The sequence below is a fragment of the Cornus florida genome, unplaced genomic scaffold, assembly GCF_030987335.1.
Source record: "Cornus florida cultivar Cherokee Brave unplaced genomic scaffold, ASM3098733v1 CherokeeBrave_3.0.0_Hap2_Chr03, whole genome shotgun sequence".
Classification (NCBI taxonomy): domain Eukaryota; kingdom Viridiplantae; phylum Streptophyta; class Magnoliopsida; order Cornales; family Cornaceae; genus Cornus; species Cornus florida.
In genome coordinates, this window is record NW_026775573.1 from 7,112,514 (window position 1) to 7,171,664 (window position 59,151).

The following is a 59,151-nucleotide window of genomic DNA, read 5'->3' on the forward strand; positions in this document are numbered from 1 at the left end:
AATTGCCAAAGGGGGAGATTGTGAGATATATTTTTGTAATTGATATATTTCGGTAACAAAACAATTCCTAGTCGAGTTATAATTTTCGTTACCATATCAGACTCGACATCGACTGCGGAATTGGAAGTTTGTTCAGAAAAGGAAAATACTGTTGATCATCGAAAAGGAAAGAACAACACATTAGGACATCGTTTCCCATTTAAGACACAATTACCTACATGACATATTTTCCAGAGTTTCCAACAACGAAAAATCCAAGTTAATATTGGATTTTGTCAAGTGGGAATCGATACCAAGATTTGGGAACCGGTTCCAGAAGTTGTTATTCGAGAAACTGGATTATGTCCTTTGGGAATCGGTACCAAGATTGGAAACCGGTTCCATAAGTCTTGATTGCAAAATGTTTACAGTTTTTTTATTCAGTTAAATTCCTTTTTTATCCAAATTTCCTTCCAAGTCTTATGCACGAATTTTCTTTTATTTTCAGAAGGAATAGGACTTTGCAAACCTCTATATAAACAATGTTATACACATAGGTTTATTAACGACTTTTGATCTACAAATTCATTATTCTTAAAAGCCTTAGGAAGATTATTTTTACAGAAAATCAGAGTTGATTTTTCTGACATCTTTCTAGAACACATACACATAAACACATAGAGAGTTTAGAGTTGTGGTGTTTAAGTCCTGATCGTGATCATATAGTTGCATCTACATCGATCAGACGAAAGCAGATCTACTTCTACATCGAATTCAGACGATTGAATAACAGAAGTAAAAGCGATCGCACTTTGAAAGGGTTGGAGCACTCGAGGAGTGTTGTCTAATCTACCTGTTACTCTTCTACAAATATCAAGCATAAGCCTAAGGTTAAGTTGTTGTTGGACGGGGAGTCGCAAAGCCAGAGGATTGTCAACAGTTGGTTGGTGTTTGGTAGAACGATAGGGTATTAGTCAGAGTCAAAGTTCAGTGTACTTTGTTTCAAGCATAGTGGATCGGTTTACTTTGGACTGCACTGTCCACGAAGTTTTTCCTATACAAATAGTTAACGTATTTTATCAACGGGGGTTTTCTCGCTAAAATCCTAGTGTCATCTCTAACTTTATACTTTGCTTTATTTTATCTGTATGTGATTAATTGTTTAGTTTTCCAACTAAAATAAGTAAAGTTGGAAAAAACACAAATCTGTTTTAAATAATCAAAACTTTTTATATATTCGGCTACGTACGACTCATAGTATGTTTTAAATTTTGTTTTCAATTTGGCCCAGTTTGGTTGGAGGGTATAGGAAAGAAAAGAAAATAAATGTAGTGGAGGGAAATCAAATATTGTGATTGGTAAGAAATTTTAAAGGAAAAGAATAAAATAAAGGGGGTTTGGAAGGAAACAAATTATATAAGATGTGTTGGTTTTATTTGCCTTCCAAAAAATGGGAGAAAATGGAAGAAAATAAAAGACTAATTTTTTAGTAAAATTTTATTAATACCAAATTTGTCCTTCTTTTTATAAAAAGGCAAAATCTATGAAAAAAGATATAGTAGTAGATTCTTGATAATATTTTCCTTTCATTTCTTTCCCCAAACATGATTCCTATCATTTCATTTCTTTTAATAATCAACCAAATGCGATAAATTAAGTTGTTAACTATATATCTCAATTCATTTCTTTTCTTTTATTTCCTAACTAATCTTATACTTTTTTTTTTTTTTTTTTTATATTTTTTAATTGTACCAAACATAGCCTTAGGTAGGTGTGGAGTTATTGCGTAAGTGTTAAGGGTTGGTTTGGAATGTGTTACAACATTGTGTTTTTCTATTATTGGTTTAAAATTTTGAACCGATATCATGTTTGAAATGCTGAAATTGATTTGGAATAGTTCTTTTGGCTCAAACCCATATCATCGAATTGGTGTGACATTGTATGTTTTGGTACTGTAGCGGAGTAACTAAATCAAAATTTTAAATTTCTCAAAACAAAAATTCATTATCAAACATGGTTCTAATTTCTACCTAAAACGCTCTTACAACAAAACGATTGTTTTGGTATTGACCAAAACCATATCAGATGCCAAGTGGACCCTAAATGATTAGATCTAAGCGATCCTACCTTATGCTTTTAAGTTCAAATCACCACCTATAATACTCCTAATTTTTAAAAGGATAGTCTCTGTATTTTGATTATTATTTTATTGGATTTTTATTTGTTTAATTATTAATTATTTGTTTACTTGGTTATTCTGGTTGTTTAATTGATTACTTGCCTTTGTTTATTTATATCTTGCCTTTGTTTATTTATTTGGTGTGTTTAATTGATTAATTGATTGGTTAGGTTTATTAAATGGTATTAAAATTAAATTGTTAATGTTATTATATTTTTGTTCATTCACTATTTTATTTTATTTTCGTAATATTTTTCTTGGAATGATAATTTTAGGTTATTAACTTAAATACGTTTATATAGCCGACACTTTATCGTAGGTTTTGTTGTGGGCCGACTAGGATTAAGTTTAGGGCTCTATCTCTTTTATGACAAGGATTAGGGTTTTAATATTAAGCCTATAAATACACCATTATGCTTCAAGCCTGGGTTTTACGTTATATCACATAGCACATACATGTAGAATTGTTCTGTAAAAACAGAGGGTAGAGGAACAGAGCCTTGTAAGGATTGGCAAGGAGGAAATCAAAGAGGACCAAGGAAGGATTGTGGTGAATTATCTCGGAGTATTAGGAGGCTTGACAGTAGTTCGGTGTCGCCGGAACAGTGGACACGACGCCGGGATTTCATAACTGAAATCACATGCAAGTTCTCTTCTTCCTCTTTCCCGTTTACCTGTGTTCTGTGCACTTAGATAATCTCTAGGGTTTAATCAATCAATAACTGAAATTTACCTATTTAACATATGCTATATTGATGATCTGTGGTGTTGAAAACAAATATGTTATAGTGCATGCAAGTCTTGTTCCAGTTTTCTGTCCTTTAAGTATGTTGTTTCTGGTGTAACTTTAGTCTCTGTATTTGATTGCAACTACTGTAAACAAAATATAGGAACACCACTGGGGTTATATAAAACTCATAGGGTTGTTATTATTTTGTTTTAAATATGCGTTGCAATTTGTTTCGTTTCAATTCGTGCATGTGGTTTCAGTTGGTACTAACGCATGTTAAGTTCAGTAGCAAGTTTAATCTTTGTAATTGATTCAAATTATTGTAATCAAACCTTGGGGATGCTATTGGAGTGGTATTAAACCCCTTAGGAGTGGTATTAAACCCTTAAGATCAGTTTAAGAAACCAACAGAGGGGTAGGAATTGATCAAAGAATGAGCAGACAGATTGAAACGGAACAGAGACTGAACTGGAGGCTCTCAAGGGGGAGAGAGCCGGCTCTCCTTCAGCAAGAGCCGGCTCCAAAGGAGTTTGGAGCCCGCTCCAAGTGAGAAAGAGCCTGCTCTTTCATTTTTAGAGCAGGCTCCAACCTTTTGTACGTTCTGAAATTGGTTTCTACGGCATTGTTTGATACTTTTGACACTATTTGAGCATTTGGATGGTTCTGATGGGTTGTAGGGACTTCACAGAGGGTTTAAAGGGTTAAATTTAAGTAATATTAAACCTCTTGTTATATGGTTTAAGTCTCTGTGATAAAGGATGAAGCAGTGTAAAAATATACAACCGTGCGTGCTATTAATAGAAGAAATGAACTGAATGGCTTGATTAAATTTCAAAAATTTAATGGAACTGCACAGAGGGATTAAATAGTTAATTTAGGGTGTGATTAAAACCTTGAATTGATTTAAGTTGATCCATGGGACAAACAGTGTAAAATTGATAAATTTTCTACGCTGATAACGGATGGGGGACAGATTAATTGCTTAATTAAATTTTAGCAATTTAAGGAGATCCAGTATGCTAATTAAATTTGTTTTAAATACATTATGGGGTCATTGTTATATTAAATTTGAACTATGCATGTTTTGGATGTTAATTGTTAGAATATTAAATTCTTTGATGCAATTACATAGATTAATACTGGATTTTAATTGCTAGATTGTTAATCTTCTTTCTGCAATTATTTGGATATTAGTTTTGGATTGTAAATTACTAAACTGTTATATATATGATGTAATTTACAAGGATATGGAGGATTGTATGCACCGGTATGGGACGGTGACATATTAGGGACGGTTTAACTCAAAACACCTAAACCTAACCTAACGGATTAAAGGAATGGATTTATAAATATTGAATCCTAATTGTGTTTAAGTCAAATCAACTGCAACTAAGTTGAGTGGCTTCCTGGATTAATGGATGATGGTTAAGTCATATTAACTGAATAAGTTAAGTGACTAACTAATTTGTTATCGTTTGTCAGTTCGATAAATAATTGAACTACATCCCTGATTTTGGACGGACTTTATATATATGTTTATGGTACCACGAGATGAGCTTGAGTCTCAGACTCGTTGGTTAGGGTGCGTATATGCAGTGGATGCGTAGCTGGTTATAATAGGTTGAGGTGTACCTTGTTAGGTCTAGGTACTCATGCCCACCTTTAAGTGCGTTTTCACATGTTGCATTCTATTCAGGTTGAGACCCCTATTATAGACCAATGAATGTCTCTTAGTGTGAATATATTTATATGTATGGACTAGATAGATATTGTGAGGTGTTTACGGTGTATCTGCGTATCGGGTCACTGTATGGATTGCAGTTAAATTATAACTTGCTCGTGGGCCTGACCCACTCATTTATTATTCTTTTCAGGTATCGGACGATTCCAGTCTCAACCTTGACTGTGCTAAGTAGAGACTCTCATTCATTCTACCAATGACGTAGGATTTCACTTCATGATTTAGTTTTGGATATCTTTACTTTCAGTTACTCAGTTTCAGTTGGAGTTTGGTTTAGGGGTCCACTAGTTGAATTCCCAAGTTGTAACCTTGGAGGTATTGGGATGATTGGATTATTAATATTTTCAGTTTGGAGGATTTTATATTTCTTTTGGTTTCTTTATTTAAATTCTTAAATTTTTATTCTGTGTTCGCTTTAAAATACTTTAATTGTTTGATATTCCTCGGGTTTGGACCTGGGCCTGATCAACCCGTGTCTCGGATCCGAGGGGTATCACACCACCCCTATCCCCACTAATATAAAAAATAAAAAATAAAAATTTGTGTGTCGGCCCTGGAAATATAATATTAAGGTATTTCATTTGGGCTCGTTTGATTATATGAAAATTGTAAGAAAAGAAAATAAATAAATTTTTTTTGATCACTTTATAAGTTTGATTTTTAAGAAAAGAATTTTTTGATTACTTTTCATAACTGCCTAATTTTTTTTTTCCATAAACTTGTAATAATGACATTTTGTTCATGCAAAGTTTGATGCTATTCAAATTTCAAAATTTTAATTTTATTATACTAATTAAATACAAGGTAAAAAATTATTTTTTCTTTATTTTACTACACTATCTTTTATTTTCACCTTCCACTTCTAGTTTCCATTTGAATCAAATGGAGTCTTATAATCCAAGTTGGATAAATTTTTGGGTTAATTTCACCTGGACCTTCTGAGGTTGGCGCATATTTCACATAGATGGAGATTTGGTTTTTAGCGACCACTTATACCCCAATTAGTGGCTTAACATTTCACTTACACCCCAAATGTCAATTTTTGGTGTCAAATGACTATGTTACCCTTTGACCTCGTGTTGACTATTTTTTGTGACTAAACTGTCCTCAACACACATTTCCTCTTCTTCCTCCTCTCAGACAATCATCCCAATTGACCCACACCATCTCATGTTGGGGAAGTGAGGCAAGAGTGTAGATTGGCAAAGTGAGACCTCTTTGATTCGCATATAGAGAGAGAGAGAGAATGATTCACATATATATAGAGAGAGGAGCCCAATAAATAGAACAGGGGAATCGAATATAGGTCGGCGGTTGAGAGGGTTGGGAGATCGGTTCGGTCGTGGATGACTAGCGGCGGCTTAGATGACAGCGACGGCGTGCTCGGGCGATGGCTATGGATGAACTGTAGCTGTGCACATTTAAGTCTGATCGGCGAGGATGAGGGAGCTAGGCGATGGACGGGATAACTGAATCGGCAGCCGGTGAATGGGATGGACTCTCGGCGGTTAGCTGTGAGATCGAAGCGGCTAGGATGAGGGAGCTCGGCGATGGACGGAATGACTGAATCTCAAGCTCGCCGCCGCCATCATCCAAATCCATAAGCTCACTATCATTCGGACGGTCCTTGAGCTTGGGTTTTCTGCAACGTAAGAACTTCTCGACGGAGATAATCGAGAGCAAATCGCTGGAGGACTTCCAGCTGACGGTTAAGATCTGCATTGACAGCCACCAATCGCCGTCGATCACGGTAAAGTAGACCTCCAACACGCCGTGATTGCTCTCCTCAAGAAGATGTTGATCTGCGCCTGTGGAGCAATTCCAGCGACGGGGTGCTGAGCTTGTCTTTGCCATGGTTTGAGTCCGATTCTAGTTCGGATTGGTCTCCGGCGGGATTTGTTGGGTCTTGCGGGTCTCGATGGTAGCCATTATTACCGAGTTTGGGTTTGATTTGCAGGCTGTGGATTGTTGATTTTTTTTTTTATTATTATTATTTTTTTTTCTTCTTGTGGATTGTTGATTACATGGTCCGATTTTGTGAATTGGGGCGTTGATTGTGGGATTGTGATTGGGTGTAAGATTTGGTTTGTTTGATTGATTACAGAGGTGGTGGTTTGTGGGTGTTTATGCATTTTTTGAGGTGGTGTGTTGGTGGTTGAAGGGGGTGGGTGAGAGAGACCGCAGACACAGACGAATGAGATGGAAGAGGGACATTTATGTCATTTAAAATTAAAGATATTTTGTAGTATTAAAATTTTGATGGTAAATATGTCCATTCGCATGTGTTTGAGGACAAAAATCAAATTGGAGTCTAAGTGATTGCTAAAATCTAAATCTCTATTTAGGTGAAATATACGCCAACCTCGAGGGTCCAGGGTGAAATTAACCCTTTGACCTGTCCCGGAAAAATAAAATTCCAAATTTATTTTAAAGTAGTATTTCATTTATAATCCAATCCTTTTCCCTTTTTGAAAAACAAATTTTCATAAGCTTTGGTAAACAGCGTCACTCACTCTCGCAGACCAGGTTCAGACTTTGGAACACCACTTCGGATTTCTCAACACACGGTACTTACCACCGGTCATCACCACCACCACCATCACCATCACCATCACACACACTCTCTCTATAACCACAATTACACATATATATATACACTTTCTCTCTCTAGAATCGCAGCCAAACCATGGCGGAATTCATGGACCTGGAGACCCAAGACGCCGTGCGAATGCCGTGGAACGTCCTCCCCGGCACCAAGGCAGAGGCGGCCAACTGCGTCGTCCCGATCGCCTCCATCTACACCCCTCTCAAACCCTTCCCCTCCATGCCCATCCTCCCCTACTCACCTCTTCGTTGCCGGAACTGCCGATCCGTCCTCAACCCCTTCTCCATAGTCGACTTCGTCTCCAAGATCTGGATCTGCCCCTTTTGCCTCAATCGCAACCACTTCCCGCCGCACTACCACTCCATCTCCGACGACAACCTCCCGGCCGAGCTCTTTCCCCAATACACCACCATCGAATACGAATCCCCCTCCGAGAAATCCACTGTCCCGCCCGTCTTCTTGTTCGTCGTCGATACGTGTATGATCGAGGAGGAGATTGGGTTTCTCAAGTCGGCGTTGTCGCAAGCGGTGGGGTTGGTGCCGGAGAATGCGCTTGTCGGGTTGATCACTTTTGGGACTTTTGTGTCCGTTCATGAATTGGGGTACGGACAGATCCCAAAGGTTTATGTGTTTAGAGGGAAGGAGGTGACCAAGGATCAAGTGTTGGAACAGATGAATTTCTTCATGAAGAAGCCGAAGCCGACTACCGGAGTGATTGCCGGCGTGAGGGACGGGCTCTCTCAAGAGAGTATTTCAAGGTTCTTGCTGCCCGCGTCTGAGTGCGAGTTCACCCTCAATTCGGTATAGTCATTAACTGTAATTTAGTACATATGCATATGTTTGAGTATATACTTAATTATGCTATGTTTGAGTCTTGAAAAAATGGGAACTGTGAAACGCCACATTGATGTGGATATGGTGCTCCTTTGTCTTAATAAAGTTTATCGAGGTGAACATATTTGTTAGAATACAAAATGTATGTGAATGGTTTCAGTTGGGTTGGATTGTCAAAAACGGGGTTCTTTCCATCCTTATATGTGGGATTGTCATTTGCTTCCTCCTTAAAAATTAAAGCAGTTTGGGATGTTTAGACAGGTTCGAGCAGAGTTAGTAGGATGCAAAAAGAAAACGCCTGTCTTGGGGGTATCTTAACTTTTATTAAGATCACATTTCTATTACACTTCGTGTCAATCTTTACTTTCCTCGCGTCAGCAGCAAAGTAAAGCCAGTTTTATAGAAAGGAATGCAAGATGAGTTTATAGATCACTTAGTTATTTGGAGAATAATCTATTCTATAATGGCAACAAGGGTTTGGAAATGAGATGATAAGAGTGTTCATTCAATCTATAATGAGAGAGTAGTTATGGTTTGGATTGCATATATATAAAAATATGTATATATGTATGTATGTATATGCGATGGAGCATGATAGTTTTTGTTGGACAATGGTGGCCTTTAAAGAATGGAAGGTTTCAGTTTAAGGTTTTTTTGTTACATTTGAGATTTTCATCCTTAGAAAAGGGCATATGGGTTCTATAACTCCCTCAAAGGTGGCATTTTTTTTGCTTAGTCAATAGCTCCTAAGAATTAGAAACTGAATAGATGGATGTCATCTATTTTGTTTTATTTGTCTAATTGGTATTTTGTTTGTCTTTTGTATATTTTTTAAGGTACTAGAAGAGCTTCAGAAAGATTCCTGGCCAGTTGCAGCTGATCAAAGGGCAACAAGGTGCACTGGTGCAGCATTGAGTTTAGCTGCACATTTGTTGGGAGCATGTGTTCCAGGTTCTGGGGCTAGAATTATGGCCTTTATTGGGGGGCCATCAACAGAAGGGCCTGGCGCTGTAAGTCTTTCTCCAATCTTGAAATCTTCTCAATTAATGTAGTCAATCAATTAATTATTTAATTTATGTATCTCCAACACTTGTTGTTCTGTATTGTTAATCATGCAAGAATATGAAAAGTAAGCATTGAATGAAATAGAGGCAACATAATATAAGAATGATAAATAGGATCAATAATAGAGAAAATATAGCGATATAAACTGACAACATACCAGTAGAAGCTCTGGGAACTTTAGGAAAAGTAGGTTCTGAATAATTAACAAATTTACAACGATAAGCAAAAATATTGGTAATTATAGAGGGAACTTAAATGAGTCCTACAATGGAATTACGGGAAAATTTAATAGAACATAGATTAGAAATGAAACCACATTTTCTGAAAACCAATTTGGATTATGCCAGGTAGATCTGCTAAGAAGGTCATTTTTGTAAGTAGGCAATTGATAGAAGAATGAAGAAGCAAACAAACAGTTTTGCACCTGGTTTTCTTATACTTTGAGAAGGCATGTGATAGAGTACCGAGGGATATAATTTGGTGGGCTTTAGAAAAAAAAAAAAAAATCAGTTCTTTTAGATCTTATAATTGTTATCAAGGATAAACAAGACAAAGGCTTGAGTTCTACCATTGGTGGAGAAACTAATGATTTCTCCTTAAAAAGGAGACTACACCAAGGATCCGTATTTAGTCCATACATATATGCACATAATGCAATAGTTTTAGATTCAATAATGAAAGATACATGAGAAGACATTCCATGGTGCAAGTTACTGATGACATAGTGTTTCTAAAGAATATTGGAAACACAATTAGAAATCTGGAAAATGCATTAGAAACAAAAATGTTAAGAATTAATAAGACTAAATACAAAATGTAAATTTAATAAAGTCTCTAATAGGTAATAATACAACAGTACTAATCATAGATCACTGGATTACTTAAAATAATTATTTTCAGTACTTAGGATCAGTACTACTACGACTACAAAAAAGGGAAAAGTAGATGATGATATTACTAACAAAATTAGAGTAGGATCGACAAAATGAAGATGGGTTAGTGGTATCCTCTGTAATAAAAAAATACCAAATAAGTTAGAAGGGAAAATTTATAGGATGGTCAGTAGGCCAACTATTTTATATTGCCAAAGTGTTGGGTGTTAAAAAGAAACAAGAACAATGTATTCATGTTACTAACAAGAGACAGCGAAGCCGATCAAAACTAATGTGGGATGAAATAATTAAAATTTGGTTTAAAAAAAATTATATGGAAGAGGTGACTTGGTGTATAATAGAATAGAATGGAAAAAGAAAATTTGTGTGGCCAATTCCATTCGTGTAAGGTAAATGTAAGGATGATGATGATGAAACACTGAATGAAAGGATTTACTTAACTTTATTATTAAATATAACTCTAAAGGAGGCAGTTGGAGGCCATCTATTATGTTTGATTGAAGTTCTGTTTGAAATTTAATTCACATGATTACGTCACAAAGTTGTCAAAATACAAACTTTCTGTCCTTGCTATACTAAGGTGCCCTTTGACTGGTTGTGCTTGTTCTGCTTATAAACCCCATAGCATTACTTTCTTCCGAGCTCTGAAAAACCAGCTTCGGAGGAAAAAGAACTCTTGTTTTGTTCATTTTCTAGCTCAAATGAGACTGGAAGTAATGGATTAAAGTCATCAACTCCCTTAAGACTGTTCATTATATCATTTGCCAAGTAATATACCACTGCTTGAAAGCATTAAAGAGATGGCCAAAGACCAAAGGCATCCTCGATGGTGTCAGTATCATTATGCTTATTTGTCAGCTGAATTTGTTGTTTGTCTAGTAATATACCACTGCTTTTACTATTTTGGTTTACAAGTTCAAATTTACTGATATTTCCAGATTAAACATTTCATGAAGGAACTAGTTATAGGAAGTATTAACAGTAGCTTTTCAGCTGAACGTGTCGTCAAACCTATTAGCAAGAAGGGTTTTCCTCTTTGTCCCAATTTTTTCAACTAGCAGCTTGAAAGTGCTGATTATTTCTCCACTCTGTAGAACGGTTTCACTTCATCTCTGTTCTTACTGTGGTTTTTCACATGTCCCCATCACTAGAACGGCCATTCTTGTTGATAAATGGAAAGCATGGAATTACCGAATTTCTTAGGCCCCTTGATCATTAGGAGAGAGAAAAGCCATAGCCTGGATCGTTGTACAATTGGGTGTGAGTGTAGATAGCAGGCTATAATATTTATTTACGATCAGTTCCAGTACCTTCTTATTGAATTTTTATATGAAATTTACAATTGTAGCTGGTGTTTCTGCTGAGTGTTTCTTTTAAAATTATGCAGATTGTGTCTAAAAAACTATCTGAACCTATACGTTCTCACAAGGACCTGGATAAAGATTCTGCTCCTTATTATCACAAAGCTGTAAAGTTCTATGAAGGACTTTCAAAGCAGCTTGTACATCAAGGACACGTACTTGATCTCTTTGCTTGTGCACTTGACCAGGTAATTTGTTTCTTCTTCTGCTCAGTAGTAAGTAATTGATCAATTAGTATATTTCCGTAGATCTTTTTTCCATATGTTTATATCTTTGATTAAATTTTATGGTTGATGGATGATGATTATGTGGTTAATATACTATCCATGTTATTTAACTTTTTGTTCGCTAAATCTCTGCCGCTTCTGTCTGAGCTTCTTCTTCTTGTTCTTCTTTCCCTCTTATGATAGGAAAGCAGTAAGCTATTCACAAAAACATCCATTATTACCCCTAAGGGGATTTGAATCCTTGCCTTCCATTTGGAAGGAGGAGGCTCGGTGTTACTTTTTGAGCTTTCTTGCATATTGCTTCTTCTTCTTCTTCTTCTTCTTCTTTTTTTTTTAGTTATAAAATGTATTCATATCCACCAGAAAAAGTCTGCCGTTGGATTCACCATACATTTTATTTACCATGAGGTCCATGATCTCATATTCTTACATAGAGGCCTTTTTAGTAATGTTCTCTTTATGGTAATTGGTAAACAAGTATTTTACACTGAAAAAGTCACATCCCCACAACTCAATACACACATCTAGTGTGGAGAAGATAGAGTTCTGCAAGGAAAGGTGAGAATCCTCGTACTTTTTTTTTCCTAGTTGGGACTCACACACACTGCCTCCACTGAGGTTCGAACCCCTGACCTCCCTTTGGGAAGTAGGAGCCTTGTACCGCTAGGCCACAGGCCTGTTGGTAGAATCCTTGTCTTTTCTAGTGGGAGAGAGAACTCTATCTTCTGCATTCTAGATCTGTATATTGGGTTGTGGGGATGTGCACTTTTCAGTGTAAAATACTTGTTTATCATAAAGAGTCTATCATAATTTTTGCAACATTACTAAAAGCACCTCTACGCAAGAATATGATATCATGGAAAAGAAAATATATGCTCAATCCAATGGCAGACTTTTTTTCTGGTGGGTAGGAAATTAGGAATACTTTTTATTAACTTAAAAAAAAAAAGAAGAAGCGGGGTACAAAAATATACAAGAAAGCTAAAAAACTACCACCGAGCCTCCCCCTTCTATGTGTAAGGGTCAAGGATTCAAATCCCATTTGGGGCAATAATGAGTGTTTGTGTGAGTAGCTTACTGCTTACCCATCAGAAAAGGGAAAAAGAAGAAGCAGCTGCTCAGACGGAAGCGGCAGAGGGAGGCTATTCTCACTAACTGGTTTGTCCTGGAGTCCACACTTCCTGATGTGGCGAGTGCTCTTAAAAAATTGGATAAGGTGTCGTACTGTTCTTAAGCAAAAGGGTAGATAATGAGACACTTCAGTTGGTACTGGCTTTCACTTAAGTTTTTGTTTTGTGTAATGTTTTTCAAAAAGGACACAGTACTAAGGTAAGCTTTGTACCTGTACCACTGATTCCAGCACCCGGAATTTATGGAGTTTTACGTCAACTATTGGCTTCCTAGTGTTGAGCGAAGACTTTGCTGTGTTCTGGAATTAATTTTCATGTTGATCTACACAATTGGTTTTTGGCTATGATAGCAAATAGTTGGCTTGGGTTGATACCAAATCTGACAATCTATTTGTTTGTTTGCTTCTAATATTTATGTAACATTGCTAATATATACGGTAGCTTGTATTTTTGTTTGTCACTTTATGTGACTGAGGAATGAACCTATGTTTCTTTTCCTTGACGCTTTGTTCTTAGGTTGGGGTTGCTGAACTTAAAGTGGCAGTTGAACGAACTGGAGGGCTTGTTGTGCTTGCTGAAAGTTTTGGCCATTCAGTTTTCAAGGATTCTCTTAAACATATTTTCCAGTCTGATGACCATGATCTTGGTCTATCATCAAAGTGAGTTTTGGTGGAAGTGTTGTTTATTTTCTAGTATGATTTAGTAAATAAATTAGGAATTGTTGACCAGTTTTAAATTGTTTGTTACATGTGTAATTCTTAATCTGATCCATGGGATTCTTAGCCTCCTCTGATTGGTGAAAATATTTGGCCTCGTGAAAGCAGACAGGTTAGACTTGTCACTTTTGAGGAACTAAAGAAGAAGGCAGTGGCCAAGAAAGGCAGCTGCGATTAACTTCCATAATTACATTATCATTGCATCTGCTAAAAGCTGTGATTAACTTCCCTAGTTACCTTATTGTTGTGTTTGCTAAAATCTTATATCATGTGTTCTTTCTTCATCATCTGCTACTCCAATCTCAATTTGTGCTATAACCCTAATTGTCCTTAACATATGCACAGTTCATCTTGTCGTCAAAACAAATGGTCCAGCACTCGTTTCATCCATTTATTGATTTTAAATTATAATCTCCATGTCATATATCTTCTTGTCATTTACAACAGTTGCTGCCGAGATTATTGATTAACTTCGCTAGTTACCTTATTGTTGTGTTTGCTAAAATCTTATATCATGCGTTCTTTCTTCATCATCTGCTACTTCAATCTCAATTTGTGCTATAACCCTAATTGTCCTTAACATATGCACAGTTCATCTTGTCGTCAAAACAAATGGTCCAGCGCTCATTTCATCCATTTATTGATTTTAAAATATAATCTCCATGTCATTTATCTTCTTATCATTTACAACAGTTGCTGCCGAGTTTTTTTAGAATTTAGATGTGGAACCATCTTCATAAGATCTCATGCTTTCTCAAGTATGAAAATATGTACTGATGAGTCAAGTGTTTATGTAAATATACAATTCATCATTATAATTTTCTTCGGTAAGTTTGCGTTTGGTTTCATTCAGAACAACTTGTGCTGTACTTGTATATGTTGATTTGTTCATCCAAAACTCTTGCATTTCTTTCAGCTGAGCTGAGTTGTTGTCATGTTCTGCAACTCTACGATTATTTTTATTAATTAATTTTCATTTTTACTTTTGAAACTTTATGAAGTGGTATATTTGAGGTGAACTGTTCAAAGGATATTAAAATTCAGGGTGTCATCGGTCCTTGTGCATCCCTTGAAAAGGTATAAACCAAGGTTTTTGAAGATTTCTATTTTCTGGTTGCTGTATTTTAGATGCTTACTAGTTTGTGGTTTTGTGCAGAAAGGTCCTTTGTGCTCTGAAAATGTTGTCGGTCAGGGTAATACTACGGCATGGAAGATGTGTGGCCTTGACAAAGCTACATCTCTATGCTTAATATTTGATATTGTGAAAAAGGAGACCCCTGAGGGCATTGGTCAATCAGCAAACAATCAGTTTTATTTCCAATTTTTAACATAGTATGAACTTCCTGCTTGGGCTTTCTTTTGAGAAATTAATTATCAGCCTCTTCCTCAATATGGAAGTCTGACCTGTTACAGATTTTTTTGCTCCAGTTATCAGCATAATAGTGGACAAATGAGACTTCGTGCTACTACCCTTTCTAGAAGATGGGTTGCCGGTCCTGGGAGCACACAGGCAAGCTCTATTGTTCAATATTTGTTTTATTTTTTCTAATTTTCTTTTTTTGGCGATACACAAGAAGCTATGCTGTTATATTCTTTGATCTGATGACTGGTGTCTTTATTTATAAGCAAATGCTTTATTTATTGGAACTGTTCATCTATCAAAATGATTGCTGTGTGCATAGAAAACTATAAGATATAGCAACAAAAATAATGACGATATATACAGCATGGCTCTAGACACATCATATTTTTTGACGTTTTCCTTTAGTTTACTATGTTGTCCCATGAAAAAACAAGGGAACGATTTTGTGTCTAATGTGTTACGGGGTATTTCATGTGGAAGCTGCACTATTCTGAGGGTGTGATTGATTTGGTTCTTGGTGTCTGATGTTGATTTCTTGGTGTCTGATGTTGATTAGAGGTATTTCACACGGTGACATAAAAATGTGAAAGGGTGTAAGTTGTAATATTTCAGGCAGTGATTCGGTGTCACAAATAACTGTTTATGATTCAGTTACAAAACATAATTAGTGGTGTACCTAACATCTTATATTTATATTTTAACCTACAAATATGCGAAGCCTTTGGGGAGGGAGATTTGTGGAGTGGACTGCTTTGGATGCTATTGGCTCCTCGGGGGGCATCTTGATCATGTGGGATAACAGATGGGTGTCTAAGGTGGATTCTCAGGTTGGGAGTTTCTCTGTTTCGTGCGTTCTTTCTTTGGTGGAGGACGGTGTTCATTGGGTATTTTCTGGTGTGTATGGTCCTACGGAGGACAGTGAGCGCCATTTGCTTTGGGAGGAGTTGGGGAAAATCAGAAGTCGATGGTTGTTGCCTTGGTGTGTTGGAGGGTATTTCAATGTTGTTCGCTCTCCGTTTAAGAGGTCAATGGGGGGAAGGTGGATGTCAGACATGGAGGCTTTCTCGGAGTTTATTGATGAGTCTAGGCTGGTGGATTTGCCTTTGGTTGGAGGGCCGTTTACTTGGTCTAGTGGCCGCTCGCTCCCCCCCTACTCTTTCTCAGCTTGATAGATTTCTTGTGTCTGGGGAGTGGGAAGAGAGGTTTTTTGATGTTGTGCAGGCTATATTGGCTCATCCTATCTCTGACCATGTTCTGTAGATGTTGGATTGTGGCGGGTTGCGAAGTAGACGCTCTCCGTTCAGATTCGAAAATATGTGGCTTCGGGCTGAGGGTTTTCTGGAGAGGGTCCGACTTTGGTGGGAGGGGTACGGAGTGGTTGGCACCCCAAGTCATGTGCTTGCAGGCAGTTTGCGTCTCATAAAGGAGAATCTCAAGACTTGGAACAAAGAGGTCTTCAGGAATTTGGAATGGAGGAAGAATCGGGTTCTTGCTGAGATTGCTGTTATTGACTGGATGGAGGGTCAAGGGGTTCTGATAGACTCTTTGAAGGTTAGGAGGGCGGAGTATCTGGCGGAATTTGCTAAGATTGCAATCATGGAGGAGATCTCGTGGAGGCAAAATTCTAGAGCTTTGTGGCTTAAGGAGGGGGATAGAAACACAAATTTTTTCCATAGATTGGCCAATGCTCATAAAAGGGGCAATCATATTGGGAGGATTCGGGTGGAGGGGGAAATTTTTTGTACGGAGGAGGAGATCTGCAAAGGTTTTTCAGAGTTTTTTGAGGGGTTCACAGAGACTGTTGAGTGGAAACCTTTGTTAGAAGGGCTTCAGTTTGCTTCTATTTCTAGTGAGGAGTGCTCGGGGTTGGAGATGCCTTTTCTGAAGAGGAAGTTCTGATTGCCCTGAAGAGTTGTAATGGGGATAAAGTCCCAGGTCCAAATGGATTTACCATGAGATTTCTTCTGGAGTGCTGTGAGGTGGTTAAAGGGGAGGTGATGGGTACTTTCCATGCTCGGGGCTCTTTTGAGAAGAGCTTGAATGCCACGTTCATTGCTCTCATTCTGAAAGAGAGAGAGGGGAGGGGGGGGGGGGGGGGGGGGACACTTTTGTATTTCCAGTGCTCCTTTTTCGATTCATGTGAATGGAGCTATTTTGGGCTTTTTCGCTAGCTCGAGGGGCTTGAGAAGGGGGGATCCTCTCTCCCCCTTCTTGTTTCTGTTTGTGATGGAGGCCTTTAGTAGATTGATGAGAAGGGCTGTTGAGTTGGGCTTTTTGAGAGGCTTTCGGGTGGGTAGGGATGTTGATTGCTAGTTGGAGATTTCACATTTAATGTTTGCAGATGACACTTTAGTTCTTTGTGATGCGAATGTGTCCTAAATTAGATATCTGAGATGCATTCTGTTTTGGTTCCAAGTTGTCTTCGGCCTTGAGGTGAATGTCGGTAAGAGTGTTTTGGTGCCGGTTGGGGAGGTCCCTGAGATTGAGGCGTTTGCTGACATTTTTGGTTGCCGTACTGGCTCCTTTTCCATCTCTTACTTAGTTTTGCCTTTGCGAGCTCCTTTGAGGTGTGTTGGGGGTTTGGGACCCAATGGTGGATAGGTTTGAGAAGAGATTGGCAGGCTGGAAGAAGCAGTATCTTTCCAAGGGAGGCAGGGTCACTTTGATTAAGAGCACTCTCTCACGCCTTTCCACTTATTTCATCTCGTTTTTTTAGATTCACTCTTCAGTTGCGGAGAGGATTGAGAGGTTGCAGCGAAATTTTCTGTTGGGGGCTAGAGGAGAAGAGTTCAAGTATCATTTGGTGCGCTGGGAGCATGTTTGCAGGCCAGTTCGGAATGGTGGTCTGTGGCTCCGTAGACTGGTGCCTTTTAATAAGGCCCTCCTTGGGAAATGGTTGTGGAGGTTTGGTATGGAGAGACACTGGCTTTGGAGGAGGGTAGTGGCTAGCCGTTTTGGGAAGATGAGAGGAGGGTGGTGTTCTCTGGAGGTGCGTGGTCCTCGGGGAGTGGGGGTTTGGAATTTTATTCGGAAGGGGTGAGATGACTTTTCCAAATATATTCGGTTTCAACTCAGGGATGGGAGGAGGATTAGTTTTTGGGAGGATGTTTGGTGTGGGGATGTTCCTCTCGCTCTCGCTTTTCCTCAGCTTTTCAAGATTGCTTCAGATAGGTAGGCCATGGTGTTCAACTGTTATCACCTTGATAGTGGGAGATTGGTATGGGATGTTCGATTCGGGCGATTGTTTCAGGATTGGGAGATTGAGGAGGCCATTCGTTTCTTAGAGTAGTTGTATCGTCAGAGGATTGTGGTTGAGGATTCGGATAGTTGAACTTGGGTTGCCAACTCTCAGGGGCGTTTTGGGGTGAGGTCTTTCTTCAGGTGTCTCTCGGTTGATCCTGGAGTTCGTTTTCCTTGGAAGTCTGTTTGGCGCTCTAAGGCTCCTCTCAAGGTGGCTTTCTTTGCGTGGACCTCTGTTCTGGGGAGGATCTTAACCCAGGATAACTTGAGAAGGAGAAATCAGGTGGTAGTCAATTGTTGCTATATGTGTCTTCGAGAGGAGGAAACAGTGGATCACCTTCTCATTCATTGCCCTTTGGCTAGAGAGTGCTGGGATTTGATGATTGGCTTATTTGGGCTTCTCTGGGTTATGCCTGGATCTGCTAGAGGGTTGATTGAGGCGTGAAGAGGTTGCCCTGTGGGGGTTCACATTCAGGATGCATGAAGGGCTATACCGCTCTGTGTGTGGTGGTGTATTTGGCTTGAGAGGAATAGGAGATATTTTGAAGGGAAGGAGATGTTGATTTCAATGCTTAAATCTCGATTATTTTCACTCTTTTTTGTTGGGTTTTAGGGAGAGATCATAGATCTTTAGAGGAAATTGTAGACTTTTTGGCCTCTCTGAAAGCCTAGAGGCCCTTTGTGGTCTTCTGTATTTCCTTTTGTTTCCGCTCCCTTTTTGAGCACTTCAATAAAATTTTGCTTATCAAAAAAAAAAAAAAAATACGTCATCTCCTGGACAAGGTGTATAAACATGATAGAGAAACCAACTAGGTGTATAAAGAGTTCTTCTGTCTGTTTGGCAAACTATTTGCTTAAGCTCTTCTGCTACTGAAATAACTATTTTGCCCTTAACTAGATGTGTTTTTTTTTCCTGTGTTTTGCAACATAATTGTTTTTATACAACTATTTCTAAACATCATATAAATGATCCATTCACTATAATCAAATTTAATCCAACGTGTCATACATAAAAATAGTACAACATGATTTAAAAAGTCTCAAATTCAATTCAACATCATTGAATGGGAAAGTTATTACACCAATGTAAATTACCAAATTTTACAATATTTATTTTTATAAGAAAATAAAGAAGAATGATCATAAAATCATTGCATGGCAACTCAGCAAAACATCTTCAATTGCTACCTGTACATCAGTACATGGACATAAATTTTTTTTGTTAGTAAAAAAAAACACTATTTACCACAACATAATATAACATTTAGGAGACCAATGGGCATTAGCCCAGACCATATAAACTCTCCTCTCCAAATGGAGAGGTTGAGTGATGGAGCTTCGCTGGGGCATAATATATAGTGGATATTTTGTGCATCCTTGAACTTTCGGGGGGAAAAAAAAAATATATTGGGAGAAAAAGAAGACGAAGAAAAGTTATGCCAAACGATTCCGTATTTTATTAACTCAGTAGATATAATGGAAGTAGATTTTGCTCTTTGGAGCACAATGGCATATAAAATTTTATAGACCAATAAGAGATGAACTCATAAACACCTTGAAATTCTTTAATGCTTGAAGTGTTGCATCCAAAAGCATGTGAAATCTGTCAAATAATTTTTAGATAAAGATCATATACCTTGTCTAACAGTTTCCCTCTCAACCCAATTACCTTTTTATGGCTCCAATTTTGCATAAAATTAAGACATGCATTCCTATCTATGTTGACTATGTATAGCAATTGTCATGCTTCACCAATTTGGATGAAATCATCACAAATTCCACATTACTTGAAAAGAATTGACAAATTGATAGAAATTTTTGTCATTCTACCTTTTTAGAGCAGAGTTTTAGCCAGATGTAACAAACATAACAAATAAAGCGTTATGTGAGATTCAAATGGAAATAATTTTGCTCATTGAAACCAATTGTCAGTAGTTCTAATCAACCCTAAATTGTATACCGATAAAAAACATACACACGATAATTTATATATATATATATATATATATATATTATATGCTCAAACAGAGGGAGTCTTATCATCAAAATCAACTTCAAACTTGAAACCCAATTACAAAATCACAAAAAAAAAAAAAAAAAAAATAAATAAATAAAAGCAAGGGTACGCTTGGAATTTTATAAGTTTCATTAAAACGCCTAAACCTCTTCCCGTGTGTTTCAGAAGAGCGTTTTGGAGAAGCTAGTACCTATTGAGCTAGTACCCCCTAGCTTCTCCAAAACGCTCTTCATTTTTGGAAAGACTTGTGGTGTGGTGATCAGGTGCTGTCTCTTTACTTTCCTCGCCTCTTCAGTATTGCCAAGAACAAGCATGCTTATGTAGTTGATTGTTATCATCTTGATAGCAGTGGAGTTACGTGGGATGTGCGTTTTAGGTGCTCTTTTCAGGATTGGGAGATGACAGAAGTATGTGCTTTTCTGGATTTGTTGTATAGACAGAAGAATGTTGGCAGAGGTTGTGATGATATTCTGTGGGTCCCTTCCTCTCATGGTCAATTTGGAGTACGATCCATGTTCTTGTGTTTGTCCAACTTCGCTGGCCAAGATTTTCCATGGAAGTCTATTTGGCACTCTAAAGCTCCTCGTAGAGTTGCATTCTTTGTTTAGACTGCCACCTGGGGAAAGATTTTGATATTGGATAATTTGAAAAAGAGAGGTAATACCATTGTTAACTGGTGTTGCTTATGTAAAGCAGACGGTGAGTCCGTGGATCACATTCTTATGCATTGTCTCGTGGCGTATGATTGTTGGAATCTTTATCTTCAGTATTTTTGGCGTTCAGTGGGTGATGCCTAAGCACTCTATTCAATTAATCAACACACGGAGAAAATGCCCAGTTAAAGGTCATGCGTGTGATTTTTGGAGGATTGTCCCATTGTGTTTGGTGGTGTATCTGGAGAGAGAGAAATAACAGAAATTTTGAAGGGAAGGAATCGACTATAGCTAATTTAAAATCTCATATTCTCCGTTCTCTTTTCTGTTATGTAAGAGGAAGCACTTGCTCCTCGATTGCTGATTTATTTGACCTTTTGGACTCTATTGGTCCTTAGGGTTTTCGTTCGTGTGTTAGGGATGTGTTCTCCTCTTGAACACTTTCTAATATATTTTTCTTATCAAAAAAAAAAAAAAAAAAAAAAACCTCAAAGCTCTTCTTAAAAACATGCCAAACACTATTCAAAACAGCTTTTGAGCCCCAAAAGTTAAAAGCAGCGTTTGAAAAGCCAATCCAAACAGGGCCTTAGTCAAGAAGTCTGCTTCGCTATCAACAAACTCGTAGATCCAAGAAAACACGCAGAGTGGTTGACATCTCAACTTTGCATAGCATAGTGATTATAATACCAATTACGCATTTTATTCTTGGTCGCTAACCATTAATAATGCATCAATCCCACTACGGAGAAATTGCTCACTTCTAAAATGATGTTTTTAAGATCTTCAAAGGCACTTCACATCACTGCTTCACTAGTATCTCCATAACCATATGTATAATAAACTGTGCCCATATAAGATTCGTATTTGCATACAACTGCTTTTCTCAGTGGCGTATAATACTCATCTTATGAAACCTTTGTATTTAGTCTAGCACCATTTTTATTTTTTATTTTTATGACCATACACTTTTTCTTCAATAATTTAGCATAGAAAAACATCTTATAGTTTAATGGATTTCCCTAAATTGTAGACAATGAATAATAAGCAATCATATAGAGGTGGAAATGAAGTAAGGTTTTGAAAATTAGTTCTACTTTCTATTGTGCCAAAAGGGGTTGCAGACCAGAAGGAACTTGAAAATTAGTTCTACTTTCTATCGTGCCAAAAGGGGTTGCAGACCAGAAGGAACTATTTAAAGCATGCTTTGGTAGGAAGATTTGATCTCTTTGTAGGATTGATTATGGTTGAGCAACAAGAGCAGTAAGGTCTCTATAGGGATTAGGGTGTCAGAGCTTCCTGATTCTTTATTGCATTCAGACTCCCAGCTGAGGATAAGGCTGAGACAAGGAGAGCATTGAGGATTAGTGAGAGGAAGATGTGTGAGGCAATGCTGCTCTTGGATGTGTGTTCCTCTAGGTTGGGGTGTTTACTGTTCAGTTGTCATGAAAAGGGTTGGGAGATGGGGATATCCATTGTGGGTCTCCCCTGGCATGTGTGAGTCTTTGTGTTCTTCCAAGCAATAGATGACTTGTGTGGAGGTTTCATGAGGGTGGTAGAAGAGGAAGGTTTGTCTGGTGGTTGGAGGTGGAGCTAAGTTTCCATTTTCACTTTGGTTGCAGATGGTATAACTTGCTACTAAGTTAAGTAGTTGCTGGAGATGGTTAAATGGAATGGCAACCAATGAAGCTTGAGAGTAGAAATGTCTCTTTTTCTAGAGTTGTAGAACCAGGAGGGGAATTTACTCAGACCGAGGCAGGTTATTATGTGTGCATGACTCAACTGGCTGGGTAGGGTGGACTTTGTATTAGAGATAAGGGAGCGGGGTGGGCACATGGTAGGAAAGTGGAGAAAAACATGAACAGGAGAGTTTGAATTTTGAAACAATAAAAAATCACACACATGGTTGATTTAAGGAGGCACATGGTTACAATGAGTTTAAAGGCTTGAGGCAGGATGACGACTTCGAGTATGGACTATGGAGGCCTATGGTTCAAACAGGCGGGGCAAACTAGTTCATTTTTATGAGTTATAAGAAGGGGGTAGCAATTGGGTACTAGGTCAACTAGAGAGATTTCTAGGCCTATAATCCTGCTGAAACTTCTAAAAGCAAAGAACTAAGGAAGAAGCTCAGACATTAAGATGTTCACATGTTTGGGTTCCATAGTGCAAGCCGCTGGATTGTAAGGATGAACAGTCAAATGAAAGGTGATGGATTAGGTGGTTCTGGCTGCAGTCTCAAGACACAATTATGCCGGAGTTACCTCAAAAGGGAAGGGGCTAGTTGGGCCTTGAAGGAATCAATCAGGGGAGGAGGAAATGCATATCCACAGGTGACCATCGGCTGTGCACACAAGTCTCACATTGCATGGGTGGAATTGGATTTTGAAGGAATTTTTTAGATAGGAGCTTGCCGGTCATGATGATGAGGCCTCTCCAAGTAGGTTGTGCTCAGGGAGATTTAATAGTGATGGACTGGGAGGGGGGCCATAAGGAAGGGTTGGAGGGGTGATTAAATAATGTTGGGTTTAAGGCGATGGGCATGGATTAGAACAAGGCTGAAAATTAAACTTAAGGAGGGTATCAGTTTGGAGATGACTGGGGACCACCTTTTTAAAATTTTTTTTAGCTTAGGATTAAGTTTCCAATTTTTTTATTTTAACGTTACATTAGGGATGGGTATTGTGCCATGGGGTTGGTACTTGAGGGCATATACCCACTGGCATCCAAAAGTTTCTTTTGCATGAAAGTGATGCAGTTTATTTTTAGGTTATATATTTCCTTTCATTTTATTATCTCATAAGGGTCATCCTAAGAAGTCAAAGACTGTTCACTAAACATAGGGTGAGAGAAACTGCTGACTAAGAGGCCAAAAAGGATGAGGTTTGTCTTACCTTACAGGTATGAAATGATGTGACCTCTCCAGCCAACTGCACAGACAATAGCCAAGGCTGCATATGTGTATCTCCTTACTTCTTTTACAGCAAGGCCAGTGAAAATGCAATGAAAAAATGATGGTGAACAGCATTGCTTCGTGATATTTATTATTTGCCTTTATTGCACACCTGAATTTGAAGTGTAATAATTTGTGTAAAATAAGAAAAATCATGATTATTTTAAAGGAGACTGACTTTATATGTTGGCACTTGCGCTCCAGATTAATTATTGGTTATTGCAGACCAAGATTGAGAGAATTTTGCGCTGTTCCATAAAACTGAAAATTTATTATCCAAAGGTTTTTGTACTCAGAATTTCTGAAGATTTCAAGCACTGGATTCATAGAACTGACAATTGATTGATAAATTTGCAAATGAAGATTGAATTTTAATATTCCCTTGTATTCACTTATAAGTCAGGTCTCTCTGACTTAAAATCCAGAACCCTTATTGGGTGGGATTTTTTTCTTTGCGATGACTAATATTATGTTATGTAGTGCAGTGGCCAGAGAAAATTGTTCTCTTAATTGGGATATAGATCAGGACCTTGTATATTCCTTAGTCTTGAAACTCATGTTATAATTTTGAAGTATGGTACCCAAATTGTCCAATTTCTAGGTAGATCAGTCTGGCAAAATCTCAGAGACAGTGAGTAGATAGATATTTACTACTTATAATTGTTTTGATTCCTTTATATCCTTGCTTTATGTTATTGTGTGACCTGTGCACTGTTTAAAATATTTGTTTTCTTAATTTCGAGTTCCCTCTTACAATGCTGTAATTATATAAAGACTACATATTTTTATGCTGGCTTTAAATTTTTTTTTGAATATTAATTGTTGCTTAAAATTGCAATAAAGTTAATGATTTTCTGTTATTTATCATAGGACTTAATTGCTGGATTTGACCAAGAAGCAGCTGCTGTAGTCCTGGCACGGCTAGTTTCTTTCAAAATGGAAGCTGAGGTAATAGCCTTAAGTAACATAGCTCTCTTAATTTCATTGAGACATCTTCTGTTTGTATTTGGTTTTGGATTAGTGATAATGAATAGCGTGCCTAACTTTTTCCTTTTACAAAATCTCTCTCTCTCCCCTAAGGATTACTAGATTACAGGTCTAATAAACTTGGGAGTACAAAAACCTTACTTTTAATAGACAATAAAATTCGACATTTTGAGGAGAAGTGGAATATGCTTCCTATTTGATGTTGTATATACAAGTTAGAGGTGGAAACAGTTGATTGTTTTTCCATTCATAGCAGGGTCACCTGGGAATTATGGAGTATGTCACTTTCCCTTTTTTAGAGACTGTTGGTTTACGTGAGTTGATCATTTTTCCATTCATAGCCGGGTTACCCGGGAATTATGGAGTATGTCACTTTCCCTTTTTTAGAAACTGTTGGTTGATGCTCCATTCGGTTTCTAAGGTGATGCAAAGGTAGAGGAGTCAGACTGTGCCCTTATGTTTTGAGTAGGTAGGGGTGAGGGGTCTTGATTTGTGGTTTGGAAAGGAAGCTCTTGAATAGAGCTGTAAATGAGCCTAGCCGAGCCGAGCATGAAGGTGTTCAGTCTCGGCTCGACGTAGCTGTGTTAGTGTTTGAGCTTGGCTTGAGCTTGATCGAGCCTACCTCAACCATGATCGAGCCCGGCTCGACATCAATTAGCCAAGCTCGAGCTCGGCTTGACAAGCTCGTGTGACCATCAATACTCCATGTCTATGTACACGCACATAGTTAGGGCATGTATTAATATATACACGCACACAGGTACCCAAGTGGCGGGAGAAGAATCACTTGATTTTCTATCTAGGGCATATATATATACACACACGCACACAATTAGGGCATGTATATTAATACATATATACACGCACGCAGGTACCTAAGTGGTTGAAGAAGAATCAGTTGATTTCCGATCTAGGGCATGTGTACACGCACACAGGTACCTAAGTGGTTGAAAAAGAATCACTTCATTTCCGATCTCTGCCATTTTCAACTTCTTTGCTCAATAAAAAAAACATCAAATTCCATTCTTGATATGAAAAGAGAACTAAGATTAGTTTCAGATGAGAGAGAGAACAACTTGGCCCTTGGACAATGGAGTTCTGCAGTTGTGACGTTGCCGATCTGTGCAGTTGTGATGTTGCCAATCTTTCCGCAGCTGGTAGCTAGGGCTATTGGTTGTGAGTCTCAAGAATTAGATATGAAAAGAATAGGGTTATATTTTGGGGGCATATGGGCTTGGTTCTTTTAAAATGATAATGGGTTGGATTTTATATTGTTTAAAAGAGAGAGAAATTATTTTATGTATTGTGTTGGGCCGGGAATTATTTATAAGTATCTAGTTTGGCCCTTTTATGTGGCCTGAACTAATATGATGTGGATTCAGAAGGAAGAGTGTATATATATATATGAGCTTAAAACGAGCTAGTTCACGAACACGTTCACGAACAAATGAGCCGAGTATTGAGGTGTTTGAGATTGGCCTGTTTAATAAACGAGCCTAAGAATTTTGTTTGACCTTGGTTCGTTTATTAATCAAATGAACACGAACCCTTAGCGGGCTGAGCTCGAACTGTTCGCCGAACGTTTAGTTCATTTACAGCCCTACTCTTGAACACTTCTTTTGTGAAAGAAGATTGTGTTGGGTGGTGTGGGGTATTACAGGAGGTCCTTCTCAGGTTTGATGATGTCAGGCTAAGTTTAGGCGTTCTTTTGCATCTAATAATGACCCAAAACACTGCCTGGAGGAGAGGGGAGCAGGGAACTGAGGGAAGTAGTTTCAATTATTGTGCATTTAATTGGAAAATTTGTGAAGGGAGGAACGGGGGGCCTTCTAATTCTCTTAGGGTCTAATGAATCTGTTTCGTAGAGAAGTGGAAGAGAAAATTATCTACTGTTGTTGATAATGTACAAGGGTCACAAAAATACTGTTGTTTATAGATGTACAACAGTCACATAAGACTAGTCCGAAGGTACAGATCGTACTTCTCATGACTTCTACACGTGTTATACTAATGTGTCTGGATAATGTTACAAGGCTACACAGTATGGCCTCAAGATACACCTTGTGAATCATTTTAAGCTGTCTTGATGGTCAATAGTTAATATTTTCATTTAAATGTTCCTTCAACTTCCACAAAGCCTCTAAGATTAATAAAAAGTTCACAGGAACCAATGTTAATTATAACATGTAATTTTGATGTTCTCTTTGCTAGTAATTTCTTTGTTATTTAGCTGTATTTCTTCTGTACTTTCCAACATGCATCTTTTGCCTTGCCATTTCCTTGTAGAAGTTTTGCATGTTGATTCCAAAATTGAGCTTTAATGGTCTCTCTGTTGCTTTACCCCCGTTCTTAAAGTGGCAAATAATTGGTCACTGGATATGAAGAAGTTACATAATCAATTGAATCTGTTCTGTTTCTCTGACTGCTACCTTCCACAACCATTTTCTTGTATCTTGTTGAGAATAAAATTATTCAAGTGTAGCATGATTAGAGGCATTGTGCTGTTTAATTTTCTTTTAAAAGGAATCAGATTTATAGTGAACCGTTACATAATCAATTGAATCTGTTTTATTTATCTGACTGCTACCTTCTACAGCCATTTTCTTGTATCTTGTTGAGAATAAAATTATTCCAGTGTAGCATGATTAGAGGCATTGTGCTGTTTAATTTTCTTTTTGGTTTTTTCTTACCATTCCACTTTATCTTTTAGTCTTTGTCTGGTGTTAGAATCTCCTCTCTGTTCATACCTATTTCGGATATAATTTCTTTTCCCCAATTGCTCCTTGCGACGGTTCTAAACAGTGTTGTTAAAGGCGCGCCTAGGCTCTAGGTGTAGGTCTAGCGCCTATTGTCCTCCCAGGCTCGCTGATGTTTACTAGTCGCGCGCCTTGGTTATGCCTCGTCCTGTTTGTCAGGCGCACCTCAGTGATTTTTTTTAAAAAGCTATGATTATTCTATTTCTTAAGTCAAAAAGGGTACTTTTGGCAACTTAATAAACAAATAAGAAATCCCCGCGTATGAGAGAAGAAATTTTTGTTCAAAAGAATAAACAAAGAAGAAAACCCAAGAATCAAAGTGTCAACTGAACAGAGAGAGAGAGAGAGAGAGAGAGAGAGAGAGTGAGACGAACAATGAAGCCCTAGTTGCAGAGTTGAGCGACAAAGGCACGTCAGTTCTTTCTTGTTCTTCTCCTCTACTCCCCTCTTGTTATCTTTGTTTACATCTCTCTCTCTTTGTCTAGTTCTCCTCTCTGAGTCTTTTATTTTGTTTCCTTAACACTTTCTCTCTCTTCAGTTACTTCTTCTGTCTTTGCGTCTTTTTTTGTTAGCTCTGTTTTTTCTTTTCTTGTTAGCAGTTTTTTTTATTTATTTTATTTATTTTTTTAAACAGATTTATTTATTTTTGTGCTCTGTTTTGCCATTAAAAAAAACAAAGTCTGCTTTGCCTTTCAAGAAAACAAATTTGTGCTATGTTTTATGGTTGTTGGATGCTTGTTTAGTTGATGGATTACTTTATATTTGATATTAATTTTTAGAATATTGGTATGACTTATGAGATATGAATGTTTTTATGGTAGTTTAAATTTTCAATTGCACGCCTCACTTCACTCAGGCGCGCGTCTCGTGCCTAGTCTCCAAAGGACCTCTTGCGCCTTGGTGCGCCTTAGGCCTTTAATAACACTGGTTCTAAATATTAACATTCTGTAATGATTTGATGTACCGTTGTGAATAAAAATTACTACTTAAATAGTCTGGATCTGACTCGGTAAATTAAGGACCATATGGGCCAAAATCAGTAGATACTCGGGATGACTTGCCTAATCGGTATGATATTAACCAATCATGTAACAAAGGGGATTCTTATTTGTACAAATGGTACTTCGAACTTGGAACGAGCATGACGAAATTAACGATACTTCTTTATCTTTTGAGTTGTTTTGCCGGATCGGCCGCTCAAGGTCTTTGGTCTCTACCCGGACCCGATGAAAAAAATGGGATCACTTCTTATGGACTCGTTGAGAATGATTCTGATTTAGTTCATGGCCTATTAGAAGTCGAAGGTGCTCTGGTGGGATCCTCACGGACAGAAAAATATTGCAGTCAGTTTGATAATGATCGAGTGATGTTGCTTCTTCGGCCCGAATCAAGGAATCCCTTAGATATGATGAAAAATGGATCTTGTTCTATCCTTGATTAGAGATTTCTGTATGAAAAAGACGAATCGGAGTTTGAAGAAGGGGAAGGAGAAGGAGCCCTCAACCCGCAATAGATAGAGGAGGATTTATTCAATCACAGAGTTTGGACACGGGGACGTAAAAAAGGGGTACTTTTTAGCGATTCGGCCCAATCCTTGTTTCGGCTGGCAGACATGTTTCTGCTTTATTTTTTAACATCTCTTGAAAGCAGCCTTATGTCAATTCTACGATCAATCAAAATCTTAGTTCTGTGAATCAAACATAAAAAAAATGCAGGACCTTGGCTTAGATCATTGATCAAAACACTCCAACCTTTCAACTAATCCTACCTTTCAACTAATCCTCAAGTCATTGTCGTTTTCCCGTTAAAGTGTTGTTTGATGCTAAATCTATAAATATTACACCAGTTTTCCAATCTGTCATGTTTCTGATCTATCATTTTTGCAATTATTTCAAATTTTCTTCAAAGGGTAAGTCTTTAACACTTTTATATTATCATATATTCATGCAAATAATAATTTCCTTATTTTATTTGGTACTTGTTTATGTTTTTAATATTTGAGACTTTGGGTACATCTAGAGTAATAAATTAAGTGAAAACTCCAAAGTATCATGTTTAAACTACTGATAGCGGCTTAAAATAAATGTATAGCCAAAACTCGGATTAGATCACCTTTAAATATTCATCAAAATCCACTCAAAATCAGTACAAACCAATATTTATTAGATTTTAGAGTTAAAAATTCTGTATTACCTTTTTTGGGTCATGGTGTGCAAGGCTTTTCAGAACTATTGCATTGGTGGAGCTGGGAGCCCACAAGGAAGGTGGGGCAATGTGGAGCTTGACGAGTTTCTGACCCTCTCCTGGGCTTTAATTGGGACACGCTCACTTCTCTCTCCTTAATTTCTCACCTGGGTTCTAATCGAGATGAACTCACTTCTCTTCCCTTAACATCTGGTACCATTGACTGGCTAGATCATAGTGCTCCTAGAGGCTTAAATATAGAGGATAAAAAATTCCACTATCAAGTACTAGTATCAGTTTCGGGCCTCCTCTTACAGCTGAAAAGCCGTTGTTTGCCCTTGAAAGCTTATAGAAACAAGCGAGGTATTTGACCGTGGTTTTCCATATCTTTACATGATGCCAGTTACACCCCGCATCCCTTTCACCATGACCATGTCTGTGACTTAATTCCTTGCACCTTGCTAATTTACGATTCATTTTAGTTTTATGATTTAATTAAGCTCCACACACCACAATCACTAAACTGACACAGGTTCCAGTGAGCAGTGACGCTGTCGTTGGAGCTCAATCTACGCTGCTGAGCATTTTGGTATATTTGACACATGGCAATTTTAATATAGGTGTCCTTGTTACATAGTTTTCACATGATTAGTTGGCTTAGTGTAATATGTGTCTGGTTCAGTAGAAAATAAATGTGACTTCACTAGTTCTTGTGTATTTTCATATTTCTTGTGCATATTACTAACAGAATGTTGCAACCAGGCTGAATTTGACCCTATAAGATGGCTGGATAAATTATTAATACATTTATGTTCCCGGTTTGGAGACTACCAGAAGGATAGCCCATCTTCTTTCAGCTTATCTCCACGGTTCTCTATATTTCCTCAGTTTATATTTCATTTACGCCGCTGTCAATTTGTGCAGGTACATATTATACTTTATCAGTTAAAGTCTGATTTTTATGGAGTTCACTTGTTCAATTATGAATAATTTGACAGCTTTTATCTTTTTTAGCTTCAACTCTAGTATTTTCATTTGTTTGGTTCAGGTTTTTAACAATAGCCCAGATGAGACGGCATATTTTAGGATGATTCTGAACCGTGAAAATGTTGCCAATTCAGTTGTGATGATTCAGCCATCACTTATTTCTTACTCCTTTCATTCTGGTCCAGAACCAGCTCTCCTTGATGTTGCTGCCATTGCTGCTGATAGAATTCTACTTCTGGACTCTTATTTTACCATTGTTGTATTTCATGGATCGACAGTTGCTCAGTGGCGAAATGCCGGATACCATAATCAACCTGAACACGAGGTCTGTTTGGAAGCTGAACTTATAACTGGTAGTAAAAGCATGATCTTCTTTTGTCTTTGTATGAGGTTGGTGTATTCTTTGTGGATGCAAAGTCATAGCTGATAAACTGAATTACCTTCCAACTTGACTGAGAGATAATAGTCTTGTATAGGGGAGAATTCTTGAAGCTTCATCATCATCCTTGCCTTTATCCCAAACAACTTGGGTTGGCCATATGAATTATCTTTTTTCATTCTATTCTATTATATGTCATGTCTCCACTAATATTTAATCTTTTGAAGTCTTGTTATTTTTAATTTTGTTGCTAAGGCTTCCTTAGAAGCTCCCATTTGGACTATGTATCCGCAAACAATATGGACCATGGAATGTCTTCTCGCGTATATCTATTTATTTCATCTAACACTATACTCTATAGTAAATAAGTATGAGTGAAGGACTAATCCTTGGTGAAGTCCCACTTTTATAGAAAAATCATTAGTTTCTCCACATATAGTATGAACTCTATTCTTTGTCTCATCATACATATCCTTGTTTAAAGGGACTAGTTTTCTTTGCAACACCTACCAAATTACTTCTCTTGGTACTTATCATATGCCTTCTCTTAGTCAATAAAAATCATATGCATATTTTTCCCCTTCAATAATTTTCTTTCAACTACCTATTTAATTAAATGGCCTCCATAGCAAAACTTATTTTCTTATTCCCTTTAATTGACTCACTCGTCACAATTCTAATATGCTTGCAGGTATTTGCCCAGTTACTGAAAGCACCTCGAGATGATGCCGATGCAATCATTAAGGAAAGATTTCCAGTACCTCGTTTGGTCATTTGTGATCAACATGGTTCCCAGGTCATCCTCTCTATACTTTTGCATTAACACATGTAGAAACAAATTTAGCTGCAGTTGTGGGTAACATGAGTCGTGTTTTATCCTCGATGCCTTAAAAAAATTGTCTATATATGTATGTATGGATTTCTCTGGCTTTTAGGTGTGACCCTTATCATTAGATGTAAATTGCTTCAAATTGGTAGATGCTTTTTGGCAACTCAGGAACCCAGTCCGTGCATAAAGCCGCCTGACTAATTTTTTCTTAGTTTATTTGGTTCCGCCATGTCTTCAAAATAAGGCATGAAGGCTGCTCTTCTGCAAATCAATAGGAAATTTTCTTTCACAAACTAGATAGGGGGAGGCAACTGATTCTCGCTGAATCAGATTTGTTTGATTCCCTAATGGTACCTTAACCAGTCTCTAAAACTAGGACTCACCTCTGGAATATGAGTTTGCTACTTCATTTTTGTTGCTTTAGCTAGAAATCATTGCAAAACACTAATTGCAGCAGACCTATGAACTATGAAGTCATTTCTTGGTTCCCAATTGAGTTAATTATGGGTGGAATATTCTTTTGTGTCGTTCTTATGTTATTGGCTCCAAATGGTTCTCTTTTAAGTACAATGTTTCAGTTGTTACTTTGCTCCCAAATCACAGCAAATGATTAGTCCAACTGTCTGGAATATGTTTTTCTATAATTGTTCTTGAATTTATGCAGGCCCGTTTTCTGTTGGCCAAATTGAACCCTTCTGCGACATACAATTCTGCGTCTCCTGCTTCTGGAGGGGATATCATCTTTACAGATGATGTCAGTTTTGAGGTCTTCTTGGATCATCTTCAGCGGTTAGCTGTTCAATAATTTCTTAAATCATTTTCAGAAATTAGCAGTTAAATAGAATATACGACCCGACTTTCTCCAATTTTGTAAAATCAATTTCTGAGTCGATTGTACAGTAGTAATGCATGTGATCTTCTCTTATATCTGTGAGCTCTCTCATCTTGGCGTAGTTATTTAAAGCTTGTAATGCATTTTTGGTAATCTCAATAATATTGTGTGGTACATTATTCATGAATTCACTCAATGTGAAATTATTTGTCACCCAGAAAAAAAACTCATTGTGCTTGCTTTCTCCCTCCCTTCTCGGTGTTACGTATCCGAATCACAAAGCTTTTCACGAGGTAAGCTTGCTTCTTATTGGAGCCTCTTGGTTGCGTTCAATGGTGCATTTCCCACTGTGAGTTGGGTTCTCACCATTCGCATTTTCCGTAGCCTTTTGGTTGAAGATTATAATTTAGTTTACCATCATATTGTATGGGCATCCCGAGAAAAAGCTTGTCAAATTGTATTAATATAGTAAGAATTTATAGATTCTTATCTACTTGGTAGTTTTTCTAACGGTAAACTGAATGAATGAATGTCAAGGGGATAGCCTAATGGCAAGACACTTACCTCACAACTTGGAGGTCGGGAATTCAAATCCTTTGAGGCATTCCCAAGAAATTTCAGCAATTGCCCGGTGCATGTGGGATGGGGAATGCATGCGATTAGAGGTAGATTATGGGATGCTCTAAGAGGTCCAACTGTCCAACACCGAGGGCATATGAATGACCAGTTACTACATGAATTGGCCCATGTGTTGGGATATTGCTTTGGAGGATACAAGATCATATACGTATATGTATTTTCGTAAGATCATTTCTTTGTTAATACACGTAGAGCTGACAATTTTCATTCTTTATCATCTTCTCTAAATTAGATTGGAAACACCATTTTGCTTAAAATTTAATTTTCCAAGTCTTTTACACTAGTAAATATAGCTGCAATTGAGTAACAGTTACAATTGAATAATAACAATGCATTGCAAACGTATTTGTATCATTTAAAAATGAAAAGGCTAGGAAGCGAAATAAACCCAAATGAGACAAAGGCCCAATTCTCATTAAGCCCAAAAGCAGAGCCTTTGCTGTTGAAACAGAAAAAACGGAAATTCCCGCAACACAACTATATAGAAAAGGAACTTTATCAAAAAGTTTCACAATGGCTAAATATCCTTTAAATTACTCCAGTATAAAAATTATGTTATACAAATAATAAAGTGGTATTGCATGATTTACCTTCAAAATTTAGTAAATTGTTCGAGCCATGATCTTGGGCTTGATAAATAAACAAATATTAGTGTTCGAATAACATATAAATAAATGGTTATTCTTATGAATCATCAAGGAATTCCTTTGGAGCTCATAGCCAAATTTTGCACCTTTGCTGATCTTTGTTTCCTCATGATGGTCAAGGAATTGTGATTCCCTACCTTCCATTCGATGCGATGAATCACCAAGTTTTCTGGTTATGGCTTCCTCATTCAATGGTGAAAAAACACAGCAAGCTGAGGGCAATTATCAAACTCACCTTATGTTCCTCAATCACTAAGTGTCAAGTGCCCACCATCCTTCAAATGACTCCTCATTTCATCTAGCAAAATGTATATCTCTTCGGCTTTTGGGTGTGCTTTGTCACCCTTCCGAAATTCGTGAACCTTACCATTCACTTCAATTGAGCTACAGCCAGGAGTCTTCTTCATGTTCCTTCCTTTCATTGCCTTTCTCAATTTTAACGCATCTCTCCATCTATTTGCAGATGAATATATGTTTGACATGAGTATATACGCACCATCTTTTTCAGGCTCTACCTTTACAAGATTTTCCATTACACTTTCTGCGAGCTCAACTTTTCCATGGATCCGGCAAGCTCCCAGTAATGCTCCCCAGACAAAGGCATCGGGCTCAATTGGCATGTTTGCAATGAACTCCTCTGCCTCACTTATCAACCCTGCACGACCAAGAAGGTCAACCATGCAGCCATAGTGCTCTGTTTGAGGTTCAAGGTTGTACACCCTCGTCATATCCTCAAAATGCTCATAACCTTCCTCCGCAAGTCCTTCGTGACTACATGCCGTGAGGACACCAACAAACGTCACCCCATCTGGTTCTACTCCAACTTTGGGCATCTCAAAGAAGAGATCCAATGCCCTCTTTCCTTGCCCGTGCATGGCTAACCCAACAATCATGGCTGTATACGTATACACGTCCCTGCATTTCATGCCTTCAAATACTCTAAAGGCTTCATCTATGCTTCCACACTTTGCATACATATCTACAAGTGCATTCCCTATAAAACCATCAGCTTTGATCCTATTTTTATCCACATATGTATGAATCCACTTGCCCAACTCAAGCAATCCAAGATTTGCACAAGAGTTGAGAACGGCAACTAAGGTGACATCATCCGGTTTGACACCTCTACTTTGCATCTTCCGAAAAACATCCAAAGCTTCCTTGAACTCCCCTTGTTGTGCTAGCCCAGATATCATTGAATTCCAAGACACCACATTTTTCAAAGGCATCTCATTAAAAACCTTTCGAGCAAAACCAACATCCCCACATTTCAAGTACATATCAACCAATGCATTTCCGATGTAAACATCCAATTTCACATTATTATCATGAATATAACTATGTATCTTCCTCCCCAAACTCAAATCTCCTATATTGGCACACGCAGAGAGCACAATCACCATCGTCATTTCGTCTGCTCTAAGTTTCACTTCACACATTTCCAAAAACACCCTTATACCTTCCTTCCAAAACCCCATTTTGACGTACCCTTGAATCAATGTCGTCCACGAAACCAAATCCCGTTGAGAACTTTCATCGAACACCTTTTGGACACCTCCGATAATCCCACAAACTGCATACAACCTCATCAATGTGTTCATCACATATACATCTAACACCAACCCATTCTTGATTGCATGAGCATGAACCAATTTGCCTAGTCTCAGCGCTCGAGATTGAGCACACGCCTTGAGAAGAAAAGGGTATGTGTAGTTATCAGGAACCAAGCCTTTTGTGAGCAATTCACGATAAAGCAACAATACATTTAAAGGGTTAGTGTCATTTTTGGTACCAGAAAAGCATCGAATAATGGCGTTGTATGAAGTAATGTTTGGGTGAGACAATTGTGCGAATATGGAGTGGGCGTAACTGAGGTCTGTATCGGGAGATACAGAACATATAGATAAGATTTTGGAATATATGAATTGGGTTAGCAGATTTGGGCTTGTCTTGATGATCTGAGAGTGAATTTGCTTGAGTTGTCGTATAGATTTGCAGGATTCAAGTGTGTGAAGGAGTGAGAAGTTTTGGAAATTAAAGTTGTGGGCATGTGGTGTTGTGAAAAAAGATGAAGAGAAGCTCATGAGTTTTCCAATACCGTGAATTTTGATTGGACGATTGAGCATAGGAGGTTACGAGGAACAGTGGAGAAATGGAGGTCATTGACTTTCGGGTCATTTTAATATATATATATATATATATATATATATATATATATACTTCTGTTTAGTGTATAGTGTTTACTATTTTTTTCTTTCTTTTTTATTTTATCTTCTAACGCTGGTTTTGTATTTGTTTATATATCTTTTACATCTGAAAAATATTCATAATTCAAAATTCAAATTCCAATTAGAACAGAAGTGATAAGTATGATCTATCCATTAACAAATATATTTTAAATTAAAAATCATTTGAATGGTTATATATATTTTATTATAATTTTTTCTTCGTTTTGATGATATTAAGTGTCCAAAAACGTTTTCGAGATGTATTATACTTATGTGAATTTTTTTTTGGAGTAAGTGATTTTAGAGAACCTATTTTCTTTCCTCCAGTCATCAGTATAGAAAATTAATTGGCTAACAGGCTCGTTCTTCCTTCCCTCTCCATGATATATGATAAAGAATTTGGTACCATCTTAACTTGTCCCACTTCTATTTCTTCTTTGTAGCTTCTCACTCTTGCCATGAAGTTTCTTGTCTACAAATAAAGCTCTAATCCTATTTCTACTCATCCTAGCTCTGAACTCTCCACATATTCATAACCCTATGAAACTTTCTAATCTTTCCAGAATTGTCTCTACCCTCTACAATTATCTACAATCACTCCAACATTTTAAAATCTTCAAACTTTCCTAACAATATTCTACAATTTCCACATCAACGTGAAGACTCTAAAACCCCCATTCTACTCTTACCATGCATCATCCAAACTCTCCGAATAATACTCTACAATCTCTACATCAATTTGGAAGATTATAAAACCCATTCTACTCTTACCATGCATCTCGAAAGAAGTCGCCATCAATCTGGAAGACTAACACCTCATTCTACTTGCATCCTGCTCGATAGTTGCGTGTCTCCACTGCAAATAGGCAGGCGAGAAAGTTGTTACAATGATATGTTGCTTTCTTACTAAGCAAAGTGACACATAATTGGAGGATATAGATCAAATATTACCACTAAGGAAAAAAAAAAAAAAAAAAAAAAATTGAAAGAAAAAAGGAGCTTGGATGATATATATAAGGAGAATCATAACTTTTAGAACTTAAAATCTTAACCCAAGCCTGGCTTCATGCTTCCTTCTGGCAATCCAAGCTTGTCAGCGTCCAACCCATGCCACCCTAAAACCAGTAACATTAATGGATTTTCATCAACATCAAATATCTTCCATTGCTGATGCCAACACCACTCGGTTGCAACAAACACCCTTGCATGGATAGTTTGCAAGCCTACACCCGTGAACATCGTCAACTCATGCCACCACATTTCTTCAATTTGCAGCCACTGTACCTGGTTGTGTGCTTTGTTTTTGTCCCTTCCATTAGTATGTGCCCTAGCAAAACTCCACATAAGGTTGACCATAGATGATGCTTACTTAAACTTTGAACAATTGTTCATGCCCATTCAACTAACTATTCACTGCAGACCTAGGTATAAAGCAAGTGAGAAAATAACCTCTCCAACTTTGTTCACATAAGCAACTAGGGCCTATTAAAGCTCATATAGATTTAATAATTATATAAGTCATCCTTTCCCAGTTCCTACCAAATGTCAAGCTGCTCCGCAATGACCAGAGAAAATGTTGTTTTTACAGTTAGAAAATGGGACAAAATTTCCTAGAAAATGGGACAAAGTTTCCTAGAGAATAATATAAGTTGAAACCTAATTATAATGCTCACATACAAACATAATGCTCACATACAAGCAGAGTGAGACAATCTTACTCACAGAAGAAAAGGAAAAAAAAACAAACAAACAGTGAGACAATATTTTGATCACACAAGTAAATTTAAGATCTTTCACAGCTACTTTATTTAGTAACACAAGTGGAATAATGTAATCATGGTATAACTATTCCTCAAAAGCATATCCCTGCATCTGTTGATACAACTGCTTGCGATTAGTTGATAAACCATTGGAAACTGATTCATCAGCGTGCAATATTTTCCAAATATTACTCAAAAGTAATTTTCCAATATTTCACAAATTAATACTCGGTGCTCATTGAATATTCTCAGCGATGAAATTGCATGTATTAAAAAAAGAAGAGAATTCATGTTTACCATCGATGTAAGAACTTTTAGATTCCTGTTTTATTGTCTCAAAGAGTCAACAGCATCCGAGCTCTCTAATGGCTCTTCCTTTCCCAGCTAAGCATACCCTTCCTCTTCTCCTTTCTTCTTTCATTTAACATAATCTAAGAGATCACCACTATATTCCCATCAGCATGTCTTCTCCTACTATGATGTCACTTCTTTCCAACCTCACTCATAATTTCATTCCAACGACATTTTATCATAGTACATTTAAAACCACCAACACTCATGCATCAAGTATCTATATGAGCAATAATATATAGTTAGTTGCAGTAATTCATATTTGGAATAAGGATTCACAAGTAAAATACTCATTCTCTTAGAAGCACAATAGCTTCCCCAGCTTTATCTCAATCGATCATTTTTAAGGGCACCAAAAGCAAAAGCTTTACTAGACTTGAATACAGACAGGTGTGCCATTAACAGCCTGAGGTCAGTCAATAGTTCAAGTATAATGCATGTTAGTATAAATATATATATTAAATAGGTGTGCCCGTGTGTGTGTATGTGTGAGGTGAATTCACTCCAAGAGGGAAATGGTGTTATTTTGATGCACTACGTATAACAAATTAATCTGTGTCGGAGGTTCTGGTTTAGATTGCCCTTAAATCAAGGCTTTGAACATGGTTCCAAAGTCCAGGCTACCCTCAACCCAGCATAACTAGCTCTCTGATGGGAACATTTTGTAATTGAGCTAGGTTTAATGTAATAGCATGCATATGTTGAGGTTTTATAGATCCTTATACTAAGTGCTAGTGGAACAACATAATGCAATAGGATTACTCAGGTTATGATTATCTAAAATGAATGGCAAAGTATTATAAAGAACAAACATTGTAGGTGTTGCAAATAACTTCTTTTAGGCAAATAAAAAATATAGAAAACCATAAATTTAATATCCAACTTATACATATATAAATCAAAGGGAAAGAGAGCACTTTCATTTGCCTAATTATCAAAAGACATTCATTTATCAAATGATTATAATCCCAAAAGAAAATTTTGAGGAATTCTTCTGCGGAGTCATAACTTTAGATGTATACACATGATAATCAGATCTAGACAAATTAAACAAGAGCCAAGGTTTTGCTTTGTCATCAGAATTTATATCATACGTTGCAGAAGCATGCATATGAAAATCTAGGCCGAAAACTTTTCAAGGTTCTATCCACGACAAGACATGATGTGAAAAGAGCCTTTAGAGATGGATGAGTAAATTATTCATTGGATGTATTTTGGGATTTCGCCTTTTCTTAAGAGGGAGAGAGAGTACTCAGCAGTATCCAAAAGATCTTCGATGTTGTGGAGGGATCGCTCTTCAGAAGCCAGCAAGAAGATGGCACGAACTTCAGCTTTCTTGGCCAATCTTGCCGCCAAGTTCAGTGGCAAATCAGGGGAGTTCAGGCTCCGCAATATCTGGCGATACAGAGAGAGCACATGTCCTCTATTCCGCGCCAAATCCTCGGCTGTTGCCCATATCAGACCTTTTGCCATTTCAGCACTGCACCAATAACATGAAGGCAAGTAAGTTTTCTTGGAATTTATGCACTATACAATTCAATGAGCTTGCATTAGAAACAAAGCTCATTGCATGCATTTAGAAAAAAAAGTTTTTACTAAAGAATCATTGAAACACCATAAAACATGACTTCTAAAGCTCAAGATACAACCACATAACAACTTCATCAATATGAAATAAACTCAAAAAAGTTTAAATTAGAACTATGGTACTGTTTCATTAGCATTTTGCAAGTACTTTGATTGCTTTTCAATCAAAGTGAAATTTGCTTCCAAAAGCAATAAATTACTTCCCATATGCTAACCATAGTTTGCCTTTGCTCTATAAAGGTTTGACCACCAGTTCATCACCATAAGATTTGTAGTTTTCAAAAGAGAAACACAAAAATAGAGCTATCAAGCCAAGCTAAAAAGAACCCAACTGGGATTTCTTCAGCTCTTTTGCACAAAAATGTCTTGCAGGAACTTTACCAAACATTTTGTGTGGTTCCTTTGGATATGTAAACTTTAAATTCACGTGGCACACTCAAAAATTGATTTCTGTTTTGGCCGTTTGTTCGATTAACAATAAAATCATGCACCAAAAAGAAAATACACAAACATATAGCCATGAAAGGTCACCTACTCCAGCTAAGTTTAACCTGTCATACACAAATCCACCACGACATTGGCAAGTTGTAATTCTCAAAATGGAAACAAAATACAACATACGTAAATTTTGGTTATTATCAAGGCAAGCTAAATGAACCCAAATGGGATGTCTTCAGCTACTTGTTACAAAAATGTCTTTCAGGAATTTTATCAAACAGTTCATAGGCTTCTTCGACCCAACAAATCTCAATCGCATAATACATCCAAAAAACGATTTTCCTGTAAATTTTCGACTTCAGTGAACAACAAACTCGTCAAATAAAAAATATATACATGCACAAATTCACACACAAAAATCATATACTTATGGAATTTCTGTCGGAATGGATCCTCACAATTTCTGCTCCGGCGATAAACAAGACTGATCTCCGTTGTACGGACCTAAGCACCTGAAGGTTCCTCTCTTTTTTGCCTTATCGCGGAACTTCCCGTGTGGGGTTGTTCCCTACGCTATAGAAGTTGGTTAAAAGCTTCCAAGCTTCACGTCAACAGCGTTCCCGTAGCCAAGCAAACTCCAAATTGATCCTCAAATCGGAGTCGATTTCTGGCGTTCTAGAGCCGTATCTGGTTCGTGGTCTGCGGCTAATGTTGGTTCGGTCATTTACCAGATAACGGAAGTGGTGCAGGTGCCGAGTATGCTTACCCAATTTTGTGAGTCGGTATGCGACAAGCGTCTGCGACTATTTTGTGAGTCGGTGTGTGTAAGCAAATCATGACTGTGTGGGTGTGAGACCCATGATAAAGTTACTTATTTTGCCAACGTGGCGCGATACTATTGGATAATTTGGAGTGTATGTATACACAGTTTATATATGATTGGAGCACCTGACCTCTGAAGGGTCCCACTATTTTATGCTTATCAATAATCTATCCGACTCGGTATTTTCCTCACTTTCAAAATAACGGAACTCCAAATCTTCCGGGCGAACGTTTAATGTTCCAAACCCCACCTTATGCAAAATACGGAGTAACAGAGATATACAATATATATATATATATACCAAACCCCACCTTATGCAAAATACGGAGTAACAGAGATATACAATATATATATATATATATATATATTTATTTATTTATGTATATACGCACAGCAACTCACATAGACCACTTCAAACTCAGTTTCACAGGCTTCTTCCCTTGCCATTTGTTAACTAACTTGAGTGTAAGTTTCCTTTGTGTTATTCATTACTTTCTTAAATACAGTGTATTATCTCCATTTAATTTGACACAATATTTTATTCCAAGCTTCTGAAAATTTCTTTCATTATTTCTTAAATTTTTTGTGCATATAAACACACACAAATACGCACACACACATATGATCTCTATGAATGGATGTAATGCAATACATCTTCTTTTTATGCACAATATTCAGGGATTGACTAAAAGCATGAGTTTTTTTCTTTTTTTATTGGGTTAGGATATATTTGTTATATAAAAAAGAAATTTGTTGACCATTCAATTAATACTCAAACAAACGGACACTTGCACAATGTTTCATTCCATCCATGGGTATTTATCTTCCGAATTTTTAACATTGTCTGAATATTTTTTTTAAAATTTTTTATTTCAATTATGTATAGGGAGACTTACTTCCTTTCAGAAAATATATTTGATGTAGAACAAAATAAGAAGAAGAAAAAAAAAATCATGCTTGACATTTTGATATTTTTCAATTCATCTCCATCATTTCTCTAAATAGGCCAGTAAACTATTTCCCTCATTCCTTTTAACTAACTGATGATAGGCTTGCATAAACATTCATTATATTTCGGCATTTAATTGGAAATTGTGATAAATCCTCCTGTAGTACTATATTCTGTGGTATGAAATTAATTTTTGAAAGATACTTCCATTATATATATATATATATATATATATATATATATATATGAGGAAGTGATTTGAAATAAATAATAAACTTATGATTACTAATATAACGATACTAATTTATGAGCGATGGTATTGTAACCGACTAGTCGGTGTCTCACAAAGCGTGGGACCACACCGCAACAGTCGTCGCGAGTCCCACAACTATGTGAGACACCCAATAGTCAGGTATCGTCAATTATATTATTTTTCCTAATTTATTTTGGGAATAAGAAGAAATGTAGACGGATCACATTAATCTATACAGACCTTCTGCAAGAAGTTGCAATCAAAATATTGCTTAGCCATGATATTCACATAATTCCACAAGAACTTCTTCTAACATGAGAGAGAATTTTGTTCAACAATTCTGCACCATGCACAACTTGACAGCCCTTTATGGAGCTTCTCAAATTCTACCACAATGTGGTGAAGAGTGCCTATTTCGAATGACAATGGAGATGCACCACTATACAGGAGCCAATTCTCCCATGAGGATGCACAGCAAAGTTAAAAGACAGAAAAACGAGGAAGAGAACTGATTAAATCAATTCTGATGCTCTATTTTTTGCAGATTCAAAGTGAGAGTGACCAACTCTATTTAGCAACATTGTACTTGTTGTAGAGTGAGCCTAAGAACCACAACTTTCTCCCACCTTTCCTCAGCTACCCAGAGAAAGACTCACCATAAAATGGCCAGTACACAATACAAAAGATCATCATCCTGGTAAATGCTTCTGAACCTCCTTATCTCTCTGGTGTCTCTCTTCATCCTCTCATTGCATTGGTACTGAATTAGCTGTTCTCCGCCATGTGTCAGGTCGTCAAAATCTACATCTTCATCTGATTTTCAGGTCCATATACGAGGAGTACCCTTCACTTTGGACAGGGTAAGAGCATTCTTCTCTAATACTAAATCTTTGTTTTTCTTTTTTTTGAACTTTTGGATTTTACAGGGACTTCAATCTGTTTGGTTTGTCACTAAGAAAATACTTCTCAAGAACTAAAAAAAAAAAAATAAAAAAAAATAAAAAATTTGTTTTCAGAGAACTTTAAAAGTCAATTCGAAAACAAGTCATTTTATAGAAAACAAGTCATTTTATAGAGTTTCTAGAAAATAGTTTTCAGAAAATTGAACCAAACAGAGTTTTATACAATTTTCTTAAACTGAAAACTATTTTATGAGTGACAAACCAAACATTTCTAAAGAAATGTTCTAATTGTTATCATACACATGTATAGGATCTTCTGGCTGCAAAATCAGCCAAACTAGCTGTAATACTGAAAGAGAATCCTCACGAAGATCTCTCTTATACACTCCGGGACATCCCTGCTGATCCGGAAACATTTGAGCTTGTAGCAAGATTCTGCCATGGTTTTGAATTGGACGTGTCGACTGACAATGTTGTTCCCCTCTCTTGCCTTGCTCACTGCCTCGAGATGACTGAGAAACATAGCACCAATAATCTACTAAAGAAGGCTCTTACCGTCTTTGAACAGAGAATTCTCCCTAGTTGGAACGAATGCATTAAGGCTCTGAGGACCATAGAAAACATTCGTCAACAAGCAGTGAAGTTCGGCTTAGTTGATGCCTGTGTGGAGTCCATCATCACAAAGGCACAGGCTAATCCCCTCCTCCTTGGAGAACCAATCAAGAAGTTCACATCTAACGATGATACTGAGGACAACGAAAATGATGACTATATGCCAAACGTGAGGAGGCGGCTCTTTGTTCTTGACTGGCAATCCGAGGATCTGACAACACTTTCTCTGTGGCTTTATGAGGCTATTATCAGTGCAATGTATCAGCGCAAAGTCCCATTAGAGTACCTGGCTGCATCTCTTTGTCAGTACGCGAAAAGGTGGGTTTTTTCCAGCAATACCGGAGAGGATGACATATCAATTTACAAGAGGAACTCTCAAAGAGAAGTTATTGAAACAGTAGAAAGGCTTTTACCTGGCGAGAAAGGACTTCTTCCTTGCACATTGTTGTTTGAAATGCTACGGTTTGCAACAGCCTTGGAAGCTAGCTCTGGCTGCAGAAATGGATTCGAGACCAGGATTGGGAAACAACTAGACCAGGCCACAGTCAAGGACCTCTTAATACCTTCTCAAGGATATGCCAAGGAAATGCAATACGATACTGAGTGTGTTAGGAGGATTTTGAAGAATTTCTACTGTCACTACACTCGGCAAGACGCGTCTGGATTAATCATGGTAGCGGAACTTGTTGATGAATTCTTGGCAGAGGTTGCTAGTGACATAGATTTGAAAATGAGCACATTCCTATCACTCGCAGAGATGTCGGTTTCAGCATCAGCAGGTACCCAAAGAAACTCTGACGGAATCTACAGGGCTATTGACATATACCTCGACAAGCATAGGTATCTAACAGAGTCGGAGAGAGAGGAGGTGTGTCAGGTGTTGGATTGCCACAAGTTGTCCCCGGAAGCTTGTGAACACGCTGCACAAAATGATCGATTGCCACTGCGAATGGTGGTGCAGATCTTGTTTGTGGGGCAGTTGCAGCTGAGGGACACTATCGTGAAGGAGGTGCAGGGTTCGGATGACAGATTAAGAAAATTAGAGGAAGAGGAAGCCGCAGAGGAGGAGGAGGAGGAAAAGAGAGCAAAGATAGGGTGTGGTGAGGAGGAAATGAGGGTAGAGATGGAGAAAATGAGCAACAAAGTGATAGAGTTAGAGAGTGAGTGTCATGAAATGAGGAGGAAGATTCAGAGTGATTGCTCCAGTAGAGTGGAAAAGGAGAAAGGTAGCATGTGGAAGGAAATGAAGAGGAAGTTTGGGTGCATAAGCAGCAGTATGCATGATTGTAATAATTGTCATGTGAAGAAGAAGAAGAAGAAGGTGCATCCAAGGTGAGGACTATGAACATGTAGTTCTTTTCTTGCTCTTGCTTTTAACTTATAGGGATTTATTTATTTATTTTATCAGCAATCTTTCACTAATAAACCTGCTAACAGAACTAGTTCATTTGACTTGCTGCAACTTTCATCGGCTCTTGTTAATTTATTGATTGATGTGAACTTGGAAAGCTAATTCAATGGTTCTTATTATTTGTGGTTAAGTCAATTGGTCAACATTATGCTAGGAGATCTCTGGCTTGAAATATTTATGTTCAAGATCACTTTATAGCCCATGTGTTATTGATTGGAAGTAACTAAACCCTTGATGTGATTCACATTGCTGTTGTAGATTTGTTCTTCGTCACTCTTCTATTGCTACACATTTTACCAATCAAACGTCGGTATGTCCATCCTAAACAAATCATCCAACAAGTGCAAATGTGTCTAATTTTTTTTTTTTTTTTTTTCAATGTTTATTCTTTTTCTTCTCGAAGTCCCTAAGTAGTTATTAATCATATTATCTGTAGAAATGAAGGTTTGTATATATTAAATATAGAGATATAGAGAGAAGGAGAGACAGCGAGAGAGAGAGAGACTAAATTGCTTAGCCCATTTTCTCATATATTTTTAACCCTAAAACATAAAGGGAGTTATATACAATACAATAAAGGCCTAATTACATAATGGCCACAAACCCTATATCTAATTACAATAAGACCCCAGCATAAACACATATATACATATAAGTGTTTCAACACTCCCCCTCAAGCTGGAGAATATATATCATATAATTCCAGCTTGGAACAAATTATTTTTAACCGATTATGACCAAGAGCCTTAGTAAACATATCAGCTAATTGATCTTTAGACTTTACGAATGGAGTAGAAATGTTTCCACTCAATATTTTCTCTCGAGTGAAGTGACAATCAACTTCAATGTGCTTGGTTCTTTCATGAAAATCCGGATTGGATGCGATGTGAATAGATGCTTGGTTATCACAGAACAGTGGAATAGGAGTCTTGACTATTAACCCAAGTTCTTCAAGAAAATGTTGTATCCACGTTAACTCACTAGAGGTGTTGGCCATCGCCCTGTACTCTGCTTCAGCGCTAGACCGTGCTACAACTGTTTGCTTCTTACTTTTCCATGTAACAAGGTTTCCACCAACAAGTGTGCAATAGCCTGTAGTTGATTTCCTATCTGAGGGAGAACCAACCTAGTCAGCATCTGTGAAACCTGTCACATTAAGATTACCATTAGATTTATATAGTAATCCAAAACCTGGAGCTTGTTTGAGATATCGAATAATTCGAAGAACAGCATTCCAATGTGGTACTCTCGGAACACTTATGAACTGACTTACAACACTAACTGCATATGAAATGTCAGGTCGGGTGATAGTGAGATAAATTAGTTTCCCAACTAGGCGTCGATATCTACCATGATCGTCAAATAAATCACCCTCATCAAGTAATAATTTTATATTTGGGTCTATAGGAGCATCAGCAGGGCGAGTACCTAACATACCTGTTTCTTTTAACAAGTCCAACACATATTTTCTTTGAGATAGACTTATACCTTCCTTGGATCTAGCAACTTCAATACCCAAGAAATATTTGAGTTTACCTAGATCCTTTGTGTGAAACCGATTCTGTAAGAACAATTTTAACTTTGCAATGCCGTCAGAATTATCACCTGTTATAACAATATCATCTACATATACCACAAGAAATATAAAGCCAGTCTTAGTATGTTGGTAAAATACCGAATGATCTGTCTCGCATCTGTTAAGGCCAAAAGAAAGTACCGCCTCAGAGAATTTTCCAAACCAAGCCCTTGGAGATTGTTTCGATCCGTACAGGGCCTTTTTAAGTCGACATACAGCATAAAGAGACTCCCCCTGAGCAACAAATCCAGGTGGTTGCTCTATGTAAACCTCTTCATGTAAGTCACCATGTAAGAAAGCATTTTTCACATCTAATTGAAATAATGGCCAACTGCGATTGGCGGCAATAGAAATAAGGATTCGGATAGAAGAAATCTTCGCAATAGGAGAAAAAGTCTCATCATAATCAATACCATAGGTTTGTGTGTATCCCTTTGCAACAAGGCGAGCCTTCAATCGCTCAACAGATCCATCATGGAGATATTTGACAGTGTAGACCCACTTACAACCAACCGTTTTGGAATCGGGGGGTAAGGAAACAAGATCCCATGTCCCATTATGATGAAGAGCATCCATTTCATCTATCATGGCGTTGCGCCAAGCTGTGTCAGATAGAGCATCCTGCATAGTTTTGGGAACAGCAATAGCAAATAACGTGGATAAAAAACAAGAAAATGAGGGCGATACCTTTTTATAGGAAACAAAGTTAGATATAGGGTGTGCAGTGACACATGAGCGAACACCCTTACGTAATGCAATAGGAAGATCATCAGTGGCAGGAGGAGCCTCAATGGAAGTAGACGCGGGGGGGGGGGGGGGGGGGGGGGGCTACTCGTGATCGACAACTATACACTTGAAGTGGCGGTGGCACATGAGGTGATTATGGTGGGTCACAGGGTAATGAATGTGACACAATAGGCAACGGAAGCAGTAACTCGGTTTCTAAAGACGAACTATGTGAAGAAAAATAAGGAGTATCCTCAAAAAAGGTAACGTCCATGCACACAAAAGCCTTACGAGTGCTAGGATCTCAACATTTATAACCTTTTTGAGTCCGAGAGTATCCAATAAAGACACACTTGATGGCACGAGGAGACAATTTATCAGCGCCAGGGCATAATATGTGAGCAAAACACACACACCCAAAAACACGAGGCGGCAATGCAAATAATGGTCGAGTAGGAAAAACAAAGGAATAAGGACATTTCCAATTAAGAACAGAAGATGGCATACGATTAATTAAATAACAAATAGTTAAAACAGCATTGCCCCAAAATGCTTTTGGTAGATGCATATGTATCATCAATGTACGAGCTATTTTAATTAAATGCCTATTTTTCCGTTCAGCTCCGCCATTTTGTTGAGGAGTATAAGAACAAGAAGTTTTGTGCAAAATACCACGAGAGTCGCAAAAACTAGAAATAGCACATTTGACATACTCCATAGCATTATCAGATTGTAAAGTACGTATAACACACCCAAATTGGACCTCAATTTCTTTTAAAAATATTTGAAATATGGAAAACAGTTCAGAATGGTCTTTTATTAAAAACAACCAAGTCATCCTTGAATAATCATCAACAAAGGTAACAAAATAAGAAAAACCTGAGTGACTAGTGTGACGAGCGGGACCCCAAATGTCCGTATGTACTAATTTAAATAAAGAAGACCGACGATTAACAATACGAGGAGGGAAAGACACTCTATGGTGCTTACCCAACTGACAAGATTCACAATTTGAAATAGACACAGACTCAAGGAAAGGCAAAACAGACTTCAAATACCGCAACGAGGGATGACCTAACCGATAATGCCACTGGTACACAGACATCTGGGAATGTAAAACAACAGTGGAAGGTTTGCAATCCAAATAGTATAGGCCATTTCTGTTACTGCCCCCACCAATCGTCTGTTTCGTGTTGAGGTCCTGAAAGACACAAGACGAAGGATAAAATGTGACAAAACAGTTCAGAGCTTGAGTCAATTTACTTACAAATAATAAATTAAAGGGAAAATTTGGAACTAATTGCACAGAGGATAAAGAAATGGATGGGGTTAGTTTAACTGTTCCCTGGCCAATAATGGAACATGTTCTACCATCAACCAGAGTAACAAAAGATGAGGAACTAGACTTCTGAAAATTAGAAATAGAGATGCATCACCTGTGAGATGGGTAGAAGCCCCAGAGTCAATAACCCAAGCGGATGCTGAAGTTTGTAAGTCGGGTAAGCATGCAATATTACCTGATTGCGCAAAATTAGCTACATCAGTAGAGTTGGGATGTGTCCGGTTGACCAATGCACTGAACTCAGCTCGTGATAGTGATAGTGTCACAGTGTCACTAGTAGATGCAGGTGATGGTAATCCAGAAGTCTGACCAAGAGAGGGATGAGACCCTGCAAGGTCAGAGGAAGACACTGCTTGATTTGCCCATGCTGGTTTCCCATGAAGAGTCCAACAGTTCTCAACAGAATGGTTAGTACCCTTACAGTGGCTGCACATACGAGTGTCACTACGGCCACGACCACGGCGATTGCGACTTCTATCACGACCACTACCGCTACGAGAACTACCTGAATTTCCACCATACCCTCTATTGCCAGTAGGAGTATCACCTAAATTTCCACCATACCCTCTGTTGCCACTAGGATTATCACGACCTCTAGAGGACTGTGGAAAAATAGAAGGAATCATCATAGCTGAATTTTCTTTTACTCCAGTGGGCGTCACATGTGATTGTTCTGAAACCCTAAGTAAACGGGGAATAAATGTTACCCAAAGATGGGAGTCCTCTATCACCCGCAAGAATCTGGTCCCGAATATTATGAAGGTTCGGGTGCAAACCAGCAAGAAAAATAGAAACAGAAAATTCCTCACGTTGTCGCTTGAGAACATCAGGATCAGTAGTCGAGGGGTGGTACTGATTTAACTCATCTAACAGGCTTTTGAAATTACTGTAATACTTACCAAGGCCTTGACCAGAGAAGTCAGATTGACGAGAATGAAATATCTTTTCATATAATGAATATATGCGAGAAACATTTGTGTCCATAGAGTAAGTTTCTTTAACTGCATCCCAGATTGCCTTGGCAGTGTTGACAAACATAAAAGTGGATGCAATTGAAGGTTCCATACTGTTCCACAACCAGGACATAACCATATAGTTATCAGTTTCCTACTCCTTATATGTTGCTGATGTTTTTGATGGAGGATTAGTTGTAATAAGTTTCAGCTTTCGTCGGGCACCTAAAGAAATCTTTACTGCTTGAGCCCATAGTAAGTAATTGGAATTACTTAATTTCATAGATGTAATTTGCAGCCCAACAGGATCAACATATGTTGCAGAAGATTTAACTCCAGTAGACCCAGAAGCAACATTTGAATCGTCCGGCATGGAGATATGAATATGGAAAGAAAAAAAAAAACTTATCTTCGCCAAGTTAAGATGCCAAATTTGTAGCGAGAAAACAAAGAAGTTGTTGCACCTGAGAAGGCCAGACCAGAGTTGAACCGGGAACAAAAGAAGACTCGGAGCAGAACAGACCCGGTAAGTAAATCGGGCCAGATCTTGAATCGGGTTAAACGGGTCGGATCTTGACTCGGTCAAACGGACTGGATCTTGGATCGGGCCTAATGGTCCGGATCTTGGATCGGACGGTCTGGATCTTGGATCATGTCAAATGGGCCGGACCTTAAACCTGGTCAAATGGGCCGGACCTTAAACCGGGTCGGAACAAATCCGGATTATATTAATCTGGACTAGGATAGCAAGCACCCTGTAGCCAAACACCATTCGTCTCTCAGCTCTCCGGCAAGTACGCAACGGCGATGGAATCACAAGCAGCGATGCACCTCGCGAAAGCCATCGGTGACCAAACAACCAGCAGCAACGACGACGACAGCCGCCGGTGACCAGCAGCAAGCATCGACGGCAAGAAAAAGTGGTGAATTCGTTGACAACTGAAATGGCAACAACGCGAGTAACCAAATTAGGTTTCAGATCTGAGACCAAGCAACGAGCAGCGACGACAAGAGAAGGCTGCAAGCTCGTCGACAACAAAAAAACGGCAACAACACCACCGTCACGAGCTCTGAATTGATCTACAGATTTATACAAAAACAATGCAATTACAATTTCCCACACTCACAATTTCGATCCGCTCTGATACCATGTAGAAATGAAGGTTTGTATATGAAGATGCAAGAACTTCCTTCGATTTTTCTCTCTCTAAAATTCTTACACTTCAACAGAATGAAAAAATCCAAAAAGCCTCCCCCTCTCTCTACTCGTATGGTCTATTTATAGACCATCACCAAAATTCTAACTAACTTATTGTATAGGGCTCTTATTCTAAGGCCTTCTTCCTTTTGGGCCTGACTTCATCATGTAAGCCTCAGATGTTGGGCCTAACTCTCAGTGTTGTGTTATGGGCTGAGTTCAACTGTTCGGTCTGATCCTTCTTTCGTGGGTGTTGGGCTCATTGCGGTACCCTTTTTGCTTGGGCTCGGACCTACCATTCAATCTGATGCCTCACTCGCGGGTCGGGTCTGGTCCAATCCATCTTTGGTATCTTCAATTGCCCCCATAATTACTCCCTAGTAAATAAGGGGGTAGTTATTATCGGCGGCCAATCATAACACTGACGGCTCAAGAAGACCTCATGGGAAAATAGACGGTCGGATCTAAAACCGATGCTTCGAGATTCCAAAGAAACTCCTCGTTTTCCTGACGCTTCGACCTTCAGGCCCACTCTGTCCTTATAAGTATCAGAGACGTTCCCTCAAATCTTTTTTACTGTCTCCATCTTGTATCACTGTTGGCCAAATCTTTGCTTGCCTCTCTTTCTTTTTAGTCAAATCAAATCTCCTCCGGCGAACCTCTGCAAAAGTTCCTTTTTCCAGCGATCTTGCAGTAATCTACGTTTTCTCTTTCTGGGGTTAGTTTCGTTTGCCTTTTTCTTTTGGAAGATAACTTTTTCTCCCTTAAAAACCATATTCATTTTCACCATGCCTGTAGATCTAGATGTTCTTCGCATGAAACTTCATCTCCCTGTCGATATAGAAATTAGAAACTGCTCTAAAGACGTGGATATCAGGACTGGTGCCGGCCTTCTTCCCGACGAAGTCTTGTTTACCCATCTTCAGTTGAACATCATTAGGTTTCCTTTGCATCCTTTCTTTAATTATGTTTTCAACAAACTAGGGATCTCCCCTCTGCAAGTAAATCCAAATTTTTTTAGGATCCTATCCGTTCTGCTACTACTGACCCATGACAGAGGTCTAGATCTTGATATCATAGATCTTCTTCTCTGTTACAAGGTTAGTAAGATCCGACTTGAGGAACCATTCTACCACCTCTACCCGATTGAAAAGATGTCCATATGCAAAGACACACTCAAGTCTGAAAAGGGTTGGAAAAATAATATAATAGGGGTTAGGGGGGCCTGGTCTTCTCCAGCTGCAGAGGATTATCCAATCACGAGCACCTTTGGCCTGTGTTCTGTCTCTCTGTATAAGAAATTCAAAACCTATAAGAACGATTATCCCTGCGAAATTTGTGTTCCACGCTTTTGTACTTTCTTGTGTCGTTTCTTAGGCATTCCTTGTGACGATTTGAGCTATAGTGTTTGCAGGGATGGGGACAATTACTTAAAGAATTACGTTCTGAACGACGTTTTTTCTTGCTCAGACCTCCTTACCTCAGACAACCTTCTCGCCATTTCAGCCCTCGGCAGCGCAATGAGCCAGCTCCAGATTCCTTCATTCGGCAGAAGGAAGAACCCTCCCCGAGTTACTGTTGCTACTGCTGCGGCAACCTCTTCTCATGCCTCGGTTTCTTCTTCGGCCACTATTTCTGACACAATTCCGAACTTAGTGGCTGCTGATCCTGCCGTTAGTGTTCCTTCTACCAATCCGAACGCACCTCCTCAGGTCAATACTAATTCTGCTGTTACTGCGGGTGCTTAGGATAAAGAGCGAGGCAAAAGGCCTCATCCTGACAGTGCAGCCAACCTTGATGATGCATCTCATACAAGAAGGATCCAAATTTCTGGGCCGGGTACACTCTTGCATCGCCCAGTTAATTCTCCTGCCCCCTCTGGGCCTGCTATAGCTGCGGCTTCTGCTTCAGCTTCTGTCTCTGCCTTTGCCTCTGCAACAGCACCATGGACTCCTCAATTCCCCCGAACGGATGGGACATTCGGGAAGCCGAACGAGACCATGTTCAAGGATGGTCAGATCGCTATGGCATATTACAGGGGCATGTGGACTCCCAAGGACATTGAAACCGCCAAAGGTCTATCCCAGAAGGAGGTGTTCAGCCGCTTTCCCTTATCTGCCATGGAGGTAATTTTTATCTCCCAATCAGAAAAATCTTTATGCTTAACCCCCTCTGACTATGCGATCGGTTTAACCAGTGTTCATGCATATCTCTGCAGACCCTGTTCGGTATGATGGCCATGCAAAAGTAGGTGGAAATAGGGAACGTCAACGCTCGAAAGTTCTCTGACAGCCTTGAGGTGGCCCATAAAGAAAATAACATCTTCGCCACCAAAAACACAGAACTGTTCGTCCAGCTTGGAAAAGTTGAAAAAGAGAGAGACGCTCTGAAAAGGGAAACCGATTTTCTTCAGGATAAAAGGGATGCCCTTCACCTTGAGAAGAGCGTTTGGCAGACCAAGCGCAACTCGCTCAAGGACGAAAATGCTGAACTCCAGCGCCTTCTGGCTGACGAACAGTCTGCTCGGATGACCTTCGAGAAGAGAGCCCTGGAGGAGCGTGATGTTCTGCTCAACACCATTAGTAAGGTGAATGGTGGTATGCTGGCTCTTCACGCCCGGTTTTCAAGGGTTGGGGCTCTCAGGTATGCTCAGGGGTATAGAGAGGGTTTCTCCTACCGTGCTCCTGCCGACGGGCAGACTGGTTCCACTCCGGGTGAAGTTGATAAGGATCTAGAAATTGATCCTCCAGGAGTCTATGTTGATCCAGACTCCACTCCTGTTGAACACATTTTGATGAGTGTCAGGAGATTGCTTCCTCCAGGGTCACTACAGTTCCCTCTATCGTTCAGCCTCTGGACGTTTTTCCTCTGTCTACTATGGTCCCTTCTTCAACCGCTACTGAGATTGGGCCCCAACAGAACGATTCAATTATTCATCTCGACTCCCCACCTTGTGAGGATGGGACTACCAATGAAAATGAAGAGGCGAGTCAACACAGTCAAGAGGCTGACAGAACAGAGGCAGCTAGCTAGGACTCTTCTGATATTTTAATTTCCTGCTTCTTTGTAGTTATGTCATCTGTATGCTTTATCTTTTGTAACCTCAGATCATATCATGAATGAGATGACAAAAACATTGACTTTATCTGTGCATGGGAGGTAATAACCAGCTTCACATTCATCTACTTTGCAATGTCTGGCGCTCGGCTTATAATGCCAGCTGCAACTTACTTTTTGTTTTTGAGCAAATGCTTAGCAAGTGCCTGGCGCTCGGCTAGAATGCCACTTGGCTTTTTATTTCTTAGCAAGAGTTTGGCGTTCGGCTCATAGTGCCAGCTGCCACTTACTTTGCTTAAGTGTCTGGCGCTCGACTAGAATGCCACCTGCCACTTGGCTTTTTATTTCTTAGCAAAAGTTTGGCGTTCGGCTCATAGTGCCAGCTGCCACTTACTTTGCTTAAGTGCCTGGCGCTCGGCTAGAATGCTACTTGGCTTTTTATTTCTTAGCAAAAGTTTGGCGTTCGGCTCATAGTGCCAGCTGCCACTTACTTTGCTTAAGTGCCTGGTGCTCGGCTAGAATGCCACCTGCCACTTGGCTTTTTATTTCTTAGCAAGAGTTTGGCGTTCGGCTCATAGTGCCAGCTGCCACTTACTTTGCTCGAGTGCCTGGCGCTTAGCTAGAATGCCACCTGCCACTTGGCTTTTTATTTTTTAGTAAGAGTTTGGCGTTCGGCTCATAGTGCCAACTGTCACTTACTTTGCTTAAGTGCCTGGCGCTCGGCTAGAATGCCACTTGCCACTTGGCTTTTTATTTCTTAGCAAGAATTTAGCGTTCGGCTCATAGTGCCAGCTGCCACTTACTTTGCTTAAGTGCTTGGCGCTCGGCTAGAATGCCACCTGCCACTTGGCTTTTTATTTCTTAGCAAGTGTTTGGCGTTCGACTCATAGTGCCAGCTGCCACTTACTTTGCTATTTTTACTTGATCAATCTCTTAAAGAGGAATATTACTTTTATAAATCTCAGAAACTTGTACATTCGTTTGTATTCAATTGAAAATGAACAAAATTCAACATTGAAACTCTTAACTTTCTATTGATAATACCTCTTTAGAGACGTAGCATTCCAAGGCTTGTTAACCAGCCTTCCGACCATGGTCTCTAGGGTATATGCCCCCTTTCCTATGACTTCTGCAATTCTGTATGGACCTTCCCATGGTGGCATCATCTTTTTGACTATCCCCACCTTCTTTTTCAGAACCAGATCACCTGGTATAAAGTTTCTGTGCTTTACCTTTTTGTTTTGGCTATTCGCAAGCGTTTGCTGGTAAAATGCGAGCCTTACTGCCGCTGCATCTCTCTTTTCCTCCAGCATATTAAGGTTAAAACTCAACATACTGTCGTTATGCTCTCGGCTCCATGCCAAACTCCGAACAGTCGGGACCAAGTGTTCGACCGGTATAACTGCTTCGGTACCATATGCCATAACGAATGGGCTTTCTCCGGTCGGTCGCCTTGGGGTCGTTCTGTAAGCCCATAGGACGTTCGGCAATTCATCTAACCATTTTCCTTTCTTCTCTTCAAGCTTCTTCTTGATACAAGCAAAGATTGTTCTATTCGTGATCTCCGCTTGTCCATTGTCCTGGGGGTGACTTACTGCCGCCAGTTTTTGATTAATTCCATATTCCTCCAACAGCTCTCTTACTTGTTTGCTGTCAAGGTTTGTCTCATTATCCATGACGATTGACCTCGGAACGCCAAATCGGCAAATAATATTGCTCTAAATGAACCGTCTCATATGAATTTGAGTTACGCTCGGGTACGGCTCTGCTTCCACCCACTTAATAAAGTAATCTGTAGCCAGCAGCACATACTTGTTCTGAGCTCTTGTAGTTGGCAGAGGACTAACCACATCCATCCCCCATTGTGCGAAAGACCATAGTGTGGCAATTACGTGCAAGTCCTCAGGTGGTTGGTGAATCAATGGTCCGAACCTTTGGCACTTATCGCACCTTCTGGACAATTCTTCCTCATCTCGCGACATGTTCAGCCAGAAGTACCCTTGCGTCATTGTTTTGTGCGCTAAAGACCTTCCCCCTGAATGGTTTCCACATACACCTTCATGAATAACTCGCAGCACCTGCCGAGCCTCTGTGGGAGTGACGCACTTTAAGTACGGCCCAGAAAAAGACCTTCTGTATAACTGGTCATGCACTATGGCGTACTTTGCAGCATTCGATTTGATTTTCCTAGCTTCATCTTTTTGCTTGGGCAGAATACCTCCCCTGATGTAAGTTATGATCGGATTGATCCAACTTGGCTCATATGGAATAACATTTACTTACCAAGGATCTGGATCCGAAGGTTCTGCAAAAATGGATGGCTGGTTTAATATTCCTACTGGAATTACCCTGGCCAATGTTTCTCCAGAACCCGAGGCACTACACGCTAGCCGGTCGGCATCTTCGTTATGCTCTCTCGGTATTTGGATGAATTCAATTTTTTCGAAGTTTTTGGCCTCCCGCACAACAGCAGAATGATAGGCCTCCATTGTTTTATCTTTGGTTTCATACTCGCCATTCACCTGCCGAACAACTAACTGCGAGTCACTAAAGACAATCAAATTCCTGACCTTCAACTCCTTGGCAAGCTTAAGTCCTGCCAGCAGTGCTTCATACTCCGTTTCATTGTTGGTGGCTCTGAATTCAAGCCGGAGCGCTTGACTCAAGGACGTACCTTCTGGTGTCTGCAATTTGATCCCAATGCCTGCCCCCATCTGATTTGAGGATCTATCGACGAAGAGTCTCCACAAGCAACCTCAAAGGTTTTTCTTTATGTCTTCTGAATCACATTCCAGTAGAAAATCTGCCACTGCTTGCCCTTTGATTGCCATTCTGGGTTCATATGTTATGTTAAATGAGCTTAACTCTATGGCCTACTTCGTCATTCTTCCTGAGAGGTCTGGCTTGTGCAGGATTATTCTGATAGGGAAGGTGGTTAGAACGATAATAGGATGGGATTCAAAATAATGCCTGAGCTTTTATTTTCGCATGCACTAGCGAGAGTATCACTCGCTCGACCTTTGAATAACGTCGTTTGGCCTCAGTCATCGTTTTGCTAACATAGAACACTGGATATTGCTTCCCTTCTAGACAACGGATCAGAACGCCACTTGTCGCGATGCTGGATACCCCGAGGTATAGAAATAATTTTTCTCCTGGTTCTGGAGCTGACAGGATCGGAAGGTTCTGCATATATTCCTTCAAACTTGTTAATGCTTTGCGCTGTTCATCCCCCTAAACTTGTCTGCCATGGCTTCGTATTGTGTCAAAAAATGGTTTGCAATGGTCTGACAGTTTTGAAATGAATCGGCTCAATGTTGCGATCTGTCCCGTAAGTGTTTGCACTTCCTTGACTGTTGTCGGCTCGGCATTCTTAGTCAGAGCTTCTGCTTGGGCTGGGCTAGCTTCTATGCCTCTATGATTAACCACGTGTCCCAGGAATTGACCAGAACTCACGCCGAATGAGTATTTGGTTGGATTGAGCTTCATTCTATTGTGCCTCAACACATCAAATACGTCCTGTAGATGTTTCAGATGATCAGCTTTCTTCTTACTTTTTACTACCATGCCATCAATGTAAGCTTCCACGGTCTTCCTTATTTGTCTCTTGAAAATTTTGCTAATAAGCCTTTGGTAAGTTGCTCCGGCATTTTTCAGTCCGAATGGCATGACTTTGTAGCAATAGGTCCTGCGATCGGTAACGAAAGAAGTTTTCTCTTCATCAGTAGGGTCCATGAGGATCTGATTATAACCGGAATAAGTATCTAAGAAGGTTAAATGCTCATATCCAGTAGTAGTATCCACCATTTGATCAATTTTCGGCAACGGAAAGCTATCATTGGGACAGGCTTTGTTTAAATTGGTGAAATCGATACACACCCGCCATTTCCCATTCTTCTTCTGCACAACAACAACATTTGACAACCAGTCAGGATAACATACTTCTCTTATAAATCTCGCGTTAAGTAGCCTATCAACCTCCTCGGCTATGATCTGGTTACGCTCTGGAGCAAACCTTCGCTGCTTCTGCTTTACAGGTCTTGCATTGAAATTTACGTTCAAGGAGTGACAGGATACGGAATGATCGATTCCAGGCATGTCTAGGTGGCTCCACGCAAATACATCGGCGTTCTGAGACAAGAAATCAACCAACTCATGTTTCTCTGCCATAGCAAGTCGTTCCCCCACTCTGGTTGTTCGTTCGGGTTGGAACCGATCGATCTGTACATCAACCAGGGGTTCTTCGGTCAAGTCCAGTGGCTTCTCCTCCCCATTCTGCTTGGGGGGAGGTTCCTGTAATTGCTATCTTGGGCTTGCCGAACAGATGGGTGCTTTCCCTTTTCCAGCATGCTTCAACGTTACTGAATAACATTCCTTAGCTGCAACCTGGTCCCCATGGATGTCGATTACCTTGGCTCCATCTGGCCCCAGGCATCTCATTACTTGATGCAAAGTGGAAGGAACACCTTGAACTCTGTGGATCCTCCCTCTGCCCATCAGAAGGTTGTACGAGGGATGGATTTCGACAACCACAAAGGTCTCCATCAGAACCCTCTCTGCAGCGCATACCGCTACCTCCACCGTACCGATGGGTTCCACTCGTTTTCCATCAAACCCTAGTAAAGGATTCCAGGTAGATTTGAGCCGGTCCGGCTTGATTTCGAGCCGATCAAATGTATCCCTCGGCATGACGTTCGCACTACTTCCAGGATCAATCAGAACTCTACGTGCCAAACATTCGGCCACTGTCAAACTAACGACCAACGGGTCCTCATGAGAGATTTGAACACGCAATAGATCTGTTCTGTCAAACTTTATCTGTGTTGATGCGCTCTGTTGGTGCAGAGTATTTACACTGCCCACCCTTCTCTTCATCCATGCATGGCGAAGGTGTGTTCGAAGTAGTTCATCTGACTCCTCAGTAGGCTCAGGGCGACCGTGAATTGCATTAATTATTCGGACTGGTTGCGTATTGTGAGGGTTCGATTTCTGATTCCTCTTCACGTGCTCCATTAGCAGGTTCTGTTCCGCCGCCGGGCCTTGAATATAACTTGCGAACCCC

At 38.9% G+C, this 59,151-nt stretch overlaps 4 protein-coding genes across 5 annotated transcripts; 2 read left to right on the forward strand and 2 right to left on the reverse strand.

The window, feature by feature from the left end:
* The first annotated feature begins 7,100 nt into the window (after positions 1–7,100).
* Positions 7,101–32,824, forward strand: LOC132299248 (protein transport protein SEC23 C). Its single transcript, XM_059795757.1, has 12 exons — positions 7,101–8,035; positions 8,905–9,078; positions 11,414–11,575; positions 13,261–13,403; positions 14,462–14,537; positions 14,617–14,792; positions 14,889–14,970; positions 24,554–24,631; positions 30,373–30,534; positions 30,659–30,922; positions 31,668–31,772; positions 32,470–32,824. Exons 1-12 carry the CDS (start codon positions 7,316–7,318, stop codon positions 32,608–32,610), a joined length of 2,283 nt encoding a protein of 760 aa, XP_059651740.1. The 5' UTR covers positions 7,101–7,315; the 3' UTR covers positions 32,611–32,824.
* Positions 32,825–33,724: 900 nt separating this feature from the next.
* Positions 33,725–39,024, reverse strand: LOC132299249 (pentatricopeptide repeat-containing protein At1g08070, chloroplastic-like). Its single transcript, XM_059795758.1, has one exon. It carries the CDS (start codon positions 36,047–36,049, stop codon positions 34,169–34,171), a length of 1,881 nt encoding a protein of 626 aa, XP_059651741.1. The 5' UTR covers positions 36,050–39,024; the 3' UTR covers positions 33,725–34,168.
* Positions 39,025–39,162: 138 nt separating this feature from the next.
* On the reverse strand, positions 39,163–41,119 carry LOC132299250 (uncharacterized). 2 transcript variants are annotated; one of them, XM_059795760.1, is made up of 2 exons: positions 40,715–41,119; positions 39,163–39,742 (listed from the first exon to the last, which is right to left on the reverse strand). In XM_059795760.1, the coding sequence occupies exon 2, from the start codon at positions 39,733–39,735 to the stop codon at positions 39,463–39,465; it is 273 nt and encodes a 90-aa protein (XP_059651743.1). In that variant the 5' UTR covers positions 39,736–39,742; positions 40,715–41,119; the 3' UTR covers positions 39,163–39,462. The 2 variants fall into 2 exon arrangements, with proteins under 2 accessions (XP_059651743.1, XP_059651742.1); XM_059795759.1 differs by having other exon boundaries at positions 40,746–41,118.
* A 1,855-nt stretch (positions 41,120–42,974) lies between these two features.
* On the forward strand, positions 42,975–45,204 carry LOC132301015 (BTB/POZ domain-containing protein At5g17580). The gene is made up of 3 exons (XM_059798312.1): positions 42,975–43,009; positions 43,103–43,172; positions 43,525–45,204. Exons 1-3 carry the CDS (start codon positions 42,975–42,977, stop codon positions 45,160–45,162), a joined length of 1,743 nt encoding a protein of 580 aa, XP_059654295.1. The 3' UTR covers positions 45,163–45,204.
* Positions 45,205–59,151: the final 13,947 nt, after the last annotated feature.

Excerpts from the sequence above, each read along its gene's own strand:
- LOC132299248 (XM_059795757.1), top strand. The coding sequence starts at position 7,316 with ATGGCGGAATTCATGGACCTGGAGACCCAAGACGCCGTGCGAATGCCG. Across the intron at positions 24,632-30,372 it reads CTTTCAAAATGGAAGCTGAG|GCTGAATTTGACCCTATAAG; the intron begins GTAATAGCCTTA and ends TGTTGCAACCAG. Across the intron at positions 31,773-32,469 it reads GTGATCAACATGGTTCCCAG|GCCCGTTTTCTGTTGGCCAA; the intron begins GTCATCCTCTCT and ends GAATTTATGCAG.
- LOC132299249 (XM_059795758.1), bottom strand. The coding sequence starts at position 36,049 with ATGCTCAATCGTCCAATCAAAATTCACGGTATTGGAAAACTCATGAGC.
- LOC132299250 (XM_059795760.1), bottom strand. The coding sequence starts at position 39,735 with ATGGCAAAAGGTCTGATATGGGCAACAGCCGAGGATTTGGCGCGGAAT.
- LOC132301015 (XM_059798312.1), top strand. The coding sequence starts at position 42,975 with ATGGCCAGTACACAATACAAAAGATCATCATCCTG. Across the intron at positions 43,010-43,102 it reads TACAAAAGATCATCATCCTG|GTCGTCAAAATCTACATCTT; the intron begins GTAAATGCTTCT and ends GCCATGTGTCAG. Across the intron at positions 43,173-43,524 it reads TACCCTTCACTTTGGACAGG|GATCTTCTGGCTGCAAAATC; the intron begins GTAAGAGCATTC and ends ACACATGTATAG.